This window comes from Meleagris gallopavo, chromosome 11 (genome assembly GCF_905368555.1).
Source record: "Meleagris gallopavo chromosome 11, MGAL_WU_HG_1.1, whole genome shotgun sequence".
NCBI classification, from domain to species: domain Eukaryota; kingdom Metazoa; phylum Chordata; class Aves; order Galliformes; family Phasianidae; genus Meleagris; species Meleagris gallopavo.
In genome coordinates this window covers 840,740-901,522 of record NC_139414.1, presented here as the reverse complement: position 1 = coordinate 901,522, position 60,783 = coordinate 840,740, and the positions used below count along the sequence as shown (strand labels likewise).

Here is a 60,783-nt window from a genome sequence, read left to right as displayed (position 1 = left end):
AGATGGACATCACACTGACGAGTCGCTAGTCATTTGGGACCTTCCCATCTAACCAGGACTATTGCTAAATGATGGAAGATAGCTTGGCAATCACCTCCACCATCTCCCTCAGTATCCTCGGGTGGGTCCCATCAGCCCCATGGGCTTGTGACAATCCCAAACCCTGAAGATAACTGATCTGACCACCAAAGAAAGAAGCAAAGAAGACACTGAATACCTCAGCCTTTTCCTCAACTTTGTCAGTAATGCTCCCCACAGCATTTAATAAAGGACGGAGATTCTCCTTGGCTCTTCTTCTGTTAGTGTATTTATAAAAATATTTTTGTTTTATATTACAGTGCTGCTTTGATTAAGTTCTAACTGGGCTTTCTAATTTTTCCTCTTCGTATTCTAGCAACATTCCTGTTCTCTTCCCAGGTTGCCTGATCCTTCTTCTAAAGGTGGTAAACTCTCTTTTTTTCTCTGAGTTTCAGTGACAGCTCTCTGTTCAGCCCAACCAGACTTCTTCCCTGCAATCTCAATATTTGATATCAAACACTGTTGCAAATCTGTGCTCAAAAGTAACAAGAGGCTCTATAGAGAAGAGAAGAAATTTCAGAAAAAAGGAATTTTATAGAGACATACTTGGTTAGTGGAGGGCGTGACTACTTGAGCCTTGATCATGGCTTTGATCAGCCGTGACCCTTGACAGAATCAGAAGAAAGAGAACTGCACGAGTACAAAAGAAAGAAGTTGTGGTTAAGGCTGGATAAGAAGTTGCCTGCTGTCAACCAAACAGAGAGAAAGCTTGGTTGTGTGATTGCCGCATGTAAACCTATCAGCTGCAGAAATGTTACACGTGCTTTACGCCTGCAACCAGTCAGAATATGCTATGCACTATATTAGAGTTGTGCTTCTTCCAACAAAGGGTCTCTGCTATCACCTTCATAAAGTGTCCAAGTCCGTTCGATTCTCTTGACAGAATTTGTGAAAGGCAAGCTGCTACAGGTGATGAATTTGAAACATATGGTATCCATAATTTGAAGAGATGAGGTGTCAAGATGTAAGAATGCTGAGAAGTTGATCCAGTTATGATGGACAGATTAGTAACGTGACTGGTATGATTTAAATAAGGTGGAAGGATAAAGTAACCTCACACAATAAATGAACTGAGTTGTGTAAATCTCACTCAGTGCTTTCCAGATTCTACAGTGATTCCTTTCTGAAGTGGGGAGAAGAACACTCAAAGCTGATGCCACACCTCCCTCTTTCAAAGGCTCCAGCATGCAGTTAACCTTCACCTAACTGATAAGACTGCTCATCCCTGATGTTGAGGCCCAGAAAGCCCATCTATCTTAAATAGGTACTTTGTGGTTGTGTATCAAATTAAAACTCCAGGTCAGACTGGGTTATAGTAAATGTCTAGTTGCATACAGACTACAGCTTTAATTTGTATGTATTTACACTACTAATCACATGTATGCCGCTGTTATAAGCATATTTTAAATGAGTAATTGATGGTCACAGGTTCTAGTGGTGCACAGTCAAAAGGCCAACTGGAATGGCAATGTACAGCATTTTAAACTCCTTAAAACTATTGAGAGTTTATACGATTAAATCTTCAAATGAGGTGTAGCCCATTTCAATCCCATCATGATTGGTTATTCCTTTTAGCACTTAGTTCTAGCAGTGACAATATTAACAGATACTTGATTGTTGGCATTGATATCGGTGCTTTCTAGAATGTTTGCAAAAAGTAGCTACTTAAATCATACTCTCTATCATTTCATGTTATTCCATCATAACACAATGGTGATTTTTCTTTTTTTTTTTTTTTTAGTTTATTCATTTTTTAACCAGAAGAAGCTTAGAAGCTTTCACTTTAATTGTTATGGTAGATAAAAAGGGAAAGACAGGAGTAAATCCTTCCAGGATGAGACAGGTCAGGATCTGAAGCAGGATGTGTTTCCTTCTGAGGGAGATTTCACATCTCTACTAACCACTAGAGTTTTCTGCTCTTTCCCATTTGGACCTCGTGACCAACTCTGAGTATTTCCCTGCTCCTCACCTACCATCAGAAGGAATTTTCTTGCATTAGAACAGAGTGTTGTTTGGAGATGTAGGATTTTTATCATAAGTGAGCAACACGACTCCTTCACACTTATTCCAGTATTTCTGCAGCTAAGGATTAATATCCCATGACTTTTAAGAGATTCTGAGACCAGCCATCTTCCATTCTTTCCCTAACCACCTCTACCTTTCCATTACAGAAACTTAATAAACTTAAGGAAAAAGGATGATGCTAACCTACTTAGCTACTGTGTTCCTTGCCTTTCTCACTGCATTTTGCAAAATAGGCTGCTGTTTTGCTTTATTGCATGTCTTACCAAAAATTCTTATGATTCTAGCCCTACAAACAGCATCTTGGCTACCAGAGACTCTAGAAGGAGCGATCTTGACTGAGCAATTCCCCCAGACAGGGTAAGCCATGTGATATTTGTGATTATTTTGAACCTGCTGGCAATCTTGCATTAGTGCTTAGAGATTTATCCAACACCTAAGAACGCAGCAAAGCCTCCCTAATCTGCAGTGACCAAGGAATGCTCTGAAAGCAAACTGGAATTTGTTGGATTGTGTCTGTCTGGCTGAGCTATTTCCCAGCAGTTTGCTCTGAGCTTTGTAACACTTCATACTTATTCACAAATGCACAGCAGTATTTAGAATATTTTTTTGCACTTTTTTTTTTTGCATTTTTTTTGCATTTTTTTGAGTCACTGCTAGACTGCCTTCCATTAAAGCCTCCCCTAGATTACATACAGCATTCAGATATTTGCATTGGAGCTGAACATGTGACTACAGCACACATAAAATCTCCCATACTCGGTCTGATTTCTGTGCAGTAAAGGTACAGGTTTCTGCACACGTAAGAAAAAACACAGAGGAGCTTTGGAATTTGTTTGGTAGCCAGAGTTTATGCAGTGAACTCAATACCAATGAGGGAAACACCAGGATGGCAGATCTTACGAGGAAACACAGCCCTTGTGGTTGATAAAGCAGCACTGGATCACATGAAAAATATGAGGCTTTTCCAAATAGAGGCCTAGATTTGAAAGGATTCAGGGCTTTGGTTTATCTAAATGCAGGAGTTTTTGGACCACAGGAGCCTCAGGAAAAGGAAAAAAAAAAAAAAAAAAAAAAAGAAGAAGGAAAAATCTTTTGTGGCAAAGTAATAATGTTTTAAGTGCACTCTGATGCTGCTTGCTGCTTGTGGCAGGGTGAGCAGTGTCCTAGCAGGGCACTCACTGTGTTGCAGTACATCTGGTTCTCGTCCCAGCAAGCCTGAGAAGTGTGAAACTGGAAACTGGCTGTTTCCAAAGGAAGTTCAGCTCAGGTTTCAGCCAGAGGATTGTGGTCTGGTCTCACAGCTCGCAGTAGGATGCAACCACCCTGCCTGCGTGTCACTCTTCAGGAGACCCCTGGCCACCTGCTGGAGCATCCATCTTTGCTCCTAGCTTGTTAGAAGCACCCTGGGATTTGCTGTGGAGGAGCAGCAGTCAATGTGTGCTTTGTTCTTTCTCTGCTCTTGAAATCTTCACACTATCCTCAGAGAAAGAGGGAAGGTGCGCAGCTTTCCCCACACATCGCTGAGGCCCTGGCCAGATTTACCTCACAGCACTCCCACCCCAGCCCTGGGCACACGGGAGCAGGGCCCTGAGTTCTGCCCATGGCAGCCCAGCCTCTTGGAACAACCATGTCCTGCAGACACTGCCTGATCCCTAGGCATCCACTGCTCTGCTCTGCGCAGGAGCACGCCCCTGGCCCTGGGCTTCAGTCTTCAGCCTGCTCTCTTATGCCAGATTTAACCCTTGTTATTTTCCTTGTTTCATCATACGGTTACAAGTAATGAAGATGAAACACTCAAAGAGGTGTCTGGAAATGAATACTTCCTTCCAGGAGCCGACTTATTCATTTGGGAAGCACATCTTGCAAGGTAAGGGAGAGCTTTGGTCGAGCAGCTAGGTCAGGATTGACGCCTCAGGGAGGCCAGAAATTCCCTTCCTCTTACACTCTTCCCCTTCCCTTCTCAAAGCAGTGAGTTCCTACATTTAGAAGCTAATCCACTTTCCGAATGGCATAAGCTTGATAATCTACTAACTTCCTCAGGATAAAATTAGAGTATATAGTATTCTGATCTCAGTGTTCTGATTCTCCCAATGCTAATTGGCTGATGTACCACATTATCTTGTAGAGGAAAAGAATTAGGGGATAGTGCCTGTTTAAGCCTCTGATGTAGGCTGGGGATTTAAAAAAAATACATAAACTCTTCCTAAGCAGTAGATTTTTTCATTGAATGATAAATTTTCAGTGCTGGGTAATAGTGATCCATTAGCATCTTATAAAACAATAAAATGATGTTGATTAGAGGCCAAACATAACATAGAATCCAAGTGACTTTAATACATAATGTAACCAAAATACACATGGTAACTAAAATATAATACATAAAGCATATATACATCAAATATGATATATGAAAAATAGTTAACAAAATATGTTAAACGTAGCATATGTATCATAATTACATATTCATATACGCATGGTAAATTCTATTAATCTGCTACTCAGATTTTTCTAAACAATACATACTTCCCATTTCTTCCCTAATCTTGACCTCGACAAGTATGCATGAACTCTCTTTTTAGCTGCATATTCAAAGATGTACACATGTATATTTTATCCTCCAAAAGTCCCACTGCTCTATATCCTTTCCATTATGTAAAAGTCAGAATATGTATCATTGTTCTCTCTTAAATATCCCTGTCACACATCCTGTGCATTTCCTGCACACCATAAGGATTTACAATATCTTGCCACCAAACACTCCAACCTACTTAAAACAATTCTACATTTTAAGTGAAATAAAAGAATTGCTGTAAACTTTTTGCTAAGTTCACATCACTCATCTTTGTCTGGAGTACCCAAACTCCATATTGTACTCTGCTTCGGAAGGAATCCTGGCAGTGCATGTGGGATATTTCTTCCTACATTTTTCCCAAACATTTTTGCTGGTATGAGATGATTTACACTCTGGTTCCTTAAAGCAATAAGCGTTCTGTTCACTCACAGCAGTAAGTAGGATTTTATTAAGGATAATACAGTACCTGATACTTCATATCTGAAGTTTACATCTGAGTGCTGGGAGTTCCAGAAACCTCTGAAACTTGAGTGAACTCTGCACTGAAGAAGTAATGTCAAGGCTTTAGCAGAAAATAGCATTTTAAAAATAATCCTTCTCACGACACTCTGGTACATTTCAGTAAACCACAAGAGGGAAAAACCCTCTTTTCCTCTTTCAAATAGTACATAGTTATTTTCCTTTTTTAATTGTTTTTCTGATGTTACACGTGCACATAACTGGTCACTGCTTCTGTTTTTGTAAAAACAGGACAGGAAATAGATAAGAAATTTCATAGAAAAGGACCTGAAATTTTGTACTTACAAATGTCTGTGTGATTTTTTTCATCATTTATTTTAATTTGCTGTATTATTTTCTGTATTATCATCTGTAAAAAGAGAGTTGGTGAGCGAAGTTAATGAAGGTACGGAAGGTAGCACTGTAATTCCAAAAGGAAAGGGGTCATCACCTGCTACTTGTGCACTTATGATCAAGGATAAGGCAGCCAAGATCAGATTAGACTTAGGGTGTGAAAAAACTGTCCTGTTAAACTGACTCCAACCACATCTTTACAAAAAAAAATGAAAATTGTGTTAATAATGTATCTTACCCAGTTCTTTCTGGTTTATCACTTGGAAAAAGGAGGCAGCTGTTTTTTGGGACATAAACAGAGTTTTTTCTCTCCTTTAAAACAAAGTCAACTAAGTTCTGTTTTAATCCACCAATTTTTAGTATATTTATAATTTCTGCTACATGATAAATGCATGTGTTTGGACAGCATAGGACACACTGGAACAGGTTGCCCAAGGAGGCTGTGGATGCCCCATCCCTGCAGGCATTCAAGGCCAGGCTGGATGTGGCTCTGGGCAGCCTGGTCTGCTGGTTGGCGACCTGCACACAGCAGGGGGTTGGAACCAGATGAGCATTGTGGTCCTTTTCAACCTCTGCCGTTCTGTGATTCTATGATTCTGTGATACTATATTATGCTTACTGATATTTTGTTCGGGTATTTTCAGAATATCTTTCCCCAAGGAGTAAATCTTGCCACAGTAATGTAGAGTACCATCTACAACCCTGTTGCTTTAAGGTGATTAAAAGTTGCCATAAAATATACAAAGCATTTCTGTAAAATTCAAGAAAAATTATGGCAATGAAAAATAATTATACTTCCTCAAAATAACTTCACAAGTGAATGATCATTCTGCATATATCTGTGTATTAAAATATAGTGACGTTTTCTGTTGTAACATGGCAAAATATGACAGAAATACACTGTTTTTCTTAAACCTTCTTGTCATGGCACAACTTCCTCCAAAATCCTACTTTTTTTTTTGTTTTAAGAAGAGTATTATTTAACATCCATCTGAAAACATGGTTTCAAGGGCATGAAGTTGTCAGGAAGCACTAACTGCTGAGACAGGCTGGCATCACCAACTGCTGTGACCCCGCTGGTGGCATTTCTAGTGAAAAGTCCTGTTGAGTTTGACGCAGTTGCAACGTCCTTGTTATTTTGCCATGCAGTATAATATGTAGAAGTGGGCTGCATCCATATCTACAAGTGGGTTCTTCAGCAATCACCTGCAATACAAGCAAAAACATCCTAAGTGTTTGCATATTTGTCATAGTATCATAGAGTCACAGAATCCTTAGACCTGTGAAGGCCATGTAGTCCAGCTGCCCTGCAGTGCACAGGGACACCACAGCTGGATCAGGTTGCCCAGGGCCTGATCAGCCTAGCCTTGAAAGTCTCCATGGATGGGGCATCCACCACATCTCTGGGCAACCTGTGCCAGTGCCTCACCACCCTCACTGTAAAAGACTTCTTCCTTATATCCAACTAAATCTCCCCTCTTTGAGCTTGAAGGCATTTCCCCTTGTAGCCCAGACCCTGCTAAAGACTCTGTCCCCTTCTTTCTCATAGCTCCTCTTTGGATACTGACAGGCCAATTATTTCTGATATTTTATTTAACAACATACTGTTGAAAGAATGAAGGGAAAATGAATGAAGGAGAGATCAGACACTGGCTACCACCAGAGTGCTACTTTGTTGATTCAAAGTAAATAGTATTTCAGGCACATAAAATGGCAACATTTAGTATGAAAACCCGCCTCTTCCTGGACATAGGTAAATATTTTATTGGCATCGAGATATCTACTGCTATAACATTCACTGAGAATATTCTAACAGAGCAGAGTGCAATGCTGTGAGGTATCCTGTTCCCTTCCTGTCACATCTGTGTCTGCTGCCTGCTTTGACAGCAGTGATGTAGAAACAAAGCAAATAGATGTGGAGGGAATACATCTGTTCTTCTCTGGAGTCTTTAATGTGTGCTCTTCCAGGAATCTCTGCCCAGCAGAGCCCTTTGCAAGGGTTGTTCAGTGACTGCTTCATGGGAAGAAAGGCACGAACTGCAAGAAGCCCAGGATTAGGTGTGGTATGAGGGATTCAAGAGGGCCACTATAGCTGTACTCGAAATAACATCTAAAGAGTTCCTAAGCTTCAGTATGCCAGAGATAGCCATCATTGCTTATTTGTTATTTTTCAAAAGTATCTAAGGCGGGTTCTTAGCAGGAATTGTCTGTGGGAAGAGTAGGCTCATCCTTTTCTTAATTGCCCCATGCATAGAGTCCTCTGTGTGCCACCACCCTGAGAGCTCTCCTAGGCAGCAGCACAACCAGCTCTTGGAGTGATGGCACTGATTCCAGTGCCCAGGAGCAGCCACAGCCCTGCCTGCCTCGGCAACACTTCCCGACCTGGGCAGGCTCCTAATCCTCTGAGAATCTCAAACACACATTGCAGCACTATTTGGCTGGCCAGCACAGCAATCCTTGATCTGATGGCTGATTTTCCATGGGTTAAAAGGATCAGTGAGCCCATTTCATACCCAGCCCTGTTCAGTGAGCCTGGAAACAGCAGAAGCACTGCCAGCTCTTGCTGTGGAGGTGCAGGATGCCACAAGACACAAAGTACCGGCGGAACTCTGACACCAAGTGGCTGCTCACTCAGCTTCCAGACCCTGCAGTGCAATCTCTGCACATCTCTGCTATGGAGGCCTCCAGCAGGGGGGCCTCATTGCATGATTTTTACATAATTGATATGTTTAAGTCATTGGGCTTCATACGCCTAGAGTGATGAAGCCAGACCAGCTGGGGGTAGCCCCTCAAGTTCTGTCACTCCTAAGATTTTTTGCTAACAAGTTCATTTTCTTTTCCGTGCCCCTGTTACTCAGAATGCTTGCCAAGAATGAGAGTTTTGGCACTTGAACTGGAATTCTGCCATTCCCTGAAAAAACAAGGATGTTTAGCAATTGTCTGGAAGAACGATCTGAAAGCTGCTAAGTGCAAAGGCATTCTCATCTGCTGGAATCGCTGTGATTTCTTTCCAAGTTCTCTGCTATGTTCCCAGTGTGTGTCCTGCCATCGGGAAGGTATTTTTCTATCAACTCATAAAGTAGTGGAGTTTGAAGATCTCTAAAGCATCATCTGCTCTGAAAAATCTCACCAAAGCCCTGTTGCTCTGGTGAAACATCCTCTTTACAGTGAGGTAAGTAAGATTCAGGGTGGTGATGTGCTTCTTCAGAGTACTACACGTCACCATCAGAGTTGCTAATGGGATAACGCTGCTGGGTTGTGCTTCTCAGAAGCCCAGAAGGAAAGGCCAGGAGGTCATGCAAAGTGTGAGAGATATCCACCATGCAGGTTTTACCTGATTTGCTCTGAAATCAATACTTTGCCTGTGATCACTGAAAAAATCTGACAGCATCTGTGAATACTTTGAGCTTCATGAGAATACAAAAAGGATCCTGAGAATACAGCGTTCCGATACACGCGTGTCCTTTTTCTAGCTGTATCAGATGGGGTAGACTGGCTGGTGCAGCATTACTGACCCAGTTGAAGCAGGAATGACTGCCCTCCATGGAGCAGTGCATTATCAGCCCGTGAGCACAAGGTGGCACAGCAGAGTAGGACTACAGACCGATGAACAAGAAAGGAATTCGGAAGATGCGGTTCATGTTGCAGTTTTTGTCATATCTCAGCTGTCCCTGCAGATTGAAACTGTGGGATATTCTCAGTGATGTCCCAGCTCTCAGTCCTTCCTTTTACAGCCACATTTGAAGATTTATCTTGTTTCTGCTCTGTTTATTGCTGGAATTTCTAAGTCTTGCTGTACATCCTTGGAATTTCTTTATTTGTTTTACTTTTTGATTCATCTAGTTCTTCCAGAGGTTGCCTAAGAAACATAACACGATCTAATCTTTTGTTTGCTGCAGTGGAATACTGGCCCTTTAAGGCCAGAAGGGATGTTTTGCAAGATCAGTTGCTCATCTGCCTAAGGGAATCTGTTTAAAAACATTTGATATAGTCTCTGCTAGAAAGAAGAGTGTCTTGGGAGCTATTAACCTCAGAGGCAAGCTAGAATGGAGGGCCACAGATCCCTTCAAGGGCATAGAGTGAAGAATCTTGTAGCGGGACAACAGAAGGTTTCTCTTTCTCTCATCTGAGACAAAGAATCATAGAATTGCCTGGGTTGAAAAGGACCACAGTGACCATGTAGTTTCAATTCCCCTGCTATGTGCAGGGTCACCAACCAGCAGACCGGGCTGCCCAGAGCCACATCTAGGCTGGCCTTGAATGCCTCCAGGGATGGGGCATCCACAACAAAGAACAAAGGTATGGTAGTGTTCTGAACCCCAGAACTCAGAGTGATGAGATGAGTGAAGAGTTAACCAGGTATGTGAAGGAGCACTGAGCTAATGTGTGCTCTGCAAGGTAGGAGAAAAGCCTGCTGATGCAGCTGAAGGGGAGCAGGGGTTGACATTCTAAATCAAGGCAGTCAGAACTGGAAAGGGGAATCGAGGCAGGCTCTTTGCAGGAGATACTTCTACCATGGAGGAATGCCCTGAAGCATTCTTCATCTAGCCTGGCCATTTGGATTGCTGTAACCTTGATGTCAAGGTTATTTAATAGCTCTGCTTCAGCATTATCACGCAGAGCTGATTGTTCTAGCTGGTTATGTAGACTGAAAGTTAGCTGGGAATTTTTTCTTGTAATGACTTGCAGATGGACAGTAAACAGCTTTTCAAAACTTGTGAATGCTATAAGAATTCATTTTTACTGGAACAAAAACAACAAAAAAAGTATCCAGAAAAATAGGAAAAATGCATGGTTTCCTAGATTGCATCACTTGCCCATTAATAGTACAGAATTGATCAGAAGCATGAGGCACAAAATAGATAATCTATTTCATTAGTCTGCCATGGAGTTATTCAGAAAATCTCATGAAAGAAAACATTTTTAAAATACCATCATCAGTAATTGGCCCATTTTTAAAACAGCAAAATATTTTGCAGGAAGGATTTTCATTTCCCAATCAGCTCAGTTTCTCAGAGCATGCGTCACTTCTGAACGGTGCCCTGAGCACACTCCTGCCCACTAACGAAAGTAAGTGCTGTGACTGCTGATTAGAAGCATGTTTTGTAGAAGCTTCCCAAAATACTGGCAGTATTAGGTTGGATTGCAGTCCTGCTGAAGACTGACCAAAAAGAAAGAGTGTGCAGATATGCTGGTGATCATGAGTTATGGGTAACTCTGCATAAGGTTCTAAATCCATCCTTTGTGTAATATTCTAACTATGAACACAGTGCATTTTTTTGCTTGTAGACCTCACACTGAGTTGTAGTGAGTTTTAAAATGGAGTGCAAATTCTACTCCTTGACTTTCTCCAGCCTTTGTATGCCACTCCAGAGATCTTAAACCAGTATTTTCTAAGCAGAAGAGAGAAACAGCCATAGCACAAAGGGTACGGCTGTAGTACTGAATGTTCCATCACCCAGCTGGGCACAGATCAGCACTCTGGGGTGTGACCTGACAGCAACGTTGTAAGAAAGACAATCTGCCACTCTCGGGGAATCAAGAAGCTGTACTGTAAAAACATTTTCTGCTGTTATAAGCTACATCTGCCAGAGAACGCTGTGCCAGCATAATATCCTGCGTGTTGTAAGACATAATACCTGTGCTGACAAAGCACTGTCCCAGCCTAAGCTGCTAGCTCTTCCTTTCCTCTTGCTGCACAATAGAAAAGGCACAGAAAGAAAAAAGACTTGACTCTTTGCTGGAGAATCACAGTTGTGCAGTCATAACGGGGTCCTTGTTTGTACTGCTGGGAACCAGATCTGTTTTTATTTGTCCCCATAATTCAGTGACAAATTGCAAATGTTCCCTGCCTTTCTTAACTGCATCTCATGTAGTTCACCTGAGACAAGTAGTTTTCTCTATCTTCATGACCGTATTCCTTCTCTAAATCTTTTCTTTTTGCAGATACATACTAAAAAATTTCAGATCAGAAGGAGAGTTAGTAGAAGTACTTTATGAGCATGTAAGCAAACAGGATTATCACAATGTGATAATGTAACTGATATATTAGATAGAATCTTCCCCTGCTCCATCCCAGCCCATCTTTAACACCAACTTACTTGAACAACATCATTCTAATGTGTTTCTCCTGGAGGAAATAGTGTCTGAGCTTTGTTGTGCTTTCATAGGCACCCAGCTGTCCCTGTAAGTTACAATATCACCACATATTCAGTGCACATGATTACATGGGCAGGATCGGACTGTCAGAATTTGTATCTGTAATCTCTGGTTCCAAATGAAGTTTGCTGTTTTGCTGTTTGCAGCTTGTTCCCACCCTCATTGTCTGCTTCACAGCTCACATTCATCCTCTGAGTCAAGGTCATAGACAGTCTGAAAATCAATTTCCCATGCCTCCATTCTGCCTTCCTCAACCTTAATTCTTATCTCTACGAAAGAGCTGCCAGCACAGACCTAATATCTGATGCACTGAAACAAGTTCACATGTGCAAAATCTTTGCCAAATAGGAGGCTTATAATTAAGTATTCTGTAAATAATCTCTTCTTCTAGCTATCACGAGCATTTCAGATTATTTTTATTGGATACTCATTCAAATCTTGCCAGTGCTGCATTTTGCTGATGTTGATTGAAATGGTAATGAAGGCAGTAAGGCCCCTCAAATTCTTCAGTTTGTCACAAAGATGTAATTTACAGGCAGTTAGCAGTGTCACAATTGCATCTGGCTCATCAGCTGCTAAGGACCAGCTAGCTGTGTCTGCAGGGCACGGCTGGCTTGGATTGCAGTGAATCCTGCTTCATCCTCGTGTGGCACATTTGTGGTATGTTTGTTGACTTGCTAAATTTGGGGTCAGCAAAAAAGACCCTAATAATCATTTTAGCAGATAACAGATTTGTATAAGCACGTTTGCAATTATTTTTCCTAAGCCAGCTCCTTTTCTTTTGCTAGTCAAAGCCCACTGTTCTGCCAGATTCTGCAGTGCTCTGCCTTAATATTCTTTCAATATTTTCACATCCAGACCATGTCTGCATCTGGCTTGCTTTGTGCATAAAATCATTTTATCCACATGACTTATACTCTAATTCATGTTCTGTTCATTTTACTTCCAGATATCAAAACTGTCCTTTCCCCTGGCTTTGGAGAGCAGAATATTGCCTGTTGTATCCACTCAGAATGTTGTCACAGAGCTAGTATTTTTCTCTCTGTTATGCTAGCTCAAATGTCTGTTGTTTTGCATGCGTTCCCTGACCTCTTTTATTCTGTAACAAGAGCATTTTGTAGTTAACCTCCCTTCCAAGGCTTCTGATGGCCAATCTCTGCCTTGTCAATTGTCTCCTAGTCTACCTAGATATTGATTCCCATTTATGATTAACCAACAGTACTAGCCTTCATTTGCTCCTTGTTACTGTTCCAATGAAACGAGTAATGTAATATTTTGTCCTAAGCAGATTGCTCTGGTTGGAAATCCGCCCTACAAGTAAGACAGCACTAGCTGGCACTTCAGTTTCTGATGGTTGAACTGGTAGCATCTCGTTGTTCCCACATACTCACACAACTTTCAGTATCCATCCGTGGATGTTTGCTATTATTCCTTCTAGACTTCATTTCTAGTTCTTTGGGACAGATACCCCTAAACTATCTTTGTTTTCCCCTTAGCACAGGCAGAGAAGAAGGGTAAGGGGAAAGAAAATCAGACATCCAGGTATGGAATATGTGGGCACAGTTGCAACAGAAACGTCTACAAGATTATCACTCCTTGATTTTGCAAAACTAAAATTGAAATCGAGTCTTGCTGGAATATTGTCTATGGTCAACTAACCTCAGTGTTGTAGCTTACCAAGTCCTGCTCATTTTCACCTCCTTACTCTATTTGTTGTGATATTTCTTTGGCAATAAAGAGACCTGCTGTTAGATCTATATGAAATGGGCTTTTAATAAATTTCATGAAGCAGTAATGTGACATGCAGATAAAGCAGCGTGGAACAACTTCAAATTTAAATAAAGTGAATGCTTACATTCTCAGGAACAAATGAATTTCATTCTCTCTTGCTGAAGAAAGTCAGAAAGAAAGAAATAGAAATAGAAAGAAATTATCAGGTGTTACATACGATGTCAGTGGTTTCATTTTGAGTGATGATGAAATAGGGCAAATCCACCACTGCTTCCATCTGAAAGTGTCAGGTCACATCTCACATCAAATGTGAGAATATAAAATGGAACCTTTTCCAACTCAGAATTGAAGTTAAGTTGTAGAACATTCAGGAGAGGAATGAGACTTCTTGGGGCAGCCTCTTACATTGACAGAGGAATGTTTTCTTCCAGAAACCCATGGAAGGGTCCCACCTTGCATACCAGAACCCTACCTTCTCACAGAATGGCAAGGCATGCAAAAATAATAGCAGCTCCTCAATGCCAGGCTCATGTGCACTGCTTCATGGCAGAGGTCTGAAAGCTCACTGATGTCTCTGATGTAAATTCAGGAGTTTTCTGCCACACTCAGAAGGAGATAGTGCCTCTGTGAACTCTAAGGCTGTGCAGCCCTCATGAAGAGGTCTCAGGACACATTAATCTTTTTTACAGAAGATAAATGTATTATCAGGGAAAATTACACCCTCAGAGGGGCTTATGAGCTGATGAAACTTCTTGTTTCGCTCACAGCTATCTGATTGGTGTGCTATAGAACACTTAGACTGAGGAATCCATCTGCATCTCTGAGGCTTTAAAAACTCTTGTGGTGTTTAAAGAGCAGTAGCCTAGAGATGCCCCAAAATCATAAAGCTGAAGAGACCAGGGAAGCTGCTGAGATGCCGAGATTCAGCCCAGGCAGTCCAGGTTTGAGGTCTTCTGATAGGTATTCACATGACAGTAGCATCCAATCCAGTAAGAACGTGGTTGTTAGGGAAGCACTGCTCTTGTCACTGTGTTCAGCGCTTCACTGGGACTGCAGAGTTCTGCTTTTGTTACCAGCAGGGCTGTTGGGGCAGCTGGGGCAGCTGAGTGAGGATTCTCAGAACTTTGTGTCTTCAGGCACTGGGGATCCTACCTTGTGGTTTTCCTTTCCAATCCTACAGGCTAATTTGTTCCATTGGCAACAGGAATATTGTCTCTAGATGACCTTCCCACACCTGGTGACTGTGTTTCTAATCATAATTCACACATTTAACCTTCTAACAAGCAGCCTAAGCATTAAAAATGCATGAGCCCTTGGTAAGGGGGGACAGCTAAATGGCTGAAGTAACACTGAAGATGTGGTGGACCTGAATTATTGATAGAAAGAGTGGTTTTCCTTTCCTTTTAGCTACTGAATAATACATTAAAAGCTGCACAATAAGATTATTTTCATTACTCACATAAATGACTTGTTCAGTATCAAAGAATGAGGAGAGCAAATGAAAAGCGCCCTGGGGTGGCAAACATATTACACTTAAAAAATTCATCTTCTAGTGTATTTATTCACTTTGGATTTATTTTCCAACAAATGTTTTGTTTTAAAAGATATATTAGGGAACATTTCCTATAATTTACGGACTGTGAAGTTAGTTTTGAATTCCTTGCGTGTAACTGATGCTGCCAATGAAGTTTATCAGTACAGAAAAATTGATGTGTTATTTATTACTGCTGCCAAGAGATGTTGTGGATGCCCCATCCATCCCTGGAGGTGTTCAAGGCCAGGTTGGATGGGGCCCTGGGCAGCCTGGTCGAGTATTAAATGTGGAGGTTGGTGGCCCTGCCTGTGGCAGGGGGGTTGGAGATTCATGATCCTTAAGGTCCCTTCCAACTGGGCCATTCTGTGATTCTATGTGATTATTAGTGGGTGCACTAGTGGGTGCTATCCTAAATAAAAAATTGCATTTAGGAGTTAAAGTTACCAGGCAGATTGATTCCTGCATATCCTGTCCTTACAGTTGTTCTGTTTTGGAAGACCTCATTATCCCTACATGCAGTACGCAACGCTGAGATGTCACTATCTGCATAGCATGATGGGTGAATTGAGTTTGTTCAATTTTGCTTTTCCTATTTAGCCTGATTGCAGTAAAAATAACCCTTATGTAAGTGTTTGCAGGAATTAATAGTCTGTTTGGCTTTCAACGCTGCCTGGGGCTATTAGATCTCCTGGCTGTTATTAATGTACCCAGCAAGAGTCCTGTTGCAGATTTCTGTTAATCAGCAGCATTCTTACTGCAGGCAATAGACCATGGCTGCCCTGAATGGTGGGTAGATAGCTGCTTAGATAGCTGCTTCTACATTTCCCCTTGTGCTGATGCATGTTGTTGACTTTGAACTGGACAGCTCCTTTTCTAAGCTTTGAACTTACTTCAGCACAGACAGCAATACCTGTTGGGCTGCATGGGCAGCTTTCTATTTATATCCCTTTGGAAACAATTTTAAAAAGAGAAAGAAAGAGGAAGTTTCTTTAAACTGAAATTATTCAAATCCATTTGTTACAAGCACTGTGGAAAAGTGACACTTCCAAAATTGTGTGTTTCCTTTCTTCTGTTTATATTTTCTTGGTATAAGAGCTAAGAATAGCACAGCTATGAGTATTGCCTCAGATAGGTATCATCAAATGCTATGTTTTAGTCATGTATTGATTTAGAACCCACTCAACTCACTTGAATGATCTCCATGGATTTTAGACAGACTTTAGAATATCTGCTTTTGGGAGACTTTACATTTAATACTGCAAATTTCATAGAATCATAGAATGGCCTGGGTTGAAAAGGACCACGATCCTCATCTGGTTCCAACCCCCTGCTGTGTGCAGGTCGCCAACCAACAGACCAGGCTGCCCAGAGCCACATCCAGCCTGGCCTTGAATGCCTGCAGGGATGGGGCATCCACAGCCTCCTTGGGCAACCTGTTCCAGTGCCTCACCACCCTCTGGGTGAAAAACTTCCTCCTAATATCCAACCCAAACCTCCCGTCTCACTTTAAAACCTTAGTACTTTTTAGCAGCCTAACAGGCTGCTCCCTTACACACCTTCAGCTGATGCAAAGTAAGCAACATCAATGCACTTCTCATTCTTCTGGACAACTCAGCCTTCTAATTATCCAGCTTCAATCCCCATGTGTGCTCAGATCACAAGTTCTCAGCAGGACTGTCAAGATTTGATAAATGTTGTGTTGCTGGAGTCTGTCTGGTGGGAGGAGCTACTCTGAGTTCAGTGTGAATAGCCTGCAAAGTGACTATCCAAGAGTGGAACAGAAACATGTACCACTGACCTACTTAGCACTGAAAGTCTCCATATTCCATTATTGATGAGCTGTTCTGCTTAAAGCCCTCCTTGTTGTGCACACTTAGTTCAGCGTCGGGGAGATTCCAACATTTATTTCATTTCTAGACTAAGGCAAATAGAACCTCTCTGCTTCATCGTCCGTTCCATCCAATGAGACACATACAGATGAAATACGTGGACTGAGTCAGAATTTGGTATTGACAATGTATGTTTCTTTCTTAAAAACAAGGCACTGCAATAGGGCATGCTTTTCTTCTCAGTCGCCTCTGATGAGCTAAAAAAGCAGAAGGAAGTCCTCCTGGGCTATGCTTAGCAGTGTCTGTGACATACAGATGACAGTATGTCTGCACTGAGAGAAGTTATTTAAGTATTGCAATTTTGTTATTAGGAACTGACTGCATGGCTGTACGGGCTTAACTTAATAGCAGTCTCTTAGAAAAACAGGAAGGCAGACAGTGAGTCAGTCTGGGATACATCCTGGTAAACACTTCAGGGTAGGCAAAGGGCAAATGCTTAAACTATTCCTTTGAGCTTCATAACATCCAGGTTCCTGCCAAGGTGAATAGCTGGCATTGCCAGAGATGTGGTACAACAGGTCACCAGTGGTGTGAAGTACTAAGCAGATTTTATGCTGTGACATGAGGGAAATCTGTTGAAGGAAAATGAATGCCTGCTGCAGGCTCCAGCAGAGCACTAAGCTGAGCCATCCCTGGGTTTTCTGCTAGGTGAAAACCTCCACAATAAGTTAGATATTCTGCAAACACTGCAGTGTTCTTTTTTTATTTTTTTTTTTCTTCTGCTCAATATTAAACACACTTCTCCTGAATGAAGACTGACAGACCAGACCTGAAGAAGGTCTTTCTCTTAGCAGTTATCACCACGAGCCTGGTATGCATCCAGGCAGATCTGCTTAGGCAGTGATGGCAATCAGGCCAGGCAATTCTTGTGCTGCTGGGCTACTCCTAAAGCAGCCACAAGCCAGAGGTAAATGCACACATAGAAGCACAAATGCAGATGCACTGTGCATTGTATCCTACAGTAGCACATGAGCTGTACCCAGCACTGCATTGAATGGGAGAGAAAGGAGTTCTGTGACATCTTTTCTTCTGTTTCAGTCACCAGTGCAGGCTGCTCTAAGGCTTTCCTGTTTCAGATCTTATAGAGCTGCTCTGCCAACTGGAGATCAGCCAGCATCAATGTGCGAACCAAAAATGTTACAGTTCTTTGATAATGCTGTTGCATGAATGTTTTTCTCAGCCCTAGGAAAGGTATTCCCTTTTCACAAAGACAGTTTTTGGAGAGAGGATGGATCCAGGATTTCCAGTCTTTAATCACACTTAAGAATCTGATCCACCGTTTGCTTGATCCCTATTACAGCTGCTCATCCACCACTTTTTCAAAGAATGTCGAGCTGCTGACCTGCTTTCATCCCATAACCACAGCACAGACTGTTTTGTTGCCCCTCCTCACAATTGTCCATAAATTAGGACACAGTCTATTGTAAACTTTCATGTCCTTTATGTTATGTGAGTATAGAATGGGTTGGACTATCCGGGAAATGAACTCCAAGGGTTCCCTACCACAATAAGACCAGCTGAATACATCATTCTTTTTGCTCCTCCTGGGGAAGGGAAGCACTATTGATAAAAGCAGATGAGTAACAGTTAGCATTTGTTTGGTAAGCATGTGTATTCTTGCAGATGAATCAATTGAAAGGTCATTACATTCTAAAAGCATTATCTACAGATATATGGACATTCTGTTTTATTTAAAAGATGAAAAGTCACTACTCAGCAATCATAAATGAATGATCCTTTGTGTTTTCAAGTTCTCATTTTTGTCTCGTAGAGAAACTCACTTAGCAGATTAGCAGGGCACAGTAGGCAGGATTTTTTTTTTTCAGTATTTTGTCACAATAAGACCATGTGAAAACAATCTATCCATGATACACAAATGGTGAAAAGGGAACGATTTGTTATGTCATAGAACACAGGGCATAACACAGGGCTCCCAGACATCAATCAGGCAGTTGATGTAAAGTAGAATTCAATAGCACAAAATGTCACAGAGGCCAAAACTATGTATTGGTTCAAAATGAGACGAAAGAGATAATGGAAAATATATGTGTTTCTTATGTCCAATGGCATAGATATTACTTGCCTTTAGCTTAGATATCTTACTACCACTGAACGCCAAAGGATGAGAAACACAAGAGTATTTGGTTTATTTGCCCTACTTCTATTTTCTTTCATAAGCATTCTATCCTAGTCACTGCTGGGGAGTGAATGGGACTTTCATCTGATCTGATATGGATGCTTTGCATATTCACATAAATGCAGCTGTTCAGTGTGTCAAACTGTCACTGCGTCTTCTCTCATTCATAAGAACAGAATTCCTGAGAAATACACTTGAATTATGGAAGGTGTGAGTTCAGCTTTGTGAAAGGCTGCAAAGAAGTTCCCAAACATCACTGTGTGCATAGCAATGTTTTGTAACAAACTAAACTGAAGCCTTCGTGCCTCACTCATCTATAATAAACACTGAAGTGAACCTCAGTTGGGCCGAGCAGACTTTTTCCAGGTTTGCCATTTTGGTAAAAGCACACATATTTTTAAGCATTTTCAGTTATCTCCCAGGGCATAAAAGGCCCAGACTTCCAGAAACCAATGAAAGATATCATTTATTGTACTTTGTGTTCTTAGGTATTCATACACGTGTAAATATGATTATGAAACTGCACTAAGTTATAAGTTAATGGAGAGTTCAGAGTTGCATCTTTAAAAGGTATTTGGTGGTGGTGTACCAAAGAGAAGGACGTAATCCCTGCCAGTGATCCCTTCCCATCTTCAGAAGTTGTGTTTGAAAAACAGTCTTCAGCCCTTCCAGCAAAATCAGCTCCATTGCTACAAAGCTGTGGTTGCTGGATATTCTCCCCTAACTTCTAAGCTATTTCCTACAAAATGTTAGGAATCTCCTGCCTGAAAGCATAGCAAATGAAGGTGTTTAACATTCGCATCACTTGATAGTAATCAGACCCTTAGTTGACATACGGATGGTCTTCCTGTATGCTCGAGAAAGCTCCCTTTGTGATGGGATATGTTTTCCACTGCAAAAAGTTCTGTTCTGGGCTATTATTCATAGTTCTGTTGTGCCTGCTTTAAATTGTTATGCCTTCATTTGATTCTAGTACTAAAGTGCTTTGATAAGATGAGAGATAACGTGAAGATGAAGTTTATTGATTTATATTCCGTACATGATTGCTTTATTAGATGAAAACAGTTTTTACAGATTTCCTGGAATGATGTCATTCAGTGACTACTGAAAAATTATCACATGCCCTCAGGTCACCTTGAGAGTGAGTTGCTCTCTCTGCTTTGGGCAGAAAGAAGATCTGGAAGTCCCCTCTTGGAAGTCCTGCAGCTTTGTGTCCAAACAACACAGAAAGAAGGACAAAGGAAGGTGAATAAGGAACTGCTCTCTCTGCAACCTCTTTCCAGAGGCTAAACATGAAGTCAGTGCTGCTTCTAGTAAAGTTATCTTCAGATCTGCATCTCTTCCCTTCCTGCAGAAGAGAATCAGTGCTAAGAAGGGTGAAAAAGGCAGAAGAAACAGGGCAACAGTGGGGAATTCTGAAGGGGTTGGGTCTGAAGATTAGAAATAAGTAAATTTCCCCATCCTATGGAGAATGCTCAGGGTATACAATTGCCAAGGAGCAGTTTTCCTACAAAGGATTGCTTTTGTTGTTGCTTTGTTGTTGTTGCTGTTGTTTGTTTGTTTGTTCGCAGACCAGTGGGAAAGCCATTCTAGAAGTTGGTTAGGAATCCTGTCTATTCTCTGAACAATGAATAGGTTGGTGAACAGGGTTGTAAACAAACTCGTCTGTTCTAAATGCTCTCCCAGTTTAAAATACCTTTCTATAGCATTTTTCAAAAGCTTCATGGATAATTAAAAATAAACTAATAGGAGAAGGTCAGTGGTAATTTATTAAGCCAGTAATTCTTGTAACTCAACATTAAGAGGTGGCAGTTCACTGCTAACAATGCCACTGTTGTCTGAGTCCTTCTAGGCAAAGAACCAGAAAACACTTCCAAGCTAATTGGAATCTGCATGAAGCATTCATTCTTTCAACACATATAGCATCCCAGCAGAAATCAGTGACTAACAGTGCATTTATTGATAGAACCAGCCCAAAAGACTAAGCGAGTCAGCTCTGCAGTTCTTGAGCCATGGTGCCCCTTCTGTCTCACATGTATGAAGAAACTTCACCGTGGCTGGGCTGCAAAGGAGGTTGTGAAAAGGGATGTGGAAGGATGTGACCTGTGCACTGGAGAGAGCAGTGATTTTTGGGAAATCTCTGCATGAAGTCAGAGGAGACCAGCAGATTTGTGACCACCGTTAATGCTCCACGATCCCTGACGGGCGTTCACTCACACTGTTGATTAAGCAGGGCTAACCATGCTGCCTTGTGAGGGCCTGGTGTGCTATCCCAGAATGTAGCTTCTTCTGGGTTTCTGAGTTCCTACAGCACATCAGGCCAAATGGAAGCTGTTCCATATGAAAAAAACTTTGATCCCACTGCAGTGCCCTCCTGAGAGCCCATATTATCTATATTATTCCACTATCCAAGTCTTCCAGCCCACTAAAAATTCCAAAGAATGGAAAGCCTCAGCATCTGGAAGGAGCATATGCAGGGAAGAGGTTCATGTCTTTAAAAGTAAAACCACATGCCTATGGCATAGCTAAATTGTGCAGCTTAGGTTGCTTTTTTTTAAGACTATAGAGGTTAAAACATTCCTTTGGCTTCCTCCCTCAGTGTTGGCTCAGCTACACCAATGTTCACACAGTGGAAGTGGTCTGGATGCCACCTCCATTTTGGAACTGTACCAGCAGCTTCCTGAGTTACCAAAAAGGGCCATTTGGTTTGCAGCGTTCATCCTGCCCTAGCCACGTGGCACTGGTTGGCAGGTGTCTCTGATCCTGGTTTGCTTGGTTCTCAGTGCAGGGGAAGAGTAACCCAACTGTTCTGCCGTGGTCATCTGTCGTTATTCTGTAAGTCTTTTCTGGGTGGTGATAGAAAAATAAGTGGCTTTACAGGATGTTCCTCCAAGAAATTGGTTGTACTTCTCAAGAAATTGTCTCTGGAGTTTAAAATATGTTACCAGGATACTTGTCATGATTTATTGTTTACTATTGACTTTCAGCATAAATATTTGAATGCTTGCCACGTGAAAAGTCCTAATTATTGTCTACATACAGCCTGGTGAGTTCATTTGAAATGCTTTGTTTCCTGTTCCTTTCGGTAGAATGTAAGATACAATACTAGCTAAAGAAATTGAGAAATTGTTTCTTTTTTTTTTTTTTTTGCTAGCACTTTCTGACCATCTGGACAACTTGGAAGTACAATCATCTGCCTACTCAAAGAGAAGCCAAAAAGGTCTGAGGTCCCACTGCTGGTCAGGACTGTCAGTAATTGTTACTATCCAATATAATCTCTTTTTGTTATTTCCTTAGCTAATAAAGAAAGGTAGCATAATTCCTGACATACTACAATCCAGCTTAGGGAAGAATCCTGCCCTACTGAGCATACATGTGATGAGAATTGGTGACATTGATTTCTGAGGAAAATCCTGCAGGTCTTAAGAGTAGCTTCTTGTCAATTTACTGGTTGTTACGCTGGAAATGAACTACAGGACTTGGCCCCACAAAAATACAGCTTTCCTAACAAGCAATTAAGGCACTGACAGGAAGAGCAGGAATGGGACAGCTGTTAGGGTGCACAATAGTGGCTGATAAATACTAGAACTATTCTAGAAGGAAGAAGGTAACCTGAAAGGTGGAACTGCCCTTTTTTGGTTATGACTTCTAGAGTTTTTGTAGAGCTCAGAAGAGAGCTCTTCAATTTGTGTTCTGGGGTTACTACCAGTCCCTAAAATATTACAGCATCACTGGTAAGAGACCTGAGAAAATAAAGTAGGAAACATCCATTTTTCCAATGAAATGAACAAGAAAAAGAAAATAGAAGTAATGAACGAACAGTCAATATTTAGAATAAATACTGTTGAGATAAATGAAAGTTGTTTGGTTTTAGGTCTTCTTTTAAAAGGCTGCTTCATCAGTGGATTTTTTTTAATATTCAGTGGCTACATGGCCTTTTAATTAAGTATGTTTGAGACATGCTGCAATAGACACTAGTTTTACTTGAGAAGCTCTAAGTTACTCAAGCATTTTATGTTCCTGTATAACCTGATGACTATTTAATTGAATTACTGTGGGTCATGGGCATTACAATTTCAACATACACTGTTGGGAGCACTGTCTTTACCTTTTCTAATCTAAAAATGTAAGCTCCAGTGGTCAAGGGAGCAATAGACAGAATGTGGGTTCTAAAACAGTGCAGTAGGCAGTGGGGTTGGCTTTTAGAGCCTTTCTCCTTGTGATTGCTTGACAAGAGCTGGCACTAATTCAGACTTACCTGAATTTCTACCTTGATTTTAGACTTCAGTCCTATCAAAGAAGTAGTATACAAATATCTCCTAAGGGCACTAGGCTACATAAAATACTATTAGGAATGTTAGAATACTTCTCATTTGACAGAGTTTTCAAAATGGGTTCATTTAATTGAGGATGCCTTATCATCGCTTCAAAGAGATTTGCCTAGAACTTTCTGGAGGGAGAAGGAAGAGCAAAGGAGTGCAGTGGGACACCTGCATTCCTACAATTCCTTCTGAATTTCAAAATCACAGACCTAAAATCCAACACTGAGGTCTCTCTGTGATGCATTTTAGCCTGGATTAAGTCGGAATGTGGAACCAACACTTCTTGAATGTAAATACTGCCCGCTGTATTTCAGAAGAAAGGTTATGTATCAGGATATTCATTTCATTTGTATGTTTTCTTTCTTTTTAAATGTCTGCACATATGCATATCTTTATAAAAATTCATAACACAAAACCCCTCATATTTCTGTCATTCTCAGCATACAGCTCTCAATCTGCAACAACTGTCATTTTTAAATGGATCTTATCCATGCTTAATCTGTGTTTCAAGGATAGCACTCAACCATACAGTCTAGCTGCCAATCTCTTTCAACAAACACTGAAGGAAATCTAACATACCTTTCCCTAACAGATTTTTTTTTATTAGCTTTATTATGTGTTTTTAAGTCAAACAGCTTTTGAACTGTGAAAAAATCTAAGGACATCTTCACATTTCTAAGTGTGATTCATCAGACATTCCAAATTTTTACAAGTTATAGTTGGAGAGCACTCATGAGAGCTGAGATGATTCAAGCACTGTCTTGTTACTAATTGTAGCTTTAAGAAAGTAGCAAAAAAATATCCTTAAATTGCAAGCCTGCTGCTTCCTGCTGTGTTTTTGCTGAGTTACTTAGCAAGCTACTTCCAAATACTTAACCTCTCCTGCAAACTAACCTAACCAAACCAAGCTCGCCCTGAAAATGTTCGGTTGTTCCTCAGGAAGATGTAAAATTTTTGGTTTGATGGTGGGTTTTTTTTGCAAAATGTATTCTGTAGGTGGTTAGAACAGCATCTTAATTATAACCAGGTCTGAGGGAGTTGGTCGCTATAGCAACAGTCTATTTAGTGCGTTTTAAGAGGAAAGCCCAACTCGCCTGAATGTTTGAGGGAAGACAGAACGAAAGAGGAAGGGAGGCTGAGCTTTCTTTTCTCTAAGCCACAAACTGCAGCATCCTCTGTTTAAAGCAGGCATGCGGGGGAGCAGCTTCCATTTCCTCAATGGTTCTCATGCTGCTGACAGGCTCCTTGGCTGTCTGTATAAAATACAACCTTCCTTGATTTCAGAAATGCAACTGCGCCAGGGCTAATTAAGGATAACACCGCACTGAATATTTCCTAAATGTGCAGACAGAAATAGGAGGCATGATCTCCCTAAAAAAGCTGGAGCTGAGGAAATGTCTGATGCAGTGTCTTGTCCAGTGTGTGTCCTGCTATACAGAAGCTCCCCCTATGTCCTTACTGAAGTCAGAGGGAATTTGGTGTCAGCTGATTCCTCTGCAAGCATCTCCTGGGTTGTGTATCTGCCTTTGATTCAGTGCTATGGAATTGTTTTTTCAGAGTGCCTGGTATGGTGCTCTGCTTTGGTTCTAGGAGAAAAACAACGTTGATAACACACTGATGTTTACAGCTGCTGCTAAGCAGTGCTGTACAGAACCAGGCAGTTCTCAGCAAAGGGCCCAAGGAACTGGGAGGGAACAGAGTGAGTGATTTACAAAAGGCATATTCCATACCATGTGAAATCATGGAGGGGAATGGGAGTTCACCTCATGCTCTGCCACTGCTCTGGGTCTAGTTGGGCATTGGTCAGAGGGTGGTGATCAATTGTTTGTGCATCACTTGTTGTATACATACATATATATTCATGTATACATATAGTCACAACTATTATCCTTTCCCTTTTCTCTATCATAGCAAATAGATTTATCTCAACTTAGGAGCTTTATTTCATTTTTTTCCAGTTCTCTCCCCCATCCCATTGGGAAGGGAGGAGTGAGCAAATGATTGTGTGCTGCTGAGCCACCTGCTGGGTTAAACCACAACAGTATCACAGACACAAAGGCACTGAGGTTTGTTTCCCCTCTCGTGGCTTAAGATGGAAAATTATACCAAGGGGACAAAAATCCTTACTCCTGCCAAATCTTAGGCAGTGATGCTTCCCTCCCCATCACTGTCAGTTACTGCCCATACCTTGAGCAGTGTGACCAAAGCACTGACCCAAGGCTCAATTTTGGGGCTGCTGCTGGAGTTATCAGAGCTATTGTGAGCATAGCACTGCGGGTGCTGTGCAAGCCTGCATGTTTTAACAGCATGCTGAACACTTGATTTTCATTTTGTGCATAATGATTTATAACTTGCTGGGATTCTGTAGGCTCAGCACATCTCCTTTGCAGAAGCAGAGAGGAAAGAGGAGCCCTGGTTTGTGCAGCTTTGCTGGAGCAAAGGGCCAGTTCTAAATCATGGCTTTGATTCCACTGTGACACAGTGTCCCCACCCCATCAGGCTCAGCCTCTGAGGTGGAGATGCAGAGATCTTCTTTGCATGGGGAGAAGGGTTTGTCCCCTTGAGTGGGGTTTTGTGCTCCTGAGGGTGCAGAGAATTATTGGGGAGGAATAATGATGTTGAAGAGGTAGGTGCCAACTCCGCAGGTGTGTTGGGAAGGGGTTTCGTGGTAGGTTGGGCTCACCAGGAGGGAGCAATGGGAGTATACAGCATGTGGTAGGAAAGAGTTGAATCTGTCTGGAGCAGCTTGTGAGGAAATTTTTTGTGAAGGGAAAACAAGTAAATCTGGAGAGGAAGATAGCACGGTTAGTTATGGTTGCTGGAGAGGTTCAGACCAATAAAATCTGCATTCTCATGCCCTGTGTTCTTTGTGAAGGAAGAATCATTCAATCAGAAATAAGGATAAAGAGGACCTTTCCTTTTCTTGGATCTCCAATAATCTCTGTTCCTTGACCCACACTCTCACGTTTTCCCCTTGGATGTCAGGATCACCTTGAAGGAAGAGGAGAACTTGCTGGCTGCAATCTGATGGTGTCATTTATGCAATTGTCACCACCAGCTGCCGCTACTGCTAAGTGCCACGGGATCGTTTAAGCTCTACCTCAATGGGCCTCCCACAGAGCTTGAAGAGGGAGAGTTAGATTTGATGGTGTACTCGGCAGGAAGAATCGAACATACAGCACTTCTTCACTCCTCCCTCTGGTGAGCTGTGTTGCTGTCCAAGAACTGGGAACTACTTTCTCACCTCCAAATGTTGTAAATGAGATGCAGTGCTCCTGATTCTAATTCCATTAAAAATTGCCACACCAGATGCACACAGGCTAGCATTTCTTGAAGAACTGAGTAAGAGAATGCTCAAACCAAAAGAGCCTTCCTCTGCTGGGAAATGCTGCTTGTTTGGGGTACTTCCTGAAAAGAGTCTGTAGTGAAGTGTGGCTCCCTGTGCAGCTCCTGTGCTACTTTTCCTTTGCACTATCCTACAACAGCAGAGCTTCATGCATTTCACTGTGACAGCCAATATTTTGCTTTTTTCTGTAGTCTTATGTCTTCCTGCACATCGCAGCAAAATGGAAGGGAAGCAAATTTTCTTCAGAATGACACAATTTGACTCATTCATTGAAACAAGTGGGATGATATTTGGCCAAATTTCAAGCAGATATTATAAGGTCAAAAACTTCTGCAGCCAAAACCTGACTCACATTTTTGCAGTTGTGTCACTCCCCAAACAAGCAGTTAATGTGTTTGCATTCTGCCTTGTCTTCTCCCATTTCTAACACAGACATGCTGGCTGTTTCTTTCCTACGCCCCATCCCTCACCCATGTGCTCATAGAAATGCTCTCCTTTTCTTTATCCCCCATCACCATCCCCCTCAAGATCTCAAATGTGAGGCTGAAGGAGACAGGGAGCCAAATTCTGCTCTCGGTGCTAAATCTGGAAATCATTCCCCTGGCTTCACATTTATGCTAATGCAAAAAAGATGAGAATTTAGCTTGCTGTACTGTTGTCAACAGGGGAAAAATAAAGTCCCTATAAGACTGTATCCATAGAAACCATCCTGCTGCAATAGCAAGTAAAGCAGCAAATCAATCTCTTCAGTTTTAAAATGAAACCCATTTAACAACATTACAGTGCATCTGCTGTTGACGAGATCATCTGTGCTGATAACTCTGTTGAAAAATCCTTCTGTACCACATAAGCTGGCATGAATATTTCTTCAGCCTGATAAAATTCAGATTTTGGGTAGAGTAGGCATTGATGAGAAAGACCCGTGAAGACAGGACAATGAGACAGAGCCAAGTCCAGCAGCAACAGTGTTTAATGAGAGAGAAAATTGTTCAATTTAGCATTTTGCCCAAGTATCTGGGCACATGGTGCCTAACACTCCAGTGTGTCAGCAGAGGCAATGACCTGTCCCCTCCGCCTCCCTGCTCTTTGGTTATGTGGGACCATATGTGACAAACAGTACATTTTTACTTTGCAATGCATTTGTCTGAATGGGAGTGCATGTGTGTGTGTGTGTGTGTGTGTGTGTGGCTGGTGGACTGTCAGATGAGATTTCAATAGCTGCCTCAGTGCAAGACAATCCAGGCAGACTACATTAGAAAGGTGTACACTGCGGAGCCAGAGGCACTGCCATGTGCTGGCTGTCTCTGCATTTTATTGTTTCTACATCTCATTCTGTCAGATTCAGGAGAGGACCTCTCTTCTATGCCATGGAGAATGCATGGGAATATATAGATATACTACTCCAGGCTGCAGACGTGGTACTGTGTGCTGAGGGATTTTGCGTTCATTTTTTCTCCAATTGAAAAATCTCTGTGGACATTTTGAGAAATATTACTGTTGTTTATCAGACAATTGCCCGTCCACAGAGGAGGCACAGTTCTGCATTGCCTTTGCACTGAGCCTAAATCCTGCAGTCTCCGCCTTTCCTATGCTTTGCAGATAGAGGATATCTGTCCGGCAGAAATGCAGCCTTATTTTAGACAAAGGGGATAAAATTGAACAGGGGACAATTAAAAACCATCACAGAAATTGTCTCGGCTGTGAGTAGTCCTTTTGTTGGCGAGGATCGGATACACATTCCTGTGTCACTTTGCAGTGTCGCTTATGAATCTCAGTCCCTTGATAACAGCAATCACAAACGCTGTCTCCTTTCATCTACAGCTGCCCTATATATTATGGCAATCCCTCTTTGATGGAAAGTTATCTATTCTTTTCTGACCTGAGGGCAAGGTTATTCCAATACACTCCATTTAGTGCTATCACTGAAACACATCCAAAAGCATCAACCGGTGCATAATGGTGCTGCTCAGCATCTGAATGAAATGAGAGCACATACCAAGTGGAGCACGCATGCTCTGTGGTCTGAAAGGCTGAGATTTTCACAATCAGGAAAAGAGATCCCAACATACTGCTTTAGGACAGGGTTCCATTGCTGAGGCAGAAGAGTTTCCTACTGGAAAGCAACTAGCTGAAAAGCACAGATTGCAACTTGGTTTCCATGGTCAATAATTGACAAATCCAGGAATTCTACCCACATTGAGGGATAAACCGCACTCATTTCCTAAGTCCCAGCCTTTCTATATTGAAGAATGATATTTCTGCCATTCATTGAACTTTTTACTGGTAATTTCCAGTGTCTACTTAACCCTTCCGTATCTCCATATAATGATGCTATTTACCGTCAGAGTTCAAATTCCTGGTCAGATCAAACACAACTCTTTTGCAAATTTCTGTCTAAAAAACAGAAGCAGAAGAAGAGCTCAGACTGGCACTTCTCATACTGTTGTTCACCAAGGGGAGCAGCTCAGGGCACCAGGCATGGCTCAGGGAAACCCTGCACACCAGTTGGAGCAGAGAAAGTGGATGTGTTTGTTCCTGTGGGTGCAAAAACATGTGGAGATTGGGTGACAGCACCCAGAGATTTGAATGGCTTTTGACATCAGCCTTTCCTCTACCTGTGATAAACGGCAAGAAAGTCGACCTTCCCTACCATGAGAGTCCATGGAGGAGCAGTGCTGGAGCTGCTTATGCAGCATTGCTCAGAGGGCCAAAGCAGGGTGCTGGCTCTGGCTCTGGCTCTGCAAAGCAGTGAACCTCAGAGCATTCTTCATGCATAAGCTCCTGAGGTTTGCACAGTCATGTCCAGAGTAGGAGTGCTACTTGATGATGCCTGTCTCCATGGATTCAAAGTTGACTCCATGTTTGCGTGCTGCCCGTTGTACACCACCACCCCCATGGGTACAGCAAATACCCTGAGTCACCTTCTGAAAATAAACAAGATTTCCAGCAGACCTGTAAGCCATCTGGTAGTGGAGGCAGGCGAGAAGACACTGGGCTGAAAAACTCAGTCACGTGGCAGTGTTTCTATCTGTCAGCACAGCCACTTCTTTTGACAACGTTAAACACCATTTTAATTATTGTGTAAACACATTTTCTGTAAGAAATTTGTAACAAACAGCAAGCCAGTATTAAAATGTCTCCTTGGCATGAGACCTTTTCTCAAAGTCACCTTACAAATACACAAATCCCATCTATATTTAAAAATGCCATTCGTTTTACCACTGGAGAGACCTCTACCACAAATCAGCGTACCCCTTCTGGACAAAGCAATTATCTTCTCTCTGGACTCTGGTGACAGCACTCGAGCTGTGTGCTGTTCCTGACACTGCAGGTCGGAGCACCGATGCAGCACAGCCCTGGCCCCGCTCTGCCCCTCGTGGTGCGTTCTGTGCTTTCCATCCAGCCGCTGCAGCACCCTGTGCACCAGTGCAACAAACTGCACCTGTTGGGCCTGTACGCAGTACCAGCTGTGACCAGCTGCTGAACACGTAACTGGATTATGCCTCAGTGGGGGCAGAGATGCCTAAAACCCTTCTCCCGTGTCTTGGGAGATGTGAGTGGTGAAGGGCAGTTCTGTGAAAATGTATGAAGCAAAGCGTGTGGCTGTCTCCCTAGGTTTGAAACTGAAAGGCTGCTTTGGGCTCATGCAGACAGAAACACTGTCCTCCTTGTTTTCTGCTGCTTGAGGAGCCTTTGAGATGCCAGGGAGCAGTCACAGTGCTGGTGAGCCCAGGCCAGCTGTGTTCCCTGGGTCCCCCTGTGCTGTTTCTTACTGCTGCCCCAGCCCTCCCCAGTCTCCCAGCGCCTCCTCCAAAGGCATCTTTGCAGCACAGCTGGTTGGTCAGACTGGTCCCCACGCTGTGGAAGTGTGGCTCGGTTTTTAAGTTATCATTAGGTAGGAAGAGCATTTTGTGACTTGGTGGTGAGAGTTCATGCCGAGTGCTTTCTGCACTCTGTGGGCAGGCAACAACAACCCTGGTTTTGTTTAAACACAACAGATCCAGGGGACGGAAAAGGATAAGTTTTCGCTGCTTCAACTCATGTAAAGACTGCTGCCTCGGGCAGAAGGCTGAGCTTCATCTTTTGCGTGGGATTCATAAGGCTCAGTGAAGGTGATGCTGCTGTACAGGTTCCCTGGTTTGGGAACAGTGATATTTACATTGTGAACACTTTTACCTGCCTCACTGAAGTGAAAGCTAAGACCAGTGAAACTGGAAAACAGTGAGAACCCCAAGCACACATCAGACCATGCAGCCATAGCTGTCCCTCTGTAAGAAGAGGACAGATGCAACCTGCTGCTCTCCGACCCCCCTGAGCACTCACCTTCTCAGCACGACGTGCTACGGGTGGCTGCTCCCCATCACAGCGCTGTCTGGGGCTGCTGCCTCCGGGCGGGGGCACAGGGCAGCCCCTCCTGCCATGCAGCCCCAGGGCCGCAGGCTGTGCTGCTCAGCCCCCCAGGGCTGCGGGGCGATGGGCAGGCTGTGCGTGGCTGGTGAGGCAGCAGGAGCACGGGGGAGAGGTAGGAACGTGGGTCTGCTGAGAGCTGTGGGAGCCGGATCGCCTGCACTGAGCTCCAATGTGAAGTCTTTTAAATAGGAGAGTGCTTTGTTATTTAACTGGGCATACTCAAAATTGATCTTGCCCCTGGTGACTTCATCTAGGATTTTTGCTCTGCTTTTCTGATCTTCAGAGCAAATTTTTTCCCCGTTTTGCTTCAAATGATACAGACTGCTGTCTTGGAAGCCTGTTTCATAATTGTATTGATTCGTGCAGGGAATATTGCAATATTCTGGCTTTTGGTCAGCGCAGTTGAATTCATTTTGCAACAACAGCTTGTTTTTGTATTGAGACATCTTACAGATAATACTGTTCGTGTCATTTCCAATACAGTTGTCTTCCAGGTGCTTGTTGTCGTAGCTGATTTTTAACGATGCCATTTGTGTCATGCAGTGCTCCAAGAGCTGCACTATGCCAGCACTGCTCTCCCGCGGCGTGGGGCTGATGTAGCCCTGGAAATGTCCGAGCCCAAGAGGCTGCAGCAGCTCATTGCAGATGGACAGGGAGTGGTACATCACTTCACTTCTGTCCTCCTTCTCCAGAGGATCCAGGGGTGAGGTGGCAGCAGTCTTGTAGGAATAACAAGACTCTACGTCATGATTGTCGTTTAGCAAAGGGTTTTCAGAGCTCTGTGAGCCACTGTGTCTGCTCAAACTTTCTGTCAGCGGGTTTTCACCTCCTGATGTCTGGCATCCCTCTGACACTGTCACCTTCTCATCGTCAGTTGAAGATGGATGTCTGTTGTCCCCATTAACCTGTGACTGTGGTACACAGTTTGATGCTTCGGTGGTTTCTACAGTGCCAGGCACTGTAGGTGAGTCCTGGTGTTGGCTCCCTGTCCTTCCTTGGAAGGCCACATTATCTGTGTGAGTGTAAGACTCTCTTACAGCAACATTTTCTGAAGAGGTCTGGGTTGCAGCCTTGCCTTCATCCAAAAACACCCTTAGGTGAGATGAATTAGATTCTTCCTTGCACTTTTTCTCCTGTTGAGCCTCTGTGCTAACTACCTGCTCTGGACTGGGACTGCGAGTGATCAGTGAGTCATTACACATTACATTTTCTGTCTGTGATCTGGGACTCTGCAGAGAGTCTGGGGAAGAAACAAGTCCCGCGTGTTTTCGCAGCCAGTTTATTATCCCCATTGTTAGTGAAAGTTCAGTATCACAGAGCTTCAGCAAACATTCTTTTCCTTTCCATGTGCTGTGGAAAAATCCTTGGCTGATAATGTCTATACCTGGCTGGGAAGCCATGTTTTCTTCAGCTCCAACATGAAAGCTGTAGATGGACAAGGGGATTTCAATGGCTTGTTCTGAAATGCTTTCAGATGTACACAAGTCATCATCCATGACTGGGTTTATTTTGACTTCGTTTGGGTCATAGAAGAGCTCATAAAGGGCATCTCCACTGTAGCTGTCTCTTGGAAATCTGCCTGGGACCCCAGGAGTCTGAGCTTCCTTCACTTCATCATCTTGTCCAGGAGAGAATGAATCATAGTAACCTTCATCGCTTGTGGATATGGATTCCTGGTTGTCACTTTTTGGTGTTCCAGTTTCTGTGGAGCTCTCTTTGGAATTGTCTCCATCTTTATCAGGCGGTGTCTGGGGACTTGTGGCAAGTGCAGCAGCCTGGCCTCCAGCTTTTCCCCTTTCAGAGTCGGGAACCTTCAGTACCTTCTTATCAAACAGCATGCTCTGATGCAGCCTCACTGATTTGTTAATGTTGTCCCAAAACTTTGCAAATTCAACGGCCTCATTCTGGCCGGGGGAGGCCAGCTGCTCCACACCGCCCTGGAAGGAGCCCATGACGGGGCTCTCCTTGTGCTTGCTCCGTCTCACCAGGACTTCTTTGCTGCTCTCCAGCTCCAGGTGAGCAGAGCTCTCGTCAGCAAAGATTTCCCCGCAGCCAGTGAGGGAGTCAAAGCTCTTCAGCGATGCGACATCTTCACACAGAGCATTGCAGCAGTCGTAGGAAGAGTCAGACTGCAGCTCGTTGTCAGAGCAGTCTTGGGACAAGCAGTCAGCAGCAAATGTTTCTCCAGTTTTGAAAAAGGACTTTGCGAGACGCCCAGGCATCTCACCCTTGCAGCCTGGAGAGGACGGATTCTTGTCCTTCTCAACCAGGAACGTGAAGCTCTCTGGCTTACTTTTCTTTATATGAAATATATCTCTGAGCCCTTTCTTCGATCTCTTGAGGGATATCCTCTTCCTGGGAATAGTTTTTGCAACAGCCGGTACAAAAGGCATCTGTGGCACAAAGTTCCTGTAATCGATCATCTGGCTGCTGCAGGCGGGCGGGCTGGGGTTGACCACACACTCTTTCTTACTGGTGGAACTGGACACCCCCGAAAAGCTGGCGCTATTGACAAGTCTCCCCTTGCCCTTTGCAGCAAACCCTTCCTCACAAGCCCTGCTGCTGGGGCCGCATCGCTCGCTTTTATCAGCCTCGCTAACACAGTCGTGGGTTTTACTCTTCCTCACGAGTTTGTAGGAGGCCCCAGAAGGCTTTTCTAGGCTGTTCTCACCAGCCCCGCTCCTTGCTGCTCTGCTGGAAAATCTGTAGTTCTTGTGCGTGGCCAAACACGTCAGCTGGACTTGGGCTACGCTTTGATTTCCCTCCAGAGCAGCCCTTTTGTCCTTGCCCACATCATCTCTGCTTGTAGGAGCGGTGTGTGCTGGTGGCACTTTCTCGTGTTGCACACTGGATTTTATGAAAGTCTTTCCTCTCTTGAGTTCCATGCTGCTGCTTCCTCACATCTGCTTCTGTAAAGAAAGCAGCAGAACGCAGCTACTGTTAGAGGAGGGCTGGCAGCGAGCAGTCAGCTAATGTTCTCCAAAGAGCCCACCTGGAGCAGGAGCCCACCTGCTCCAACCTGCAGCCCCAGCAGCACTTATAAACCACAAGAGACTGCAGCTGGAAGCACCATGGGAGCACGATGTGACTTGCTTTGTTTGTCACCTGCGATTTCCATCACTGAGTCATAGCACTGCATGAGAAGCAGATTAGTGAAACAGAAGGTATGTGTATGAAGGTGGCAGACCCAGGGAGGGCTCAGCACTCACCATGTGCTGGTAACTGAGGCTCTGAGAACATTCTGTTGGTAAGAATGGAGCGGTGTTTGGGTTTAGTATGAGGACTGTGCTCACAGTGAATCTGCATTGCATGTTGCTTAGCTATTTCTAAACATACTCTGATACCTGTATCAATTTAAACTTTGGTCTATGCCTGTATGGTTCAGGATTGAACTGGTTTATGTTTTCATACATATAATTACTTATTACGTTGGCTGTGATCCTTCCAGTTTTTCAGCAGTTATTTCGTAGGCACATCTGACTCTTCCCTGCCTTACATCAACTTGAATTGTAAGTCAATGGAATTGTATAAAGGTAGGTCAGGGAAGAAGGAGGCACTTCCTGAAAGCTGCCAGAGAAACCATTCTTTTAGCTGATAGAAAGCAGAACAAAAACTCTTAAGTCCTGCTCTTGACAGAGCGCGCTTTCCTTAATGAAATCTCATTAAATATTTGTCTTGTTTTGAGTTGTTTATACATAACTAAAACCACTTACGGCCATGGAACAGTGGAAAGCATACAAACAACGCAGTGCTGTATCTAACACTCCTTGACAAACCACATCTATCAGCTCTGATGAAAAGAAAATTACTATTCCTAATACTCCCTAGAGAGAGATGTCAGATCAGATCCCTGGATCCAGACCAGTAGCCAGTACAAAGTCAGCAAGGGTGACTTGAAATTCAGCACCAGAATAAGCCTTTGCATCTGCCTGGAGCCACAGTCAGAGCAGTGCTTCCTTGCACCACAACAGCTGTCTGTAGCCCAGTGAGCCAACCAGTTGCCAGGGCTGGAGCAGCAGTACTTGGCAGCATCTCATAAGGCACAGGTCAGCTGCCCAGCAGGTAGATCAGGACAGCTCATTGCCCAAAGAAGCTGCAAACTGGCAGGTAGCTGGTAGAATTTACGACTAAATGTAGGTCAGAGACAAAAGGTAGAAAACATAAGGGGACAGCATGAGCGTTCTGCATCGGGAGGATGGATGCAGTGGAAAACGTGGCGGGTGGCGATAGGTGGGGGTCTGGCGGTGTGACTGCGATGGTGGCATGTTTATTTGCATTGGGGGCTGCATGTGAGTAGTGCAGAGCATTCTTAATGAAAGCCAGTAAACATTTTACTACACTGTCAGATAGCTGCATTTCACTGATGCTGCAGAAAGCCTGTTTTGCATATTTAGAAATAGGTCACTGGGACACGACTGCACTCCTCTTCTGAAAAGCAAGGTGTGATTGAGAAGAAATTCGGTGCCCAGGACTCCAACAGAGTTGTGAAACCAGCCATAAACAGCTGATGCTAGGCTGGGTATTGATGTCCCACAAATGTCGTGTCTGTCATCCCAGTCCCTGTCAGCAGATGTAGGTGCTGTGTCCCAACGGGCTGCCCTGCTGCTGGGAAGCTCCACAGGGCTCTATGCCCTCTCTGATTTTAGCAGGAGAGCAATGCTATGCTTAGTGCTGGGGCTGCTTCTAACCATTCTGAGTGTTAAACAAGGGTTATTTTGGTAGGAAATGGCGTTTCAGAAGGAATACATTTCTGTTGCTGCATCATTATCCTGTTTTAACAATGGCACAACTGTGGGAATCTTCCCTGTTAAAACCGTTATTAATCATGAGCTCCAGGACGGGGGTGCCAAATACCTGAGCCTGCTGAATTGCTTTTAATTGTTTTTATTTTTTTATTTTTTATTTTTTGGAAGTTGACACCCTTTTTATCCTCATGATATAAATTATCAGTGTATTCATTTCTTTTCAAATATAGAACAAAAATAATTATGCAGTGCTGCTCTCTCTCTACACTTTCCGATGCCTTCGGCCCTTCTGGTTGCAATGGCCCATACTGGGATATCAAGTTTTTGTGCCCACAGGGACACAAGGCATATCTCTAACCCCAGAAGCTGTACCAGAGCAGTTAGAAGAAATGTAAGGGGAAGTTCCCCTCCAGCAGTTATGTAAAACTGATCAAAATTATGTGAAAAACTACTCTGGACATTTTAAAATTGTACACCTGTGGGATTTCTTGACCCATGCACGCAGCTGCAGGTCTGTAGCTGCTCCTTTGAGCTTCTCTTCTCTTGGACATAACTTGCATTACCTTTCTTCTTCACATGGGTCAAGAGAAAGCAAAGGACTGATTTCCACCTTATCAAAGGAAATACATTTTGCAATTAAAAATCACTACAAAGAGCAGAAACCTGCAGAAACCAGCAGACCAAGGTTAGTTTGTCCCGTTTCCAACAAACTCTGGGTGCTTTCTTCATTTGCAACACTTCTCTGTTTTGCCATTCCTTGTGGAGCCCTCATTCGGACAGAACACATCCCTGAATCTCCTACTGCTGCAGCTGATTGCCATTTACAGTTGTGCTGGGCTTCTCAGCTGCAGCTAACAGTGCTTTTTCTCTCTCTTGGTCACACCAGCTGCTTGCTGCTGGGGTTTCACGAGCTTCTAAGTAGACAATCAGATCTGTAGGCTGAGTCCCTATGGGAATAGGGGTGGGGGTTAAATATGGGTAATGTTTCTCAAAAATGGAGTTACTTTGTGTTCAAGTTTATGCCATCTGCACAGGGTGTCTGACAGCCTTCTCGTAAACACAGGAGGGTTTCTGCTGTGTCTGTGATTCATCTGCAAGTGAAGCAATGTTTTGGAATGGGAAGGTGAGCACGTGTGTGGGCTGGGGAGACTTGGTTTTAGGTCAGCCAAAGAAATTCCTTACAGTCCGGTGTTATGAGGACTGGATAGAATAAGGTAAGCGTTCTGCTTAATGCAACTCGATTTCAGATGGCCTAAATTCTACCTCAGCACAGCTCAACAGCCAGGGGGAGTGGAGAGGAGCGTGCAGCCCTGGGCTGGATGTTCAGCAGGAGGGAGATGGGTGCAGGAGGGACTCAGGCTGTCTGAACAGTGCCTCCAGTGTGTGGGTCAGAGAAGGGGCAGGCCGCTTTTGCCTCCATACATTCATGGATCTCAAGTGAGATATGGGAATTTTCTGGGGTCATCTCTCTGTGGAGGAATGGAGAAAGACTTGTTTTGACTTCTGGGCTGATGATAATAATATTATTATCTTATGTATTACTAGCTTATCTCCCATGGCAAAGGTTAGGTTCCACATCATTTACTCCTAAGAAAAATTAAAATAGATTGCTCTTTAATCTTTCAGTAACTAAAATACCAGTACTTCTGGATGAAACTTCAGGAAAATCAGCCTGCTGGGAAAGAAGGGGTATTTGCTTCAACATAGATGCATAGATGGAAATAATAGGATTATGAAGAGAGAGTTTTCATGAACTCTCTAGCTTCAGCAAATTTGGTTTAATTATTAAGCAAAATTACTTTTCCTAAGCAGGGAAAAGTATAATTAATGTTCATCTACTCCAAAATCTTATCAGCTGTCTGGCTTGGACACTCTCTCTTGCTTGCTTGATGAGTGATTTATAACTAATTGTTTTTCTCAGAGACTAGAAGTTAGCAGAATTCAGAACACAGAAGTTGTATTTCAGGGCAGCTAGGAATGCCCTTTCCCCTTTTTCACATTCAGCCTATTTATAAAGCTGGCATGCTGTGGAGCTGGGGCTGCACTGCCTTGCTAAGCAGAGTTCTGCAGGACACCTGGGCTCTACTTTCACCTCCCTCCAAGCATTTTCCTTTTATTTAACAGAAGGCCTTATAAACCTGGCATAGTTCTCAAGTTTATTAAATTTAAAAAGAAGGCGGAAACTGTATTTGTACTGCTTTTGTGTTCTAGGGTACAGCTATGGAATGCGTCCAAAATCCCTTTTCCATAAGTGGCTTCATACCAATGAGACTTCTGATTCTGAGCATTCTGATTACCTTTGAGAATGTTACCCCTGCATTCCAAAAGGAAATGGTAGCATCATTGCATTTCTTGACAGTGTGTGCCTGGCTGGGCCATCTGAGCACATGTAACACTTTAAATGGACGCACTTTAAAACAAAGCATGTTTGAGAGCATCTCTTGATAAATGGTACAACAGGAGAGGGAAAGCACTGAGCCGTCTGGATCCCCACCTCCAGTGGTGAGTTACCCTTGGGTGGGTTTTGGGTTTTGCTGTGCACTGGCTGAAAGCCCGAAAGTGCATCAGCAGACAAGAGCGAGGAGCCGAGAGCCTCCGCTACTTGCAACGTCAGTGGATGGTGCTCATTAATAATGCTTAGGATCCAATCAATTAGCAGTGCGTAAAGAAGAGCTTGTGCTCCAGCGAAGTGGAGGTTATTCTGGGAATAGGACCACTTATTTACCGTCAAAACCCTTCACATCCCCAGAAGATGAGTGGTAATAATAGAAACGTTTACTAAAAACCCTGAGTATACATTGCATTCAATGCCTGCTGATGGGTGGTGAGATCCTGTTCACACCACTGTAACACTATTTCTAGTAACCAAATAAGCACAATAGTTCCTATGAGGAAAAACCAAAGAGGATTTTAAAGCTCTGCTTCTCACTTCCTCTGGGTAGTACTCATCTCTATCAGAAAACAGAAAAGAGCAGGGGGGAAAGGATGGAGGGCGTAGCCAGGGGCAGTCGTGGCTCACAATGCGGGAGGATGCTTCTTTCCAAAGGAAGCCGTGTGGCACACAGACCTGCACTGACACCGTGCCTCTCGTTGGGAGTGCTCCTCTCAGCGCTGCTGGTGGCTGTATCTCATCATTCCCCCAACCACCCATCCCTCTGGGTAACCCGGGATGCCCAATTATTCACATAGACATTTAGGTCAGGCAATGGCTTTCTCTCTAAAAAAACACTTTGACTTTTTTTTTTTTTTTCCCTTATATCTTAATTCCACCAAGCAGACAAAATAAAACCTCATACTCCCCAACAGAATACTAGAAGGATGCGTAGTTAAATGCTTAATCTTCTTAGCTATGTGCTGTAGGGAAGCCTGAGCCTTCCTTTAAGCCCTGCCAACTGCTCTGTGTAGCTCTGGCTTTTCCATAGTAAAATTAAGCATGTTCCTACTCACAGCATCCCGACAGGAGGGGTCCCAGGGGCAGAGGCAGAGCCCAGGGCAGCCCAGCCTGGTGTGAGCGGGGACAGACTGTGACAAAAGGAGGCTCTTCTTCAACAAACCCTCCACTCCCATCACCCAATTTTCTTCTGAGCCTGGAAGAAGCATAACTGCTTGAAATGTTTTTCTTGCGTCGCGTGAAAGGCAGCATCAACTCCTGCACAGGGAGCTGCCGAAGCAGCAGGCTGCTCCCAGCAGGAAGGCAGCTGAGCAGAATCCCCTGCTGCGTACCTAAAAGAGAAGCAGGGCATCTTTGCTCGCCCTGGCCAGCAGCCTGTTGTGCATTAACCCTGACAGCTTTGGCTGTTTTCAGTAGTTTATTGCTTTAAGAGGAGATTGGACGTGCGTTTATGTAAATGCAGGCATGCACTCGTCCTATGGATGGAAAAATAAGTCAAAAACAATGCTTTGAAAAGAAGCAGTCACCCCAAAAAAACAGTCTCTTGCATTCTCTGTGAGTGTGAGAGCACAGAGCTTGACATTGCACCAGAGCAAATAAGAAGGCAGATGACAAAAATCCTACTCACCACGCTTAGCACTGAGCAGAAATCCTCTCTCCTAGCCCTGCTATGAGGCTGGTCTTTATCCAGAGGCTCCGGTGATGCTTTTCAGATTCAGAGGGGCTGGACCACTGCTGCTCTCCAGTGCTACTCTCCACCCCCTTTTCCTCCTCCTCCTTTCATCCCCACCCCTTCATTCCTCCTGCTTGCAGCTTTCCATACCTTACATAGATTCTGGGCTTCCACATGTAGCTTGATTTAGGAAAGATGCATATTTCAGCCATCTGCTTGGTGTCATGGAAATGCCTTCTTTGCTAAGGAATAAGAGCCCAGGAGGTAAGCCTGGGAGTCCTGAGCCAGAATTTCACTTCCCCTGTACACCACAGCTTATTACACAGGGAGGAACACATCCAAATTAACATCATTTCTCACGTGGATTTCCATTTCTGATTAGGATTCGGGAAAAGCAGTCATAGTGTGTTCCCAGGTGGGACAGATGAGGATGATGGTGCTTTGTGAGGCTTCTGTTCATGCTAAACTCAGAGAGGATTATGTGAGCAAAGTGGTGAAGGGGTGCGTGTGAGTAGCTCAGCTGCCCAAAGCTGGAGCCTCACGCTGATATCACCTTAGAGCCAGCCTAACTTCCGTTCGGTGTGCAGTGATGTCAACATCTGATGGTACATCATCCTTCAGTATGGAGATGAATTTATTATCGTCACAAACACCAAGGGTTTAATTGCACGCTGGCATAACACTGACTTCTCTACCCCAGCCCTCTCTCCATGAAGATCTTCCAATCTGATCATATGTCCACTGACCCTTCCAGATCCCCTGCCTTCCCCTTCCTGCTTTTTAAAATACATTTCTAGGCCTCCTAAATCCAAAGCACGTGTTGTGAAGCAGTGGCTTAATCCACTGCAGCAGTTCTCCATGCACTGTAGTTTCCGAACACTGACCCATACAGAGGCAGCATCACTGCTCTGGCACAACGAGAGGCTGCTCTCAGGCAATGGAGTGAAGCAGAGTACATTCAGACAGTTCAATTCTGTGCAAGTATATAGCACATCCTCCAGCTCTCTAAGAGTCAGATGAGTGTTCTCCGAGAAAATGGTGCATCAGACAGTGAGTGCTGATATCTTCTGTCTCCCACATGGCAGCAGAAAGGGAACAAAAGCCAAAAGCTTCTCCTTGTTCTCATCTCCCATTTTCAGTGTGCTTTAGCTGAATCTTGGAGATGAGGCAGGGAAGGAGCTTAAACTTTTGTGCTGTGTAAGCTTCAGAACTAAAATGTCAGCCAGTTAGCACTGCAGGAGGCAGAGATGAGTGCTCCTGTTCAGAATGGCAGCCAGAAAGCCTCGCTCTCCTTGGTGGCAGAGGCTGGGAAGTTGCATCTTGAAAAACATCCCCAGTCCAGTCCAATGTGCAACAGGCAGAGAGCCCTTCCCTTACCTACTGAAAGGCTGGAGGAGGAGGGAATCTTCGTAGTTCTGGCAAGCAGATGAAGGGCAATCATGAGGGAAAATGTGTTAAATATAAGTTGGTTTGATGGCTTTTATTCTGCATGAAATATTTGTTCTAATTTAAGAAGAAGCCTTTCTTCATAAGTGGTATATGCAGCCACAGGTTTCAGAAGGTAAATCTTTGCTCTGCAGTGATGCAGCCTTTGAGAGCCTACAGTTGGTGCACTCTGTTTTGGAAACAGGAAACTTTACAACTTCAGAGTCCTTCTTTGTCCAAAGTGATGCCAAGGCCTGCTGGAAACACTGGCAGACATGAGATTCAACCAGAGGAATCCTGTGCCGATTCAGAGCTGAGGGCTGGTGATATTGTCCAAGAAAACCTGCAAAAAAAACATAGTTTCAGAGTTTGGACGTGAAAATCAAGCATGCACATTATTTCTGTTGAGTTTCCGAACTCTGAAGAGTACATAAAAAAAGGTGTACCCAAATTTGCCACGTGGAGAGAGAAACAGACAACTGCAAGTACCTAAACTTTGCAGATGAAGCCTGCTTTATGTTCATCTCAAGTTCAATAGGACTATCCTTAATGATCCAGCATTTCAGGTGGTTCCTGTAGAAGCTCTCTCTCTAGGACAGAGTGTCACTGCTCCTCAGGGATGGGGGTAGCTCTCGTACAGGTCTTCCTGTCTCACAGATGGCACCCAGTGCTGTTTGCTGGAGCCATTAGAGGAGATTGTACTAGTCCTGATTAGATATCCAAATCTGTTCTTAGTCATTCAGATAAAGCAGCTCCTGTGATGAGAGAACTCCAGGTATTTGTTTGGGTGTTTGTTCATTTTAGAACATCCACTTGGAAAAACATTTCCATTTTCAGGGCATTTTATTCCTTCCTACAAGGGAAGTGGCCTAAATCCATCGCTAAAGCAGCACGTAGTTGTAGCTTTCCTTGGCCATAGCCATCCATAGCCTTAGTTTTCTTAGGTGTAAATCGCAGTCCCATTCCATGCACTAGTATATATGCAGTACATTGAGTAGCAGCTCACCCACGGTACCTTCATGCACTGCAGGGGAACTTTTTTCCTACCCAAATAGTTCTCAACTTACAGTTCCCTGAACTGTACTTCTCTGCTATTCCTTCATTTCAGGCTATTTCCCCATGGCTGTGGATCAGGTTCAAAAAGTTACCTCCTAGAATACCTCATCATCCTCTCTGATTAATTCAGTCTGTCCAGAATTGTTTCAAACATCAGTGGATACGAAAGAGATGGGAAACAAGGAAACTGCAAATGAGTGCAAATGAGGGGCGTGTGGAACAGCTGCCATCTGTTCAGCAGAAGCGCACTGCCCTTGGCATGGGGAAGGCAGAAGAGGACCCTCGAGAGGAGAGGAATAAGAGTTGATGGTGTGGCATGAGGGCAGCGGGGATCCCTGGTGTACAGCGAGGAGGACTGGGGGAAGGAGGAGGGCAACCCACGTGGGGGCTGGTATGGAAGCACAGAGAAGGATGAGCAAGCCCAGCCTGCCAGAGATGGGAAGGCTGCATCTCCCCAGTGTGGGCAGCAAATGTTGGCATCAGGTGAATGAAGGCAACTTTTAGCAGGAGAAACTCACAGAAAGCAAACTATGCTGTTTTATCATCTTCTCTCCTGAAAAAAATGTAACTGATCCTTTGAGCCCACAGAGACTCGGAAAAAACTGTTTGCAGAGACAGCAGTATTTGTTTCAGGGAATGACTCTCAGAACGAATTTGACCCAGGCTTTTTCCTGCCAGTGAACAAGCCAGTGAAGAGTCTAACGTCTTTGATCCAGTTGAGTTTTCTGCTAGTATCAGCTTAAAATTAATAATTGATGGATCTGTATCGGTATTTCTTGGTTTTGCAGGCTGCAGAGGATGGGTAATGGGATATGGAGGATTTTCTCTCCAGACGTCTGTCAGATGACGCCGCCAGGTTGAAGTGAACAATCTTTGCTACTTATCTGACTGTTTTCCAGGGCTTGCATTAAGTTAATTGCTACTCTGTTCTCATCTACTTGGGGAGCAGCAAAATTTAGAATTGTTATTAATAACAGTGCTTAGCACAGAAATAGAAGGGAAGGACATGGCACCTTGAGAACCCAACTGCAGAAATGTTAAAATACAAATATCCGAGTCACACATTCAAAAGTTTCTCCATTCCAGATACTTTAGAATATAAGAACAGGGGGAAATTCATTACTGTGAGGGCGTGAGGCTCTGGCACTACTGTGCAGAGTGCTGTGGGTCCCCATCCCTGGGGGTGCTCAGGGCCAGGCTGGGGGTCCCTGGACATCCTGAGCTGGGGGTGTCCCTGCCCATGGCAGGGGTGGGACTGGTGGGCTTTAAGGCTCCTTCCAACCCGAAGCAGCTTTTCGGACTGCTACTGCCATTAAAAGATTTTCACTCTCTCAAATAGGAAATAATCATTCAGCAACATTTTCTCTGATTCTGCTGGAGGAGATGCTTGTGTGATGACTTGAGGGAATGCTATAGGAAATCTTTAATGACTGTTTTGTGTGACTTCATTTCCCTGCTTAGTTTTGTATTGTTCTTTGGCAGAGTTCATAATAAATCCCTCTGAAGGCTTTGTTAAAGGCTCAGCCAGGAAACCAAAAATGGAAATACAGGTGAAGTGGCCATAGATACACAGCTTCAAATAACAGGCTGGCCACCAGTGAGGGAGCAGCTATTTCAGTGGCTCTGATGTAATAGTTTTTCAGGTGCTGAAGTGGGGATCCATGAAGGGCCAAAATCAGAAAGGCCTCCTCAGTACAAGATAAATGAGATGCTGGATAATGTTACCAGGGCAAAGTGCAAAAGCACAGCAGGCTGAGATCCACATACACAGGCAGGGATACTAAGCATTGAGCAGGACAGGCTCCTGCCTGTGTATGTGCTCCTGCCTCTGCCCTGCACTGCTGGCATGCTTTTATGTTGTATCTGTAAGAAAAAGCAAATTGCCACCCAGACTCTGGCACGGTCACACTGCAGATAACAGTCTTGTCACAGGATCTCACAAATGAGTCCTCATGGGCAACACAAAGCACATCGCAAATCCTGCCCACAAGCAAGAATCCTCTTGGCTGCATGTACAGACAGTGGGACTCACGGGAAAAGAGCACAGTGTCCAGGATGCCAGCTGCAACAGGTGCACCTTGCCATACAGTCCCACTGTCTGCCAGTCCATGTTGCAAAACAGGCAAACAAAAGGGAATTTCAAAGACGAAAAATGAAGGCTCTGCAATCACCAGTGGTGCCCTTGGTAACAGTGCCTTTGCAAATGCTCATGGCTGATGTACCTGATCAAACATTGTGGAAACAAATCTGCATGTTGGATCTGTGTCGGTGGTGGCAAGTAGCATGCCAAAACCAAGTGTCATATTAAAGAGGCAAGATGCATGTCTTAGAATAATGCACTGGCTCTTGAAAGCAGCTTGCTAGCAGACCTAGGGGTGCTGTTTGATGGTGTGTGTGTGTTTTGCTTTCTCACCTCCTGTGTGCCCAGTGGCAGTGGCCAACACCAGCAGCTTGCTGCCTGCCGCTGCCTGAGCAGTCTGCCCAGCTGGAAGGCAAAACTTCTGAACACGCACCTTGAAGTCTCTTAACAATGTCTGTAGTAAAAATACAGCATTACAGATGTAAGACTCTTCTGATAGTGAAGCATGAGCATTAATATATTTCTTCAGTTGCAGCAGAAAGAAGAGTAACACTGGATGAACTCAGTCCCTGACTGAATGCTTCATTAATGTACCATGAGTACTGACAGTGCCAAGGTCATCATTTGGTTTGCAGTTACACTAATTACCAGTTTTAAAATAAGGGGTTTTTTTATAGGTCTTCTAGCTGCCAGGGCATTGTGAGTGGGGTGATTTGTCAGGTGCTATTCTTTGGGCTTTATGCTCTCATGGCATTGGCACTTCCATCGCTCTGGAACAGAACAATCTCTCCCGGCTGTTTGCTTTTTTCACAGAGGGGTTATTAAAGTTTCCAAGCCAGCTGATGCACCTAGATAGCACTCAAACACAAAGCTGTTACATTTTTCTCTTCCCAATGGACAGCAGTCCCTTTTCAACCAGCAGCATCGTGTCAGCAGAAGCCAGCACAGCGCTGGGGGCTAGGAGCAGCACACCCATGGCCAGGAGCCTGGAAGCATGGCACTGAACTGTAGCAGAGTGGATGCTGTGATCTCCTGTATTCCTATGTGCTGGCAGGGCTGGCAAACCTGTGAAATAGGACACAAGAAGGGTAAGAAGAAGGAGAGCAGCTCAGTGCTCCATCGCAACTACGTGGTCTGTGCTGGCAGAGCTGCACAGTCAGTCATCTGGAGATGGCCAGTGTTCAGACAGCCTGGCCCATCCCTGCACAGCAGACTGGGCAAAAGGCAGCCACAGAGTGGCTTTTTCCTTTTGCCCATCAATGAGTTCCAGCCAAGCAGGAAGTCTGGGCTGACACGTAGCTCTGTGTGTCGTCACAGAAATGGCACGAGTGGCAGAATGATGGGGACCGTGATTTCCTCACCTGTTGCTCCATCCCTACGTTCTGAGTACCTGAAATGTCACTGTGCCTCGTCATGCTGCAGGTCTTCATGACCTAAACGTGACTTTGAAGTTGTGTGTTGTTTTGCCTGATGTGTGCTGCTGTTCCACCCAAAATGGTGCTCTGATGGCAGTAAGGAGATGGAGACCAGGCTCTCCACAGCCCAGCACTCAGCTATTCTCAGTGCCCCAGGGCTGTGGGCAACAAGCCACAAGAGACAAGAAGAAAGAAAAAAAGGGATCACTGCAGACAGGTAAGGGTAGTAGATACCAAAAGCAGACAATCAGTAACAGGTTACAATGTCCCAGAACAGTAGGTTTCGTGACAGTGCCTCAGCTATCAATCAGTACATCATGAGGAAATTGGAAAACAAACAGAAACATCTTCTGTTAAAAGGGCAATGGTTCATAAGCTTTAATGCAATGGTAACTAAAGTTTGAGAAAATGGTGAAAACCTAAATTTTTGTCCAGATTTACTGAAATTCTGGCTGTTTTCCAGCTTTGTGATGGATTCCTGAGTAATCTTGCAGCTGCTGCAGGACCTGGCTGCAAGCATAAACCTGAACCTCTCTGAAATGGCTCAATGGCTCCAACATTTTCTATATTACTATATCTATATTACTGTCCTTTGACCAGAGAATCTGGCTCAGAACACCTAGTATCTCTGCAGAAGGTACCGAGTAGCTACCCGATGCATTCAACCACATAGCAGGGATGCAGCACTACGTAGATGTTCTTGCATTTCCACACCATCCCAGTGCTGTCCAGTAGTTGCACTGTGCCTTTTTTGAATGTGAATTAGAGAGAACAAAAACTGAAACTGGGTTATTTGATTCTTTTTTTTTGGCTTGTTTGTCTTAAAGAAAGCTTCCTAAAGTGATCAGTCAAAGGAAATGAATTGTAGGAAATACACATTTTGTAGGAAATGATCCTGCAGCAAGCAGGCTTGACTGTTCCAAAGGTGCATGAATGGATGCTGCAGCGGCCAAGCAGGAGCCTTCTGACTGGAACGGGCAGCTCAAAAAGTGCGTTTCCTGGGGTGCTAAAAGGAAGAACGCCTTTGCTCAGGATGTGGTGCGAAGACAAAGCGACTTTCCACTAGATGGCCCTCCACATCAAAGCTTGAGCACAGCCTGTAGATGGGCAGACGGTTTCTTGGCTTTGAATTTCATTTTAAGCTTGTCAACAGCAAGAGATTCAAAGAGTCCCAAACTTTCTCTTCTGTGATTCATGCAGACAAACTCCAGGCCCGAAACCAGGCAGTGCCATACCTGCAACTCTATGCTGGTATTAAATACCTTGTGCTTTTTACTATCAACCCATATTCAGAATATCTATACTTCAAATCCTCACAGAGTGCATCTGGGAGGTTATCTGCCCACAACCTGCCAACGGGAGGCTATTTTGTAGGTTCTTCCTTAGAGTAGACCAGAGAATACTTCCTTACATTTGTTGCTCTGGGGCACAAACATCCAAACATCACCTTCCTGTCTCTCTTATGCTCTGCTGATCTGCCTGCTGTTTAATTGCAGGATGCTTGACACAAGTCTCATCTTCTTGCCACGAGATCCTTGCACACACAGCCCTTCCAGCCCTGCTTCTTCCCAAGGGGGGGCTCACAGCACAGGAGTACACAGCTTCAGAGTTTTGTAATTGAGCCTGGTTGACACATAACAGTGACTGCACTCAGTCCTGTTGGTCTGCAGGTGCTGACAAAGGGAGTTTCATCAGGGAGCTGGCCAGAATTTAATGCAAAACAGATCACTGCTGCTACCTGGATGACTTCTGCACTAACGGCTGGTCAGTGCACCTGCAGGCTCCATTCATCACTTTAAGAGATGGAAACGCACATGGGGAAGTGTGAGACCAAGGGTAAGGAGTCACTGAGTTGGGCTTCCTAATGTTTGGGGGTAAGGAAGGGTTTGCGGACTAGGTTTGTGGGTCAGAGGTGGCACTAGAAAGATTCCACAGAACAGTTTTGCATCCTGCCTCAGTGCAGCATGCATAGCCCGGAGCTGGGAGCTCTCACTGTCTTCAGTCACTGCTGCTAATAGTGGAAGCCAGGTAAGCAAGTTTGGGAAAGTCTGCGCTAGTACAAAAGCAAATGTCTTCCTTCTCATTTTGTGAAGTGACATGTGGGCTTTGGGTCTTAGGCTGCTGCAAAATATGATGCAGGCTCAGTACAATTTGAAATTAGTTGTTTGGCTGGAAAAGGGCAAGCAATGGTACTAACAACTGGTGCCACTGAATTCAAGCTTTCACTAATAGGGTGTAATGTAAGTACAGAACAGTCATCAAGCAATGCACAGATGGATTAAGAAGTTGATACTAAGTGCCTACAAAGAAAAACAAAACAAGGAAATGCATTTTGAAATGTATTTTTGTGAGTAGGCAAGAACTAGAATATTTCCTGGGGAGGAAATGCAGCCACTTCACAAGAGTGCAGCTGTGTATCAGTGTGGGCCCTGCTGAGTTCTCTTTGTCTCACTGTGCTGCCTTCAAGGGGCTGGGATCAGTTTCTTTTGCTGAGGAGGGTGGTGTTTCTAAATGGTATTATGATAACATAATGAGAAATCAGAGGAGCTAAGTCTTGACAAGGCATCCAGCTCTAGTTAATTAAAATAGAGAAGTCCTACCGTGGTGCCAAGGGAAATCACAGAAGCACAGATGGGGAGATTTGATTGCCTACTGGGGATTAGCATGGTTAGTGCAGAGGTCTTAAACAAACAAAGGGACAATCTGGACAACTTCAAGGCTGGAACAAGCAGAATCAGCAGCTGGGAAGAGGTGTAGATGTGGATTGTACGTAAGGCAGTGTGGATTTACAAAAGAAAAGGCAGCCCACAGTGTTAGCCCAACATCATATTTATGGGAGTAAAGTCTGGAAAAAAGGGTATTGTCATGATTCTTCATGGTAAAGGCAATTCTATCCATGTGTAGCAAAGCCAGGTCCAGGCCAGCCCTGTGTAACAAACCATCCTGAGCCAAACGGTTCCCAGTCTTCACAGGCTGGTTCATCCTTCTCCACGTTACAAGGCTGAGTGGTCAGAGCATCTGACATCTCAGCATGAGAGTCATGGAGTTGCCTGTCACAGCTCTTCTGAGCTCCGGCAGCAATAGCCAGTCTGCCCCACATGGCAGAGGAACATATACGGGATGAGGCTGCAAGTGGTATTTGCTGCTCAAAGCAGCCAAAATCCTCTTGTATCCAGTCTCCAAAAAGACTGTAGTGCAAAAATGTAAGTGGATCATAGAAAGGCATCTTCCATGCTCTGCTTGGTCTGACAGCCAGGAGCCAGGTACGTAACAAAGAGAACCATGGGGAATGGATAAGGGGGCTTGGGAACGTGTGGCCCACACTGGACCCCCGCTGGGCCCATAGCAGGCTGTGCCTCTCACTCAGCACACGCTGGCAGTAATCTCACTGCCATATGGTGGCTGTGTCTGGCACCTGCTCCCCTGTGTGAGCTAAGGTCAGCATCTCTCCGCAGGCACAGGAATTTTAGAGACCCAGTGCTGCTTCAGCTCCTGTGTCACCCGGTACTGCTGCTGTGCCCCGGAGCTGGAGAGGCCCCTTGGCCTCCACAAGGGCTCCTTCCCCAGATGGGCACCGTGCCTTGCACTGAGCACATCCTGCACAGCGGGCACCACTCCTCGCAGCCCACCATCAAAGGCATGAGCAGGAAGAGAGAATGCATGTATCTTCTTTCACACTGCCTTTCTCCTCCCACTCCTGCTTCTGCTCCAACTCTACCAGTCATGAGTGGTGTTCCCCAGGGGGTGGTACTGGGGCCTGTCCTGTGCAATGTGTTTATTGATTACCTGGGGGAAGAGATTGAGTGCACCCTCAGCAAGTTTGCAGATGACACTAAGCTGGGAGGAGGTGTTGATTTTTCAGGGAGTAGGAAGGCCCCTTTTTGAGAAGCTTTCTCTCAGGCGAGGGAGCTTTCTCCCTGACCTGGATAAGGAGTCAAGGAGCCACAAGTTCAGACATGTATTTCTAGTTCTGCTCATAACTGCATGTGATCTCGAACATGGAGTTTATCTGATAGCTGATAAATCCTCAGGTTAGAGAACTGTGCTAATGTTCTTTACCTAAGGTCTTATGTTTATGTAAGTAACTCCCATTTGCATCAATGTTGTATACAGTTTGAAATTCTTTTAGAATTACTAGACTGGCGAAAGTTCCTCTCTGTGAACTAAACAACCTTTGAGAAAGAAGACTGGTATTTTAAAAACAGGCCTTATTAAGAAAGCCGTTGATGCTGTTTTGTAAATGCATGGCTGAAAAAAGGTACACAGGACAGATCCTTCAATCTAGCAATCAGTGCAGGATGCTTCTCTCCTGGAGGAGAGCAGGTGGCACCTGGGACCTCTTGGCATTTCTTTTTCTGAGGTTGTATAATTTATTTAGCCTTTTATTAACACATTGGTCATACATTCCAAAATCCTGTTCTTTTGACACCCAGCTTAGTTCTCAATATTGCACCTGAAAAGCAAGTTTGGTACAAACTTTGTCTTGGCTTTGTAATCACCAAGGTGATGGTGTTTGGAATCAGAGAAAGTGATTTAGCCTCAGACTTCTTCTCAGCCTCTCAATGCCCTCTGTTTTCTTTGGGAAACTCATTAAAATTCTTCAAAGCACATTCTAATCCCTACTTTCTTCTCCTGTTTTGTCTTTGATTTGACCTTTAAAATCACTGTGATCTGATTTTAGTTCTCACACTTGTTTCTTTACTTCCTTACCTCTATTAAGTGACAAGCTAGATTTGTGAACTTTGTACAGTTACAAGGGCAGTGCGTGTGCATCTTATCTATAGCAAATACCAGGCAAGGCATGGAATAGCTTTCAATAATTCTGGAGACAAGTGGAGACAAATAGCTGAGGCACAGAGATAGCTGGAAATCAGGCTGGGACAGTCAGGCTGTATGGCTCCAGCTGGGGTCCTGACGTAGAAGACTTGCAGAAAAGCTAATAGGAAATATTGAAGGTTTATAAAAAAGTTGTCTTTTAACTGACTTCCTATTAGAACGAGGAGAAAATTAAAAAACCCAATCAGAAATACAGTGTAAGTAATCTGTTCTGACTCCTTGTTTGGTGCTGGCAGTTGCTCATTTCTTCACACAGAGAATACAGACATGACAGGACACAGTTACAGCTGGTAGTCCCTTCCTGCTGGCAGGAGCTGGGCTGCTCATGGCATTCAGCTCTTCATAGCACAGAGGACTTCTCCAGCCCTCACTAAGCCCAGAATGGGGGCAGTCAGGGAAGGAAAGCAAAGGAACTGGTGCAGCACATGGAGGCTCCTGAGGTCAAAGTTCTGTTACTAAACCTGGCTGGAAAGATCACCATGAAACAGCAAAGCAGTGAAAATGTTGATTTAGTTGGATGAAGCCAAGGCTGACCAAAGGCCTTTATGTGCTGCTGTCCCTGGGCTTGCAGCCAAGCAGATCAGTCACTGGGGCAGACACAAAGCATGGCATCATTTCTCAGGCCAGGACCCAGCACATGATGCTGGAGCCAGCAGCCTTGTCAGCATCCAGCCTAGTGCTGAGCTGGCTACCTGTTGGCACCCAGGAATCCCAAAAGCAAACACGAGCATGCAATGTGGTCACAGAATTCCTCTCATAAGACAGTCTCCTGGGATGCAGGGCTGGGGAAACCCTAGCATTGCTGTGGTCAGCTTCCCTTTCCTGCACAAGTATGGCCACGGCAGCAGTAGGGTTTCAGTCCTGGTGAATCGGTTAGACTGAATTCTGCATGAAATGGGAAGCTTTCCTGTGTGTGCACAGTGAAGCCCATAGCAGCTACTGTAAGACAGCAATAGTTCTGACCTTTTCTGTTCAATTTAACAATATCTGTTTATACTCAGTATCAGACTATGATAAAGTACAGTCCTTGCTGGATTTACAGTGCTCAGTATGACTGAATGCATGCCTTCTTAGATCTCCCAAACTCAGCAGATAAGAGAGTTAAGCTTTCACTGGGATACTGGCTGAAGCAGAAATGAGTAAAGTGATTAAAAGCATAGTATTGTTTGAAAATCAATACAGACTGTAAAATAAGAGCCAGAAGAGAGGTTGCTAATACGATAGGTCTGAATCAGCAAGATACGTAGAAAGTGCATCCACCTAACAAGTTTACCAGAGAACATTAAAAAAAAAATCAATAACTAGAGCATTAAGGGCAGATTTACAGGAAATTGCAGGAGAACCATCCGCACAACAACAGTGAGGCAGCTGTCTAAATTCAATATGCTCTGGAGTGATCTTCAGATTCACCATCTCCTTGCAAGTAATCTGTTGCCATCGCTAGGCTGCGGTGGGCAAGTGCTGAGTGCAGGATAAGCAAGGCTTTGAACCTGGGGTGTCCCACAGGTGCTGCAGCACTCTCTACATGAAGGCTAAGTGGGAGCACTGAGTATTTCCCATTTGCTGGATGCAAACCTGCTTCCAAACACTGCAGGACAACTGGCAAGCTCATTCCTTTGCTTACACTTTGCACCATATACCTGCTTACTCTTTCACAGCTGCAGAAGTGGATTCTTCAAAGTGATAAAGAATTACTCTTTTGGTAAATTCTCCCATTTCAGTATCATAACTATAGCAGAACTGAAGTTCTCTGCACAATACTGCTGTAACAGATTGTCCTGCAGCCATTGCTCTGCAGGGGGATCAATGGAGAACAGGTGAAGCTTTGTCAGAGCTGCCTCTTTTGCTTTGAACCTCGTGGTAGAGAGGATGTCAGTGTTCATTACCCTCCCAGTATAGCTGGAGCACCAGACCGGTGATAATTACTCTTAGAGGAAGGAGTGACTCTGCTATAAGGAGATTTTCAGGCCTCGGGAAAAACATTTCTAGATTGAAAATAGTAACTACTTGCTAGCTCAAAAACTCTAAGCAAACAAGTCCTTGAGATATGCATTTATAGAACTACAGTGATATTACACAGCAATGCTTGACCGCATTAGCCCTGTTGAGTATTGCTGAGTATTGTTTTTGCATTTATTTTTCCATCATCCAAAAGTGTGCAGTTGAGATGACAATGAGTTTGTTCACATTGAATCCTAACCAGCAGCTGGAAAATATCTGTGATTTCACCTAGAATCTTCCTGTTCATATGGCACCCTTAGAACACCAGGGAGGCAGGGTATACTTCTGCTGTTAAAAGAAGTCTGAAATTTTAGTGGGAAGTGATTTGTTCATGCTTAGTTTTCTTGGGTTTTCTCCTCTCCATTTTGCAAGAATAGTATAATTCAACAGTTTGAGTGCTTGAGTGCTGCTTCCTCCTTAAGGTATTAGCTGTACTGTGGCTTGTTGGTAGATACAGGGTAGGATCCTGAAGCCAAATACGTCGTCACATCAGTACTGTTGACATACTTTTCAGTGGAGGCAGGACTGAGCCAGGGAAGAGTCCCCTTCTGTTTTGCCTACCCAAGCACCACAGCCACTGAAATGCTGCTCTTAAAATGATGGTTGTTTTTCCTTCTATCCCTTTGTTCCATATGGTGCAGCCAGTCAAACAGTCCTAACACACGGCTCCATGAATGCCAGCATGGTGCAGAGAGATGAAATGTGCACAAGGCTTATGACAGACACTGAGTTTCACAAGCTGTCTGCTGTGTGCTTTGGCACGCTCTGAGGCAGCATGTCCACTGCACAGCACGTCCTTCTGTGAGGTGAGATGGCACCACCTCCCATGGACAGAGCCGGACTGAATTGCTGCGTGCTGGCAGTGTTCATGCATGCTGGTAGTGCTGGGGAAATAATGAATAACAGTGATGGCGTTCTAAGGAGCGAGCTGCATTCCCAAGGCTCCTGCAACAACAGTAGGATCCATATTGGTTGAGAGGAGGAGGAATGTCACAGCTGGAAAAAGAGTTGGATTTGACAGCGCTGAGTCTGGGAGGTTCTGATGGGCTTGTCAGGAGGGTTTTCTGAACTTAAATACCTGTATTTTTAAAGATAACTTCAAAACAGTTGGGCAGGCAGCAGATTTCAATGACTACATTTTGACTGCTATCTTGGCTTGCATGAGCACTATGTTTCAAATACTGAGAGAAATCCTTTGCTGTTCACCATTACTTAAAAAGCTTCAGGATTGCCCTGCACAGCTGGCGAGAAGAGCACCTAGAGCAGGGAGGTGACAAGCCTTTACTCTATAAGGGGATGCTGTAGCAGCAGCGTGCTGCTTGGTGTGGTTTTCAAGTGGGAAGTGACTGCAGAGGTGTGGGTCGTGAAAGAAAATAATGCTGCTATGGCAAAGAAGACTTTAAACCACAGCAGAGCAGTGTCGAAGCAGCCTGGTCAGGTGACAGTCATGCTTCCTTCCTCCTTGCCCTTCCTGCACCGCCATGGGCTCTTTGGAGACTGTTAAGCACTTTCTACAGGAATTGCATCTTCAGCACAGGGCATGCATCAGTCGTTCCTCACAGATGCAAAACATGAGGAGCAGCAAGGCAGCAAGTGGGATTTCTATATCCATAATAAGGAGATGTATTGCAGGCAGCTGGTGCTGCTCCTGTGCTGCCTCTGGCAGGGCCTGGGAGGAGGAGGGAGGAGTGTCTGTTTGTCCTGAAGCACAGTGGCCATTTCTCTTCTCCCTGCTCAGGAAAGTACTTTGTTTATCTCAGGGATGTGGCCACCCAGAGAAGTCAAATCTCATGCTGTTCTTTCATCTGCTTTGAAAAAATGACCTAAGACTGTGTCCTTCTGTGTTTGTTTCCTGACAATGCACAGACACTGCACTGCTGGCATTCAGGGCAACTACTATCAGAGAGGTGAAGGCCTTATTCTTGTTTAAGGCATGCACTACAGTTCATTCATTGCATACCAACAGCCCTAGCAAATAATTCAGAATGAGCACTCTATCATACACCTTTATTGGGAAAGTTCTTCTTTCTCTGCATCCATTTTAATCATTGCAAATTTTCTGTCATGAAGCCTAGAGCATCTTCCTCACCTCTGGTTTTATCCCTCTCAGATCCAGCTCATTGCCCGCATGCTCTGCAATTTTCCTAGTTTGAGACACAGCCAGTCACTCCCTAGCTTTGGCCTGTTATAATCTACTTCAAATCCACCAATCTTTTCTGTATAAAATTTTCTGTGCAGTATCAATACATAAACTCTTGTCATTTGCTCTACAACACTCAAGCAATGTTGCTTACTTTGCATCTTTTTTGACTGACTAAAATGTTAATAGCCAATGCTGAGCCTATGAAAAAGAACAGCTTTTCTTCTGATCAGATCACTCCTGGGAGAACATAAAGAGTTCTTTTTCCACAACCCAGATCCTTCATATTCTCTTGTTGCACACCAAGCTCTGAGATCTGGAGGTAAAAGCAGTGCAGCACAGCAAAAGTGTGCTGGTCAGCAGGCAAAGCATTGGTCTCCAAAAGACCATTGGAAAGCCAGGTGTGCTGCAGGTATGCTGGCATGTTACTGCGCATGTCGCTCATCCCAACGAGCTACAGACTGTAAGCCAACCAGTGAAGAGAATTCAGTATTTGTATGCATTAATAGAGATAGGGAAGGCTTGTTGTCCATAAATAAGACGCTTTGATTCACTCCTCCATAAATAGAATCAATTAATTCATGAGAGCCACTCTGATACAATTTTACAACAAGATTGAAAGCCATCTCTATTGATCTCTTCAAATCAATTGTGCTGTTCAATGCGAATTGGTGCAAAGCATCACTTGGTCATCTTTATGACTCTCCTACATCGGTACACTTGGAGTGTCATCTGTATCATTTCACATCTGCCGAACTGAGCAAATATCCCATCTGCCTCATTGGAGTGATAATGTTATGAGCTCAAACTCAGATTATGATAATGAACAACCCACTCATTTCTGATCAGAGAGCTAGCTGAGGGATTAGATTATTTTTTAAAGCTTACAAAGGTTCTCTACTAAACATCAGGTTTTGCAGAAAGAAAAGTAACTCTTCGCTTCAGGAAAAATCATTTTTTGGCACCGCAGAATTTGCTTACAGGTTCCACTTGCTGTCGAAGAGCCGACAGAATTGGCTGGGAAGTCTTTTTGCTTCCACAGGCATCTGCCCATCTAAGGACTCAGCACAGAAGATCTTGCTTTTCTCCAAGTCAGTCCTATAAAATCCTAAGAAAATGAGCATCTTCTGTACATCCGTCATAAGGATGAATGCATCCCTCCAGAGACAATCCAACATCTCCTCAGATTTGGAAGTTTCTTCATATTATTTGCTGGAGGAATGGACTCTCAACACACCAGACACAAACGTGAAGATGTTTTTAATCCCTCCCATCATTTGCCTCGTGGCAGGTGTCCTCATCATTCCTTCCATCTTGTTTGTGATCTTCTCTAGGTTTAACATCCGCCAGGAGACAAGGTACATGCTGCTGGGGAACGCTCTGCTGTGCGACCTGCTCTACCTTTTGCTCTACACCCTGTCAGCTGTTCTCAGTGCAGCACATGTAAGCCTCCCAAAGGAAGCCTGCATTCTCCAGTTGTTTTCACTGGCCGTGGCTTACTGTGGAGGATTGTTCACAGCTGCTGCGATGGTTTTGGACACGTACATAGCTATTCTGTTTCCTCTGCGCTACATTGCTATTCTGCCTTCTTCACGAACAAGGAAAGTGATTGTATTGCTCTGGCTCTGTTCTGGGGCTCTCCCTGGGGTTTTCTTCCTGGTGCTATCCAGCACTCACAGCTTTGTGCCCTGCGTCCTGGAGATGTGCGCCATTCCAGTCATAATATTGCTGACTCTGAGCGGGACCAACGCGGTGAAACTCAGTTTCTGGCTGTCTGCTATGGCTATCTTTCTCTTCCTGTCCCTAATATTCTGCTGCTATGGCGTTCTTTATTTTAAAACCAGGCGATCAGGTATATGGAAGAGCATCTGCTCCAGAGCCAGCGTGACGTTCTTAATGCACAACACTGTGTTCTTCTTTTATTTTTCTCCACTTTTGGTTCTGTTCGTGGAATCATTCTTGTACGTTAACATTGTCATTGGACTGCAGACATCAATTTGGATCTCCCTGACGATCTGTAACGTCCTGATGATTTTGCCTAAAGTTTTGTTCCCCTTTCTGTACGGGCTTCGATATAGAGAGATCTCAGCATCTCTCAGATCCCTTGTCAGAATTAAGCGTCTTCACCTGGTGTCACCTGCTCCATTGCCATCCTGAGGCAGCACAGCAGACAGCCGCATCCTTGCCTCATCAGTGTGTAAGCCTGGTGGCAATCACTCAGCTTCTGTCAGAAGGCCACAGGTCTTTCATCACATCACAGCTGGGATTGCAGCAGATGCTGCCCCATGAAGTTCCAACCTTCATTCTGGTGTTGGAGGAGATAATGAGTCAAAGTCATTTCCACCCACTTGTGGCAGATGCCCTTCTGGAAAATAGAAAATGAAAAACTAGATGGTGTGAAGCAGAGGGGCGCAAAGCAAAGGGGGTAGCTAGAGCTCCTGACAGATCACCTACATGAGCAAGATCCTTAAACAAGTGTGCTGGGAGCAGAACCACTGGTTTTTTTCCCTGACAATGTATTCTTGCAAAGTTGGTAACTGACATCCTATTCTATAAAACATTTGAAGGAAGGTGCATCTGCAGACCGCAGCGCCATGCTGCACCGCATGCTGTGCGTTATCCTGTGTCTGCCAAACAATGTGCTCCCATGGAGCTGGGCTGCTGGGCAGCCTCGGGGGCAAACGAGGGGCACTGGTGGCCACCTCATTAGCTGAAGCAACTGCTCGTGGAGTTGCAGGCTAAAAATATCCCTTCAAAGAGAAGTGATGTTGTTTTCAGTCTAACCGAGATTACCCGAGATCTGTTTTGTAGCATGTTCTGCAAACTGCCGTGTCAGCACAGCTGAGGGGAGATACATTTTGTTGTGGAGGTGGGAATGAGCAGGGACGTGGTGGGGCTGTTCTGTGAAGGGACCTCCTTGTGTGAGAGCATCTTGAAGCTGAAGTTGTTGCAAGTGAATAAACCATCTTGCATGTTTGTTTCACTCATGGCTCTGTGCTTCCCGTGTGTTTACCTGAAGGAAAGTTAAATCACTGAGTAAGTACTTTGTTTTCCGGAAGAAAAAAACTCTCTTCTCAATTGTGTTCAATAAAAAAGTAGGATCTCACAGCTGCTTTGATATTCTACCCAGATGAAGGTACTGCAGACACTGGCCCACACCAGCTGTGTTTGTATAAGGACTTTGGTTGCAGCCTATGAGGAGGGTCTCCTACAACACGGGTAAGGGTGGGAACAACACTTGTGTGCTTGGCCAGGTGCTTTCAGCACATGATCAGGGCAGGAAGGTGTGAGGATGCACCCTCCAAAGCTCAGTCCTGGGCCACATTGGTACACCTCTGCCTGGTGGCAAGAGTGCCAATAACGTACGGGATGTTCTCCATGGAATATCCTTTCAAGCTTTATTGCTGGTAGCTTGCCTATATTGTAAACGTTCACATTAAGTAGTGAAGAAACCTGTGTGAATAGCATGAGCAAGGTAGGGCCATAGCTGACTTGGTGTAGCTGCAGGTTAGTAGTGTTCAATCTTCCTGCTAACCTCTGTTAAGCACAAAGCTAACCTTCAGGACAGACTCAGACCAAGTTGCAATGCCACTTCTGTACCGCTGTCCCATGGGTGTATTTAGAGGCAGCTGGAAGTTTGGCATCACACAGAAGGACACTGAATGCAGGAGGAAGTGAACTGGTGATACTAGCAACTTTATGTATGTTCCAAGCCTGTCTATGGTGATATATCATAAAGACCAAGCAAATAAAACGCTGCTCTGTGGAAATGGCCCTTTGAGAAAGGTGAATACAGTCATCTTGTACATCTCCTTGGACTTGTTCCCTAGAATGGGGGTTTGCCTAGAATAATTTAGTTGAGCTGTAATTAATGGGGTTGAACAGGAATCCAGACAAGGCATGCCCATGGAGAGCCAATGCTATCTTCTTAATCCTTTTGAATGTAGTTTGACACTGGACAGGCAGGGCTTCCTAAGTGACAACCTATATATTAGCTCTTACATGGGCTGCTGCAGTGCCGTTTGATGCAGAAGCAGCATGTTACTGCATGCACGGGAGGAGCACGAGGTGCACCCAAACCATCTGGGACTTCCCATAGCTGCCCGCACAGACCTGAGGGGGTCACAAGGGCAGGGTCACCAGCACGACGTTCCTATAATTCTTCATTCTCATAAATGTCTTGAGTTTCATCTTAAATATAGTAAGGCTTTCCCACTTGCAGTGATCAGCAGCCTTGTAAGGATGTCTCCAGAGAGCTCTGGGAGTTCAGGTGGAGGCTATTTACCACGGCCCTGCCACTGACCTCCCTGAGGTCATCAAAGTGAACTTCTTGGATGTCAGTCTGTCTGCCCAGCACATTAAGTGAAACGGAGAGCAGTCGACTCTAACATGTGATTTGGCAGCTGGGAGCAGTAATCCCTGAACAAATTGCAGTAGCATAAGTGCTGCACCTTAAGGTATATGCTGGACTCTAAGGTGTACCCCAGATGTATTCTCAGTTCATTTTTTTCTGCTTTTCTCATGCTGATGTCATCACTAAGCTCACCACTGCCATCCCTCTCCCGGCTGGGTTCACAGCGCACAGACTGGGCTGGGAGCTGGGAACTAAGAGATGGGAGCTGGGCAGTACTGGTGGGAAGCTCCATCTGTGATTCATGTGTGATCATTCCCCTGGGAGCTAGGTGTGTGTGATAGTGGGGGAAAGCCAGTGACAGGAAAAGGAAATTGCAGGGTTGCTTGAAACAAGGGCTCTGCTGCATGCAGCTCTGCCCTGTCTCTGGGGGCACAGTGCTGCAGTCCTGGCAGTTTTTCCACAAACCTTGTGATTCTGGCATCTTCGTGAAACCACTGGTGCTGAATGCTTTTGTTTTTCCAGTAGTCCTTTGGATTGCGACATGAGAGAGGTGCAATCTGAACGGAAGGAACAAATCTGAAGGACAAAAAACCACAACCCTGCGTGAGCTGCTACGAAAGCATCAGAGCTTCCAGCAGAGCCTGGTGCACTGCAGGAGGAGGCCTGGTGTTGGGCATCAAGGGTGCCTGGAGCCATGTGAATGACACCAGGGGCTCTGCTCTGTCTAAGGAGAGCAACAGACTGTGCATTCTGAAGTGATTCTTCTCAAGCAAAAAAAAATACATGCTTTGCTGCTGGTGTTGCAGGGTGAAAATCAGTAAGCCTGGGTAGGCCAGACTGGTCCCTCCTCGTGAAAACACACTGCAATGGCTTCTGTAAGGGACATTTCCTCATGTCTCTGGGAGGCAGAGCTGGATGGGACAGCCTGGAACAGTGGAATCATGAGAAGTGCAGCCCCTGCAGAGTGAAGGGCGTGAGGGAAGAGGATCAAGGACAGCAGAGCTGCAGACGGAAGGTCTGTAGGAAGAATTAGAAGACAAAAATGTCAGTCTGAGCTAGGATTACAGAAGTGATCTTTGAGGCATGAGGTACGCTGAGGCAGGATTTCTATCAGGCTTTGTGGGGAAGGACACTGGGGGACCTCTGAGGGCACTCACTGCCACAGCTGTCACACAGTGCAGCCCTGTGCAGCTCTGGGCCCCTCCACAGCCTCAGTGCTCTGCACCTGGGGTGCAGAAAACCCCCACTTTTGTCTCAGACCAATACGAGAAATTCTGTTTTTAGTACTGTATCAGGCAAAAGAAGAGACAGCAGAGAGAAGGAGAGAGGCCGGAGGGACTCAACGCACTCTGCTTGCACAGATTTGTTTTGTGCAGTGTTTTCTGTTTTTGATTTAATGGTGAGTTGCTCTTTCCAGCAGCTAGGCAGGGGAGGAGGGACTAGAATATGTTCCCAGCCTTTGGCCAAGAGTTTCCCAGAGTGTCCCAGGCATGACCTCTTCCATGTTTATTTTCCCTTCTCTACAACTGACCCAGATGCCAAGACCTGAGCCTCCAGCCCTGCTGGCATGTTGCACATTTGCCCCTTCTGGTACAGCATGTGACGGTCCCAG

General features: G+C 44.4%; 2 protein-coding genes across 2 annotated transcripts; one reads left to right on the top strand and one right to left on the bottom strand.

Annotated features, from left to right (window-relative positions):
* Positions 1–4,417: 4,417 nt before the first annotated feature.
* On the bottom strand, positions 4,418–39,932 carry AMER3 (APC membrane recruitment protein 3). The gene is made up of 3 exons (XM_010716350.3): positions 39,820–39,932; positions 30,969–33,964; positions 4,418–6,733 (listed from the first exon to the last, which is right to left on the bottom strand). The coding sequence occupies exon 2, from the start codon at positions 33,938–33,940 to the stop codon at positions 30,986–30,988; it is 2,955 nt and encodes a 984-aa protein (XP_010714652.1). The 5' UTR covers positions 33,941–33,964; positions 39,820–39,932; the 3' UTR covers positions 4,418–6,733; positions 30,969–30,985.
* A 16,001-nt stretch (positions 39,933–55,933) lies between these two features.
* GPR148 (G protein-coupled receptor 148) lies at positions 55,934–57,174 on the top strand. The gene has a single exon (XM_085233233.1). The coding sequence runs from the start codon at positions 55,934–55,936 to the stop codon at positions 56,972–56,974; it is 1,041 nt and encodes a 346-aa protein (XP_085089359.1). The 3' UTR covers positions 56,975–57,174.
* The last annotated feature ends 3,609 nt before the right edge of the window (positions 57,175–60,783 follow it).

Bases quoted from the DNA above. Each gene is read 5' to 3' on its own strand.
- AMER3 (XM_010716350.3), bottom strand. From the start codon at position 33,940: ATGGAACTCAAGAGAGGAAAGACTTTCATAAAATCCAGTGTGCAACAC.
- GPR148 (XM_085233233.1), top strand. From the start codon at position 55,934: ATGAGCATCTTCTGTACATCCGTCATAAGGATGAATGCATCCCTCCAG.